At 49.1% G+C, this 70,918-nt stretch overlaps 3 protein-coding genes across 4 annotated transcripts; 2 read left to right on the top strand and 1 right to left on the bottom strand.

Moving 5' to 3' along the window:
• Positions 1–16,895: 16,895 nt before the first annotated feature.
• Positions 16,896–17,831, bottom strand: LOC100082848 (olfactory receptor 52M1). Its single transcript, XM_007659371.2, has one exon. It carries the CDS (start codon positions 17,829–17,831, stop codon positions 16,896–16,898), a length of 936 nt encoding a protein of 311 aa, XP_007657561.2.
• Positions 17,832–41,832: 24,001 nt separating this feature from the next.
• Positions 41,833–45,677, top strand: LOC100082826 (putative olfactory receptor 52P1). 2 transcript variants are annotated; one of them, XM_029058344.2, is made up of 4 exons: positions 41,833–42,129; positions 42,218–42,384; positions 42,612–42,756; positions 44,547–45,677. In XM_029058344.2, the coding sequence occupies exon 4, from the start codon at positions 44,579–44,581 to the stop codon at positions 45,581–45,583; it is 1,005 nt and encodes a 334-aa protein (XP_028914177.1). In that variant the 5' UTR covers positions 41,833–42,129; positions 42,218–42,384; positions 42,612–42,756; positions 44,547–44,578; the 3' UTR covers positions 45,584–45,677. The 2 variants fall into 2 exon arrangements, with proteins under 2 accessions (XP_028914177.1, XP_028914178.1); XM_029058345.2 differs by having other exon boundaries at positions 41,833–42,384.
• An 11,206-nt stretch (positions 45,678–56,883) lies between these two features.
• Positions 56,884–58,513, top strand: LOC100079813 (olfactory receptor 51E1-like). Its single transcript, XM_029057934.2, has one exon. It carries the CDS (start codon positions 57,219–57,221, stop codon positions 58,170–58,172), a length of 954 nt encoding a protein of 317 aa, XP_028913767.1. The 5' UTR covers positions 56,884–57,218; the 3' UTR covers positions 58,173–58,513.
• The last annotated feature ends 12,405 nt before the right edge of the window (positions 58,514–70,918 follow it).

The following is a 70,918-nucleotide window of genomic DNA, read 5'->3' as shown; positions in this document are numbered from 1 at the left end:
AGAAGAAGCATGGCCTAGTGGGTGGAGCATGGACCTGGAAGTCAGAAGGACCTAAACATACTAATCCTGGCTCCACCACTTGTCTGCTGTGTGACTTTGGACAAGTCACTTCACTTCTCTGGGCCTCAGTCACCTCATCTGTAAAATGGGGATTAACTGTGAGCCTCACGTGGGACAACCTGATTACCCTGTATCTACCCCAGCGATTAGAACAGTGCTCTGCACATAGTAAGCGCTTAACATATACCAACATTATTATTATTAAGAGGAAAGGATGGCTTAGTCAGGGAAGGCCTCTTGGAGGAGATGTACCTTCAATAAAGCTTTGAAGTGGGGGAGAGTAGTTGTTTGCCGGATTTGAGGAGGGAGGGCATTCCAGGTTAGAAGCAGGATGTGGGTGAGAGACTGGCGGTGAGATAGATGAGATCGAGGTACATTGAGAAGGTTGGCATTAGAGGAGTGAAGTACACTGGCTGGGTTATAGTAGGAGAGTAGCTAGGTGAGTGAGGTAAGAGGGAGCAAGGTGATTGAGTGCTTTAAAGTCAATGGTGAGGAGTTTTTGTTTGATGCAGAGGTGGATGGGCAACCCTTGGAGTTTCTTGAGTAGAGAGGAAACATGTCCTGAACGTTTTTGTAGAAAAATGATCCGGGCAGCAGAGTGAAGTATGAACTGGAGTGGGGAGATAGAGAAGGCTGGGAGGTCAGCAAGGAGGCTGATACAGTAATCAAGGTAGGATAGGGTAAGTGATTGTATTTACGTGATAATTAGCACTTAGCATACTGCTTGATGCATAGTAAGCACTTAACAAATACCATTAAAAAAAAGGATCGGAGGTCTCTGTTGGGGAACAACACAGATTTGAGGGAGGGTGGTGTGGGAGAGAAGCCAGGTGAGATGGTTGTGGTTGGTTAGAGGGACTTCAGAGTTGGCGAGGATTCAGATCTTATGGTGTTTAGATATGATGAGACTGAGTGTGTGTCCAAGTTGATGAGTGGGTGAGGTGGGGTGGAGCAGGAAGTCAATGGAGTTGAGGAGTGACAGAAGGAGGGAGCTGAAGGATCATCAGGAACATCCTCAAGGATATTTAAATCCTCAAGAATCAATGTAGGGATGGAGAAAGTGGGAGGGAATATGAGAAGGGGATCAAAATAGTTCCAAAGGTTGCAGGTGAGGCCTGGGGGGCAGTAGATGACTGTGACTAGTAATGAGTGGGTGACAGAGGGGGATGATATGGGCTTCAAAGGAAGGGAAAGAGAGGGATGGGGGAGGTGGAATGGTGCAAAGTGTCATTAGGGAGAGAAAAGGAAGACAACTCTCCCTTTCTCAGTGAGTCTGGGGGGTAGTGAGTGAAGATGAGGCCCTCTCTAGAGAGAACAGCAAGGGAGAAGGTGTCATCTAGAGACAGCCAATTTTCAGTGATGGTCAGGAGAGTAGATATTGGGTCAGGAAGAGGTCAAGGATGAAGAGAAACCTTTTTTGTGGTATTTGTTGAGCGCTTATGATGCTCTGTACTGCACTGGGGTAGATACAAGCTAATCAGTTTGGACGCAGTCCATATCCCACATGGATGCTCACAGTCTTAATAATAATGTTGGTATTTGTTAAGCGCTTACTATGTGCCGAGCACTGTTCTAAGCGCTGGGTTAGAGACAGGGGAATCAGGTTGTCCCACGTGGGGCTCACAGTCTTAATCCCCATTTTACAGATGAGGTAACTGAGGCACAGAAAAGACTTCCAGGCTTTTCCATGATGGTGTGGGGGTTCCACAGGACACACTTAGCTATGGTTGTGAGATGGGGAGTGGGAGGGAGACCGCAGGGGGAAAAAGGTGTTGAAGAGAAGTGAGCTGACGGGCTGGGTCAGAGGGAGGGGGATGAGGGGCTTCTGGGACTGGATAACAGGGATGGGGTGGAGAGAGGGGTGGGAAGGGGTTGGATGGAAGGAGATAAAGGGGGCTGCTGGGAAGGGAAGACAGGCTGGGTTGATTGGAGGGAGGGGATTGAAGGGACCTGGTCGAGGCAGAGAAGTTGCAGGGTTAAAGGTGAGGTTGTCTACAGCAGTTTGGCTGATTAATTGTTGAATCGAATTTGGGTCCTTGAGAATGAAGAGGTGAAGGTTTAGGAATAAACAGAGAGGTGGCAACTGGTGATATGTAAAAATCCAAGTCACTATCACCTGAGTGTCACAGCCACACCTCTTCTGTGTTCACTGTGGATTCAGGAGGGACTGCAGGAAGAGGGACGATTAAAAAAAAGGTCCTTCTCGGCTCAGGATTCAGGAGCGAGGTGTCAGTCAATAAATGGTATTTGTTGAGCACTTACTGGGTGCAGAGCATTGTACTAAGCGCTTGGGAGAATATAAATTAGTAGAGTTGGTAGACATGGTCCCTGCCCACCACGAGCTCTTCTTGGTTCATTCATTCATTCATTCAATAGTATTTATTGAGCGCTTACTATGTGCAGAGCACTGTACTAAGCGCTTGGGATGAACAAGTCGGCAACAGATAGAGACAGTCCCTGCCGTTTGACGGGCTTACAGTCTAATCGGGGAAGCGGACAGACAAGAACAATGGCACTAAACAGCGTCAAGGGGAAGAACATCTCGTAAAAACAATGGCAACTAAATAGAATCGAGGCGATGTACAATTCATTAACAAAATAAATAGGGTAACGAAAATATATACAGTTGAGCGGACGAGTACAGTGCTGTGGGGATGGGAAGGGAGAGGTGGAGGAGCAGAGGGAAAAGGGGAAAATGAGGCTTTAGCTGCGGAGAGGTAAAGGGGGGATGGCAGAGGGAGTAGAGGGGGAAGAGGAGCTCAGTCTGGGAACGCCTCTTGGAGGAGGTGATTTTTAAGTAAGGTTTTGAAGAGGGAAAGAGAATCAGTTTGGCGGAGGTGAGGAGGGAGGGCGTTCCAGGACCGCGGGAGGACGTGACCTGGGGGTCGACGGCGGGATAGGCGAGACCGAGGGACGGTGAGGAGGTGGGCGGCGGAGGAGCGGAGCGTGCGGGGTGGGCGGTAGAAAGAGAGAAGGGAGGAGAGGTAGGAAGGGGCAAGGTGATGGAGAGCCTCGAAGCCTAGAGTGAGGAGTTTTTGTTTGGAGCGGAGGTCGATAGGCAACCACTGGAGTTGTTTAAGAAGGGGAGTGACATGCCCAGATCGTTTCTGCAGGAAGATGAGCCGGGCAGCAGAGTGAAGAATAGACCGGAGCGGGGCGAGAGAGGAGGAAGAGGGGTCAGAGAGAAGGCTGACACAGTAGTCTAGCCGGGATATAACGAGAGCCCGTAATAGTAAGGTAGCCGTTTGGGTGGAGAGGAAAGGGCGGATCTTGGCGATATTGTAGAGGTGAAACCGGCAGGTCTTGGTAACGGATAGGATGTGTGGGGTGAACGAGAGGGACGAGTCAAGGATGACACCGAGATTGCGGGCCTGCGGGACGGGAAGGATGGTCGTCCTTTCCTGCCTTAACTCTGCCCTCTCCTCCGCCAGGCAAAGCTTCTTCTCCTCCCTCATCGACACCCATGCCCGTCACCCCCGCCGATTGTTCCGGACCTTTAACTCTCTCCTTAGGCCCCCTGTTCCTCCCCCTCCCCGATCTCTCACCCCCAATGATCTGGCCACCTATTTCCTCATGAAAATCAACACGATCAGGTCTGAGCTCCCCAAAGTCACCCCTCCGCCTCTCCCCTCCCCCCCAACGACCCCCTCCCCTACTTTCCCATCCTTCCCTGCAGTATCCTCAGAGGAGATCTCCTCCCTCCTCGCAAGTGCCACCCCCTCCACCTGCGCCTCGGACCCCATTCCCTCTCACCTTCTTAAAACCATCGCCCCTGCCCTCCTCCCTTCCTTAACTTCTATTTTTAACCACTCAATCTCCAAGGGCTCCTTCCCCTCTGCCTTCAAACATGCCCACGTCTCCCCCATCCTAAAAAAACCCGCTCTTGACCCCACTTCCCCCTCCAGTTATCGTCCTATCTCCCTACTACCCTTCCTTTCCAAAATCCTAGAACGAGTCGTCTACAATCGATGCCTAGAATTCCTTAACTCCCATTCTCTCCTAGACCCCCTCCAATCTGGCTTCCGTCCCCTCCACTCTACCGAGACTGCTCTCTCTAAGGTCACCCATGACCTCCTTCTTGCCAAATCCAATGGCTCCTACTCCATTCTGATCCTCCTTGACTTCTCTGCTGCCTTTGACACTGTCGACCATCCCCTCCTCCTCCATACCTTATCTCACCTTGGCTTCACGGACTCTGTCCTCTCCTGGTTCTCCTCTTACCTCTCTGGCCGATCATTCTCGGTCTCCTACGCTGGAGCCTCCTCCCCCTCCCATCCTTTAACTGTTGGAGTTCCTCAAGGGTCAGTTCTTGGCCCTCTTCTGTTCTCCATTTACACTCACTCCCTCGGTGAACTCATCCGCTCTCACGGCTTTGACTACCATCTCTACGCAGATGACACGCAGATCTACATCTCCGCCCCTGTCCTCTCCCCCTCCCTTCAGGCTCGCATCTCCTCCTGCCTCCGGGACGTCTCCACCTGGATGTGGTTCTGTGTCCTGTGTTCTGTCGGATGGTAGGCAGTGGGCCCAGATGACCTGGGCCGGCTGAGGCAGCTTGAGAGAGAGCGAGCTCTGGGTTGGAGGGCAGATCTCTGCCTGACAGGGTTTGGTGATTGTTGGTGATGGACTGAATATATGGGTGAAGGGAGAAAGGTGTAATGCCAAGGTTGTGGAATTTTTTTTTAAATGGTATTCGCTAAGCGCTTACTATCTTCCAGGTACTGTTCCTATCTTCCAGGTACTAAGTGCTGGGGTAGATAGAAGAAGCAACATGGTGTAGTGGATAGAGCACGGGCCTGGGAGTTAGAAGTTAGTGAATTCTAAACCCTGTCCCGCCACTTGTCTGCTGTGTGACCTTGGGCAAGTCACTTCTCTGTGCCTCAGTTTCCTCATCTGTAAAATGGGGATTGAGACTGGGCCCATGTGGGACAGAGTGTGTCCAACTCGATTTGCTTGTATCTACCCCAGGGCTTAGTACAGTGAATGGCACACAGCAAACAATAATAATAATAATGGTGGTATTTGTTAAGCACTTATTATGTGCCAAGCACTATTCTAAGTGCTGGGGTAGATACAAGGTATTCAGATTGTGCCACGTGAGGCTCACAGTCTTCATCACCATTTTACAGATGAGGTAACTGAGCAAAGAGAAGTTAAGTGAAGTAAAGTGACTTGCCCAAAGTCACATAGCTGACAAGTGGCAGAGGTGGTATTAGAATCCACAACCTTTGACTCCCAAGCCCATGCTTTTCCACTAAGCCACTCAAATACCACAATTATTATTATTATCGTTCTTATGACAAGCTAATTAGGTTGTGCACAGTCCATATCCCTCATAGGACTCACAATGTTAATCCCCATTTTACTGATGAGGTAACTGAGGTACAGAGAAGTTAAACGATTTGCCCAAGGTCAAACAGCAGACAAGTGGCAGAGCTGGGATTAGAACCCAGGTCCTGCCGATTCCCAGGGCCATGCTGTCTGCATTGAGGCCACTCCGCTTTTCTTTGTTTGACGGAGAGGATGGTGGGGTTGTCAACATCATTGGGAAAGTTAGAAGGAAGGAGAGGATTTGGGTGAGAAGATGAGTAGTTTAGCTTTGGACCTGTTGAGTTTGCGGTGTTGTGGACACATCTTGAAGGCAAGAAGAATTATAGACTTCAGGGAAGGAGAGCGTTCTGGGTTGGAGATGTAGATTTGGGAATCATCGACATAGGGATGGTAGTTGAAGCTGTGGGAGAAAATGAATTCTCCAAGGAAATGGGTGGAGATGGAGAATAATAATAATAATGTTGGTATTTGTTAAGCACTTACTATGTGCGGAGCACTGTTCTAAACGCTGGGGGAGATACAGGGTAATCAGGTTGTCCCACGTGAGGCTCACAGTTAATTCCCATTTTACAGATGAGGTAACTGAGGCACAGAGAAGTTAAGTGACTTGCCCACAGTCACACAGCTGACAAGTGGCAGAGCCGGGAGTCGAACCCATGACTTCTGACTCCGAAGCCCAGGCTCTTTCCACTGAGTCACGCTGCTTCCCAGAACCCAGACCTGAGCCATGAGGGACTCCCACATTTAGTGGGGTGGGGGTGGGGGGTCGCAGAAAAGGAGGAGGAGAGAGAGGGAAGGAGAAGAAAAAAACCAAAAGACCAGGAGGGGATTATCAATGAAACCAAGGTTTACTGGTGTTTCCAGGAGAAGGGGGTGGTCCACAGCATCAGAGGCAGCTGAGAGGTTAAGTAAGATTACAGTGGAGTAGAGACTATTTGTGGTGTTCTTGTCTTCTTGTCTGCCTGTCTCCCCCGATTAGACTGTAAGCCCATCAAAGGGCAGGGACTGTCTGTCTGTTGCCGATTTGTACATTCCAAGTGCTTAGTACAGTGCTCTGCACATAGTAAGCACTCAATAAATACTATTGAATGAACAAGCTGCCTTTTCAATAACTGTTTGAGATCCCACGAACAGCAACAAGGGAGAGACTTTTCCAAGGCACTAATGGGCTCTATCTGAGACAGGTGACTGTGGCCCTGTGGGGGTGGAGAATGGAGGGAGGCGGCACTTTCTCTCCCTGTTCTACCCAGCAATAATAATAATGTTGGTATTTGTTAAGCGCTTACTATGTGCCGAGCACTGTTCTAAGCGCTGGGGTAGACACAGGGGAATCAGGATGTCCCACGTGGGGCTCACAGTCTTCATCCCCATTTTACAGATGAGGTAACTGAGGCACAGAGAAGTTAAGTGACTCGCCCACGGTCACACAGCTGACAAGTGGCAGAGCTGGGATTTGAACTCATGACCTCGGACTCCAAAGCCCGTGCTCTTTCCACTGAGCCACGCTGCAATAGTCCTTTACCAATCAAAGACTGCCATATAGAGTCACAGCTGCAACACCTAAGGCAAATAAAAGGTGGCCCCTTTGAATCCCAACAGGGCATGCAGGTAGAGGAGCACACCTGGAGGTAGCTGAGATGGAGAGAGAAGCGAGCAGCACTTGGAAAGAAAAAGAAGAAGCATTGGCAGAATGGGCTTCTTTGACCCCAGACTGGTATCGGACCCTTGGTGGAATGTGTGTTTGTGTCACTCCCATGCACGTTGGTAAAACTAAGTAGAAAACTTTCCACATTTACCTTGGTGATCAGAGGGGTGGATTGAACTCTATTACATGTCACTGAGGCACCCCTGGTCCAGGAAGGTCCTGGTTGGTATTTACTTGGGGGAGGGGGCTTAACTACACTATTAGATTCAGCAAGAAGGAGGTCATTGGTGACTTTGAGAGAGAGCAGTTTCAATAGAGTGGAAGGGGTGGAAGTCAGAGTGCAGGAGAAGAGAAGTGGAGGCAACTTGTTTGAAGAGCTTGGAAAAGAGTGGAAAGAGGGAGGTGAGGTGATCAAACACTTTATCTTCCCACCCAAACCTTGCCCTCCCCTTGACTTTCCCATCACTGTGAACACCACCACCATCCTCCCTTTCTCCCAAGATCATAATCTTAGCATTATCCTTGATTCATCTCGTTCATTCAATCCACATATTCAATCTGTCCCCAAATTCTATGGAGTTATACTTTCACAACATCTTCCTAGAGAAGCAGCATGGCCTAATGGCAAGAGCAGGGGCTTGGCAGTCAGAGGACCAGGGTTCTAATCCTGGCTCTGCCACTTGTCTGCTGGCTGACCTTGGGCAAGTCATTTAACTTCTCTGGGCCTCAGTTACCCCATCTGTAAATGGGAATTGAGACTGTGAGCCCCATGTGGGATAACATGATTACTTTGCTATCTACCCCAGCGCTTAGAACAGTGCTTGACATGTAGTAAGCATTTAACAAATACCATAATTATTATCATCTTTAGAGTCCACCCTTTCCTCTCCATCCAAACTGCTACCACGCTGATCCAAGCATTTACCACATCCTGCCTTGACTACTGCATAGGCCTTTTCACTGACCACCTTGCCTCCTGTCTTAACTTAACTTCTCTGTGCCTCAGTTACTTCATCTGTAAAATGAGGATTAAGACTGTGAGCCTTATATGGGACAACCTGATTACCTTGCATCTACCCCAGTGCTTAGTACAGTGCTTGGCACATAGTAAGTGCTTAACAAATACCATCATTATTATTATCCCAGCTCTGCCACTCACCTACTGGGTAAACTTGGGTAAATCACTTAACTTCTCGGGACCTCAATTTCCTCATCTGTAAAACTAGAGATTAGATTTAGACTATGAGTCCCAGGTGGGACAGAGATTGGGTTGGATCTGATTAACCTGTATACCACAGAGTTTAAAATAGCACTTAACACTTAAGTGCTTAGCAAAAATAAAAATAATAGTGAACTTTTTATAGGAAAAGGATCCAGGCCGCAGAGTGAGAAGGAAGACAGGAGGCAAGGTGGTCAGTGAGAAGGCCTATGCAGTAGTCAAGGCAGGCTGTGGTAAATGCTTGGATCAGCGTTGTAGCAGTTTGGATGGAGAGGAAAGGGTGGACTCTAAAGATGATAATAATAATAATTATGGTATTTGTTAAATGCTTACTACATGTCAAGCACTGTTCTAAGCGCTGGGGTAGATAGCAAGGTAATCATGTTGTCCCACATGGGGTTCACAGTCTCAATTCCCATTTACAGATGGGGTAACTGGGGCCCGGAGAAGTTAAATGACTTGCCCAAAGTCACACAGCTGTCAAGTGGCAGAGCTGGGATTTGAACCCATGTCCTCTGACTTCCAAGCCCGGGCTCTTTCCACTAAGCCATGCTGCTTTTCTGGAATTCTCTTCTCTTGGGATTAGAACCCAAGTCCTCAGACTCCCAAGCCCAGGCTTTTTCCACTAGACCACATTGCTCTTTGCATTTCCTATGTCTCCCCACTCCTCAAAAGTCTCCAATGTTTGCCTATCCATCTCCACATCTAGGAGAAACTCCTCACCATCAGTTTTATGGGATTTAATCAGTTCTCCACATCCTATTTTACTTTGCTGATCTACTACAACCCAGTCCACACAATTCACTCTTCTACCAGCCTACTCACTGTACCTTTGTACAGGTCCATTAGCTCTCTTCCTCTTACGTATTCATTCATTCAATAGTATTTATTGCAGGCTTACTATGTGCAGAGCACTGTACTAAGTGCTTGGAAAGTGCAACTCAGCAATAGAGACAGTTCTTGCCCACAACGGGCTTACAGTCTAGAAGCGGGGAGACAGACATCAAAACAAGTAAACAGGCATCAATAACATCGTATCAGTGCTCCCTTCCCACTAGACTTCAGCTTGCACTCCTCTTCTTTCCCAACTTTCCTTCTCATTGTGCCTCGTTGATTCTCCTGTCTCTGACCCCTTGCTCACACCTTTTTTTCCCCCTTGGAACCCTCTTCCCCTTCAAAACTGCCAAACCACAGCTCTTCCCGCCTTCAAAGCCCCCGAGAAAGCCCACCTCCTTCAGGAGGCTTTTCCTGATTAATTTGTCTCCTCATGAGGTTATATAGCAGTGATAATAATAATGATAATAATGCTGGCATTTATCCCGACTATCACCGCAGTCCTTGTCAATTCATAGCCACCTATTACATTTACCATAGTGTTACAGGTGTTTGTTGAATGCTTACTCTGTAGTAAGCGCTGGGGTAGATGAAAGATAATCAGGTCGGACACAGTCCATGTCCCACTTTGGGCACACAGTCTAAGTAGGAGGGAGAACAAGTATTGGATCCCCATTTTACAGCTGAGGAAACTGAGATACAGAAAAATGAAATGATTTGCCTGAAGTCACAAAGCAAGCAAATGACAGAGCTGGAATTAGATCCCAGGTCCTCAGACTTCCAGGCCTATGCTCTTTTACCTAGGCCATACTGCTTCATTTTTGAATGTATTGATCTATCCATGAATCCATCTCCAGACTCTTCTTCCTCCTATCCACAAATTGTTTTGCATCCTTGTGTCTGTCTGTGAAGATTTGTAACTTCTTTGAGAGCAGAGATCATGTTTTCTACCTGTACTGTGCTCTCCCAAGTGCTTAGTATAGTGCTCTGTACACAGAATGTGTTCCATAGATACAATTGATTGTTCGATGGATTGATTGAAAGGGTGACTTTTGTCCTGCCCTTCCTGTTAGTGGCCTGGGTTTCTGGAAGGCAAACGAGGCAGAAATTGTTCCCCAGGCCTCTCTGGGGTCATGACGCCAGTGTTTGAACAGAGTAATTGTTTCGGCAGCAACAGGGCAAGCCTGGCACGGTGCCTGGATGCCTGTCTGGCATGGTGCCTGGATGCCTGGCGTGCTGCCTAGTTCAAAGGGCAGACCTCTGGGCCCCTGCCCAATGGAGCAGCCCCCCTCCCACCCTTCCATCTAGGGTGTGCTTGCCAGCCCAGGCCCCAGGTTGGCAACATTCTGAATGTAGAGCCTGCCCAGGGGATGCTCGCAGTTATCCTGATTCATCCAGCCCCTGTTGGCAATGGGGGCAGTGGTGTCTCGGCCAGTCTGGCTCTCCTGGGTCTGGGACCAAAGCCGCTGGTTGTCCCCTCTCGGTGCTGATGGTGCCTGCTTCTCTCCCGGGCGCTGCCCAAGCCTGTGCCCCATGGCAAGGGAAGGGCACACCGAGACTTGTCAGCGGCTGTGGCCTGTCACCCAAAGCACCAATAATAACTGTGGTATAATAACAATTATTAGTAATAATACCAATAATTGTGGTATTTTTAAGTGCTTACTATGTGCCAGGCACTGTTCTAAGTGCGGGGGTAGATACAAGATATTAGGGTTGAACACAATCCTTGTTACATATAGGGCTCAAAGTCTTAAAATCCCCATTTTACAGATGAGAGAAGTGAGGTGACTTGTCCGAGGTCACACAGAGCCGGGATTAGAACCCAGGTCTTTCTGAGTCTGAAAGACCCGCAATTTGGTGACTCGGGGAACACAGAGGTCTGTGCTAGCTGAGCCCAGAGATGCTGCTGTGGGTATAGTGAGCACGATGGGGAGCAGGGCAGGGTGGGGCAGGCACAGACCCTGTCAGCCTTAAGTGGAGGCGGCCAGAGACTTGGGTTTTGGAGAGCTCGGCTGTGGCAGCTCCGGATTGAGGCTGGGTGAGCAAGTGGCCCGCGTCGACCTTGCTGGGAGAGGAAGGCTCTGTTGGTGTTTGAGCTTGCTTTCCTCGGCTCCCTTTCTGGGGCAAGGGGGCAGGGAGAAGAGGCAGGGCTGTGCAGAATGGCTGGAGGACGGGGGGCAGCGGGGTGAAATGCGGTAGTGGCATGTGCAATGTGGCTGAAGAGCAGGGGCTGGGAGTGGCTGCAGGCCAGTAGGAAGTGGCTCCTGGGGGCTCTGGGACATAGCCAGAAGTGGATCCCATGGTCTTGTGCAAGCTAGCTCTCCCTCGAGGATCCTCCCTCCCCCGTACATCACTAATTAGCTGTCCGCTGACGGGGACCTGGCGGTGGGCGGGGCGCCATGTGTGCCGGCCCGGCCTGGCGCCAGCTCGTCCCCGGAAGCTTGAGTGTCCCCCAGTGTCCACTGGGCATCTGGTGGGGGGCAGCTGGATGCTAGTCCTGCCGCAGGCGAGGACGGTGGCCATGGCGGGCCCTGGTCCTGTTGACCCCTGGGAATACAGTCCTCCCATCCAGCCAAGCCAACTTGCCCACCTCTGCTCCCTACTGACCGTGGGGCCTGGGCCAGGCCTTTCTGGCGTTCAGCAAGCTTGAGAGGCCCACCACCCCCAGCCAGTCCACGCCGGGGCAGGGACCAGCACTCGCCCCCTTCCTCCACAACGGAGCAAGATTCTTGTCCTCCGTGGGAGTCCCCGGCTCATTTTGTCTGTCCACCTCTCTGCCTCTGCCCAGTAGCACAGTTCTGGCATATCTGTAGCTTTGGGTTATCCACAATGCTGCCCGCCTCCAACGGTCTACATGGGTGAGAGCTGACCATTGACAAGAGTGAAGTTTGGGCATTTCCTGCAGCGTGAGCAAGGTTTTCCAGGCCAGTTGAAGGTCCGGTCATCCCCTTGCCAGATTCCCCTGCCATTTTACTCTGGCTCTAAGATGTCAGGCCCCCCAAGCCTCAAGGATCATCAGGGGGCTTTAGGGGGCCAGATCTAAACAAGAAAGAGAAGCAGCATGGTCTAGTAGATGGAGCACTGGCCTGGGAGTCAGAAGGACCTGAGTTCTAATTCCACCTCTGCCACTTGTCTGCTGTGTGACCTTAGGCAAGTCACTTCACTTCTCTGGGTCTGGTACCTCATCTTTAAAATGGGTATTAAGGCTATGAGCCCCGTGTGGGACATGGACTGTGTCCAACCTGATTGGCTTGTATCTTCCTCAGTGCTTAATATATAATTAAGCACTGATTAAGCACTGGCACATAATTAAGCACTGGCACATAATTAGCGCTCTTAACAAATACCATTCAAAAAAACAAAACACAGGAGTTCCTGATGGCAGCTTGACTCCCTTGTGTCTTCAAGGAAAGATGGTGAGGGAGGAAGGGTGAGGATGCATCCACTGAGGTTGAGTCAGTGTTGGGGGAAGGAGGTTGAGGTTAGGAGCTGTAAGCAGCGAGGAGGAGAAGAGCACGCTTCTCCCTGGAGAAGCAGCAAGGCCTAGTGGAAAAAGTTTGGGCCTGGGGGTCATTGGAAGTAGTGTGGCTCAGTGGAAAAAGCCCAGGCTTGGGAGTCAGAGGTCATGGGTTTGAATCCTGGCTCTGCCACTTGTCAACTGTGTGACTGTGGGCAAGTCACTTCACTTCTCTGTGCCTCAGTTGCCTCATCTGTAAAATGGGGATTAACTGTGAGCCTCATGTGGGACAACTTGATTACCCTGTATCTACCCCAGCGCTTAGAACAGTGCTCTGCACATAGTAAGCACTTAACAAATACCAAAATTATTATTACTATTTTGGACTTGGGTTCTAATCCCCACTCTGCCATTTGCCTGCTCTGTGACCCTGGGTAAGTCACTTCACTTCGGTGTCTCACTTCCCTCACCTGCAAAATAAAGATTCAATCCCTGTCCTCCCTCCCCATTAGACTACGATCCCCATGTGGGACAGGGATTGTGTCTGATCCGATTATCCTGCATTTAGTTGAGGGCTTCTTACCTAAGAAGTGCTTAATCAATCAATCAATCAATTGTATTTATTGAGTGCTGATGGTGTGCAGAGTACTGTAGTAAGCACTTGTAACAGTACAATGATGTAACAGACACATTCCCTGCCCATAGTGAGCTTACAGTCTTAACAAATGCAGCCATCATTATTATTACTATTGTGGGAGGGCTGGGTCTCAGTTCCTTGTCCAAGTTTCCTTATGTTCAATTAGTGAGGGCTTCTTGGAGGAGAAGGGTGGGAAGGGCCAGTTCCCAGGGAACATGGAGAGAGAGAAGGATTGGGGGCAGAAGGAGGATGTAGGAGCAGCACATTCTGATGGTTGGGGAGTTCTCCCAGGACCCCAAGTTCTCAGTCCCAGGATGTAAAGCCGATCCTCACCTGAACCCCCCCAAAAGGCACAGAGCAGGGTTGCTGGGGGAAGGGGGAGCAGCTATGGCTGCTTCCCTACCCTGAAACTGTGGTGGGAGTGAAGCTAAAACCTTCTTCTTGGTGCCAAGCAGTGAGGCTGGCAGCCCATCCTGCTCCCCATGGAGTTGGGAGTCAAAAAACGCTCCAGACAGTGTTTGCCCAATGCTCAGCATGCTGGGGGAAGAAGCCAACCCAGAAACGTCCTCTCGTTGGATCCTGAACCACAACTTCCCTTGGCACTCAATGTTATCAGATAAAGCAGTACAGAGCTTTGCCCACAGTAAGCACTCAAAAGACACCATTGATTGATTTATTAATAACATTGCTGGGGTCAGTACAGCTTCAGACAAGTCTCTGTTAGTAATAAGATGGAGCTGTGTCTTCACATCCCAGCAACCCAATGTGTCCTCTGGCTATCTGGGGGTCTGGAGCGGGTTGTAGTAGTTAGGAACTGTTTGGGCAAAGCCACAGGGCTGGGAAGGGGCCCCCCCCAACCCATATCTGTCAAAGGGGACCTGCAAGAAGGAGAGGCCCGGCTCGGGAAGGGGCTGGGCAGGACGATGAGGAAGGAGTGTGCCTTGGACCATGAGGTAGAACTACTTTCCCACCTCAGGGTTGTCACACATCCTACTGCAAACCTTGCTGGCTGGTTCAGGTTTCAGGGTCATGGTGGGTCCTGTGCTCGTCAGAATTCTTAATGTTTCCTGACTGTGGGCCCTGTGACTCCTCCCGTTGTGTCCCCCTTCCTCACTGTAGGGTGGGTGTTGGGGGGAGGCCGGGAGGGGTGTCTTCCCCATCAGCCTGTCACTCCTTGAGGCAGGGACCGGAGAACATGCCTTCTCCACCTTTCTCCCTGCCCCAGAGGCCAGCGTAGAGCTTTGTTCGAGCTGGGGCTAAGGTTGCCTTGCTCTGTTGAGGGTGTGGACACAGCGGCTCTCCGGTCCTGGGTTATTGCTCTGCCCGCTCTCCGAAACTGTATCATTTATCTCCCCAGAGCTGGCCAAGGGGCTGTGAGGGGCCTCCTCCTCTTTCCCCGGAGGGGTGAAGAGGGAGCTCTCCAATTTCAGGGTAATAACTCACGCTCACACAGGACAGGCTGGCCTGCTGAGGTCCTTCTGGGATGTTTATTCCTTCTGCTGACCAGTGAGTGCCCTCACTGAACAACCAGCACAGGCTCGGCCTTGCCAAGCCTCTCTTACTGTGCCTTGAAAATTAAATGTCCTTGTCAAATTGGCAACCCCTGGGGGGGACCCACCCCAACCCCTCAACCTCCTGTTGTGGAGGAGCAGCCCCTGAGGCCGAAGTGACCAACTAGTAACTAGCCTGGGCCTGGAAAGCAGGGAAGCAGCATGACCTGATAGAAAAAAACACAGATCTGGGGGTCAGAGGACGTGAGTTCTCATTCTGGCTTTGCCACTTGTCTGCTATGTCATTCATTCATTCATTCAATCCTATTTTTTGAGCTCTTACTGTGATCTTGGGCAAGTCACTTATCTTCTTTGTGCTACAGTTCCCTCATCTGCAAAATGGAGATTCAGTACTTGTCGTCCCTCCTACTTAGGCTGAGATGGGACTTTATTATTTTGCATCTACTTCAGTGTTTAGTACAGAGCTTGGCACATAGTAAGCACTTAACAAATATCATTACTTTTATGATTATTAATTCTACTACTACTAATAATAACATTATTATGGGTAGCCTTCAGGAAGACAGCGGGCACAGGCTCAACTTAGGAAGACCAGTCCAACTGTTATGTTCACTGATGGAGCTGCGGGAGCTGGTGGAAGGAGAATAGGGCTGGGACTCAGGAAACCTGGGTTCTAATACCATCATGCTAACTGTATGACCTTGGGAGAGTCACAGCTTCTCTGGGCCTCGGCTTTCTCAACTGTAAAATGAAGATAGAATACTTGTTTTCCTACTCCTCCCTTGACTCTGAGCCCCAGTTGGGCCGGGCTGCGTTTGGTCTGTTTGCATTGTATCTTCCCCTTGCTGGTACAGTACTTGGCACATAGGAAGCCTTAACAAATACCACAGTTATTTTTATTATTACCATCATTATTATCCCCACCTTGCTGAGCACTGGGAAAGGCATCAGCCTTGGCACTCAAGGGGCAGGAATACCTCTGCCCCCACAGTTCGGAGGGTTGCAGAGAGGCCATCCCTGCAGAATCCAAAGAGGCAATGCCTGCCCTGCAGCCACCTCCCAAGTTGTATTTTCTCCTGGCCGTGGTCACTCCGAGGTGAGGAGGATGCAGGCTGCCTTGCTACCTGCCTGCTCTCCTCATCCAGGCTTTCTGCCCTGTCATGGGGCATCAGAGAGGAGCCAGAGCCCCGGCAAGTGCAGGGAGGTGGCCCCTCCAAGGGCTGGCCCAGGCCACTGGTGAACTCGAAACCTGGAGGCTGGTGAGGCTGAGCAGACTGAGGCCCGGCCTGGCCAGGCGATGGTGCTTTCAGCCGCTGCCTGTGCATGGCCCGTCCTGCCTGGGCAGTTCTGCCTTCTCTGTGCTGGGACTGGGCAGTGCTGGACTCCACACCCGGGGCCACGGCTCTGCCTGAGGCCGGCCCTCCAACTCCCGCTTCCTCTTCTGGCTGGTTGGAATGCAGGCCAGTTTTGGCTCCTGACAGCCTGGAATTGAGTCACATCATCTGAGCAGGGATTTCCCGTCCCCAGAAAACTTATCTTCCACTGGCCAGTACCAGGGTTTTCTATGTGCAGGGCACTGTACCAGATTCCTCTGTGTTCAGGGCACTGAACCGGATGCCTACAGCATGGGCCTGGAAGTCAGAAGGACATGGGTTCTAATTCTGCCTCCACCATTTGTGTGTGACCTAGGGCAAGTCACGTCACTTCTCTGAGCCTCAGTTACCTCATCTGTAAAATAGGGATTGAGATTCTGTGCCCCATGTGGGACAGGGGCTGTGTCCAACCGATTTGCTTGTATCTACCCCCAGCGCTTAGCGTAGGGCCTGGCACAGAGTAATCGATTAACAAATACTACAATTATTCTGTGTGCAGGTCACTGAACCAGGTGTCTTCTGTGTGCAGAGCACTGTACTGAGCACTAATTGTGTGCTGAATACTTCTCTAAACCCCGTTGAGCACTATTTGGAGGACATGTTGGGCACAGAGCACTCTACTGAGCACCTACCCTGTGCAGAGCACTGTACTGAGTATCGCCTGCAAGTAGAACGGTACTCTGAGGATCCGTTGGGGAGTGGAGAGCTCTGAACAGAAGTACACCGTGTGCAGCTCACTGCCCGGGGCACCCCCTCTCCCAGGGAGCACCTGGGAAGTCTTCCTATCACCCACTCTCACTCCCCAGCTAGGCTGTGAGCTCCGAGCGCTCAGCACAGCCTGCGGAGCAGTGTCTCCCGGAGGTGCCTGGTGCGCACGGCGTAGACAATGGGGTTGAGGACGGGCGGGATGAGCAGGTAGACGTTGGCCAGCAGGATGTGGACATGGGGCGGGATGTGGGGGCCAAAGCGGTGGGTGAGGGAGGAGAGGACGATGGGCACGTAGAAGGCCAAGACAGCGCAGAGGTGGGCGGCGCAGGTCCCCGCAGTCTTGCGCCGGGCTTCGGGGGCAGCCAGCCCCCGCACGGCGCCGAAGATCCGAGCATAGGAGGCAGTGATGGCCAACGAGTCAAGGATGAGGACCAGGAAGCCGATGGCCATGCCGTAGAGGTTGCTGGGCCGCTGGTCGCCGCAGGCCAGGGCCACCACTGCCATGTGCTCGCAGTAGGAGTGGGCGATGACCCGGTGCCGGTAGCTGGGGAGCCGCCAGCGCAGAAGAAACGGGAGGGGGCCGATGTACAGTGTCCCCCGCAGGAGGGCCGCCAGCCCTATCCGGGCCACCACGGCAAAGGGCAGCACCGCGCAGTGCCGCAGTGGGGTGCAGATGGCCACGTAGCGGTCGTAGGCCATGGCCACGAAGATGCCAGATTCGACCGTGGCGAAGCAGTGGATGAGGAACATCTGGGCCAGGCAGGCCTCCAGCCCGATCTCCTGGGCACCGAGCCAGAAGACGGCCAGCATCCTGGGTACGGTGGAGGTGGACAGCACCAGATCGGTGACCGCCAGCATGGCCAGGAAGAGGAACATGGGCTGGTGCAGGCTCCTCTCTGATCGCACCACCCACAGGATGGCCGTGTTGCCCATCATGGACACCACAAACAGGGAGAAGATGGGGATGCCCAACCAGATGTGCTGGGTCTCCAAGCCCGGGATGCCCGTCAGGAGGAAGGAGGATGGGGTGAAGCAAATGTTCTGGGAGGTGGGCATAGTGGAGTCTGGGCCAGCTTGCTCTCCCCTGCCCCTGGAAAACATGGCCATTCCAAAGGAAGTGCCCATGGGCTACCCACCATGCTATTCACTTATCAATCAGTCATATCTATTGCACGCTTACTGCATACTATACTAAGTGGTTGGGAGAGTATATTATAACAGAGGTGGTAGGCACAATTTCTGCGCTCGATAAGAAGCAGCATCGTCTAGTGGAAAGAGCACGTGCTTGGGCGTCAGAGGGCCTGGGTTCTAATCCTGGTTCCACCACTTACCTGCTGTGTGACCTTGGGCAAGTCACTTAATTTCTTTGTGCTTCAGTTACTTCATCTGTAAAGTGGGGCTTAAGACTCTGAGCTCCATGTGGAACACGGACTGTGTGTCCAACCTGATTACAGCTCTGCCACTTGTCTGCTGGGTGACCTTGGGCAAATGACTTCATTTCTCTGTGCCTCAGTTACCTCTTCTGTAAAATGAAGATGAAGACTGTGAGCCCTATGTGATATAATGACTGTTTCCAACCTGATTAGTTTGCATAGTAGTGTTTAACAAATACCACGAAGAAGAGGATGATCTTGAATTTATTCCAACATTTAGTACAGTGCCTGGCATGTTGTAAGCCCTTAACAAATATTGGAAAAAAAATCTTACAACTTAGAGGAGGAGTTTTCAGTCTAGAGGAATGCTCTCCCTTCCCATGCCCAGAACACTTCCTATCTCAAGAGCTCCCTGGAGAACACACCACCTCTCGAGAGAGGGTCTAAGAGAGCCCCAGCTGGGCCCAAGTCACTCCAACTTTTCTAGCCCCGAGCCTGTTCTGTCTCCTGTCCTTCCATCCATGGCCCCACATCTGGCTCCAGCTAGCCTCACTGAGTGCAGTGTGAGCCTGGGTGGGGGTGGAGCTCCTCATTGTAGTCTTGGGAGCCCTTGAATTGATAACCTTGAGGGGCCACAGAAGGCAGCTAAAATGCAAAAGGTGTGGAAAAGGAAAAGGGGTTAGGATTGTTTAACTGGATGAAGAATCAATCAGTGAATCAACACTTACTGAGTATTTACTATATGTAGAGCAGAAAAGACTGATGTTGGGAAGGACCAGAGAGGAAGGAAGTGGCGACCTTTGGCACTTAAATTTTTAAAGGATTTTATGTGGGAAGAGTCAATCGATGGTATTTATTAAGCGCTTACAGTGTGCTGAGCACTGTTCTAAGTGCCTGGGAGAATGCACTTAATTCTAAGTGCAATAGAATTAGTAGACATCCCTGCCTCCAAGGAGCCTACAAGATTAGTGGGAAGAATATAGAGAAACTATTTACCATGCCACAGAACCCTGGACTGGAGATAGTGGTCTGAGCCTGAAGTGGGAGAGGAGCCTGTTAGTTATCAGGCAGAAGTGAATCAAAGATAGAGAGCCCTAGAAGAGATGGCAGGGAGATAGTAAACTGTAAACTCACTGTGGGCAGGGAATGTGTCTGTTGTATTGTTGTATTCTCCAAGTGCTTAGTACAGAGCTCTGCACACAGGAAATGATCAATAAATATGATTGACAGTCCTGAACGTCTTAATCAGCTGCTTGAAGGCAGGGAGCTAGAATGATTTCAGGATGCTTCAAACCTCTCATCATTGCTGGGCCTTGTCTCTTTCCTCCCTCCCTGGGCTTTACTCCCTATTTTAGCCAGGGAAGACAGGCCTCCCCGGACACAGAGGCCTCCCAGGTTAAGCATCTGTCCCCCTGAGCTGGAATCTGCACAATCTGCAACCTGGGTGGTGCCTGAGATCAGTTGTGCCTGAGATTGCCCTGTTTGTATCCCCGCCGGTGTCCATAATGCTGTAGCTGGGAAGGTGGAAACTGAGGCAGAAAGAAGGGCTAGAGGTGATAGGGACTGGACCATCGGATCACTGAATTCCAGACGGAACTGAGGGGAGGCTGTCTGCTTGGAACCAGCTCTGTATGTTCAGAGTGTGTGTGTTTGTGTGTGTGTGAGAGGAAGGTACCGGAAGGAGGTACAGGAATGGGGGAGGGCCCTTGGTGAGGGAGCAAGTAATAATAATAATGGTGGTATTTGTTAAGCACTTACTATGTGCCAAGCATTGTTCTAAGTGCTAGGATTCCCTCCCAAACCCGGTCCTCTCCCAGACTTCCCTATCACCGTGGATGGCACGACCATCCTTCCCGTCTCTCAGGCCCGCAATCTCGGTGTCATCCTTGACTCGTCTCTCTCGTTCACCCCACACATCCTATCTGTTACAGAGACCTGCCGGTTTCGGTACAATATCGCCAAGATCCGCCCTTTCCTCTTCACCCAAACGGCTACCTTACTGCTACGGGCTCTCGTTATATCCCGGCTAGACTACTGTGTCAGCCTTCTCTCTGACCTCCCTTCCTCCTCTCTCGCCCCGCTCCGGTCTATTCTTCACTCCGCTGCCCGGCTCATCTTCCTGCAGAAACGATCTGGGTGTGTCACTCCCCTTCTTAAACACCTCCAGTGGTTGCCTATCAACCTCCTCTCCAAACAAAAACTCCTCTCTAGGCTTCAAGGCTCTCCATCACCTTGCCCCCTCCTACCTCTCCTCCCTTCTCTCTTTCTACCGCCCACCCCGCACGCTCCGCTCCTCTGCCGCCCACCTCCTCCCCGTCCCTTGGTCTCGCCTATCCCGCCGTCGACCCCCGGGCCACGCCTTCCCTCCTCACCTCCGCCAAACTGATTCTCTTCCCCTCTTCAAAATCCTACTTAAAACTCACCTCTTCCAAGAGGCCTTCTCAGACGGAGCTCCCCTTCTCCCTCTACTCCCTCTACCGCTCCCCCCCACCTCTCCACAGCTTAACCCTCTTTTCCCCCCCATTTTCCTCTGCTCCTCCCCCTCTCCCTTCCCATCCCCTCAACACTGTACTCCTCTGCTCAACTGTATATATTTTCATTACCCTATTTATTTTAATGAATTGTACATCACCTTGATTCTATTTAGTTGCCATTGTTTTTACGAGATGTTCTTCCCCTCGACTCTATTTATTGCCATTGTTCTCGTCTGCCTCCCCCCGATTAGACTGTAAGCCCGTCAAATGGCAGGGACCGTCTCTATCTGTTGCTGACTTGTTCATTCCAAGCGCTTAGTACAGTGCTCTGCACATAGTAAGCGCTCAATAAATACTATTGAATGAATGAATGAATAGGATAGACCCAGTGTAATCAGGTAGTCCCATGTGGGGCTCACAGTCTTAGTCCCCATTGTATGAATGAGGTAACTGAGACATGGAGAAGTTAAGTCACTTGCCAAAAGTCACACAGCAGACAGATGGCAGAGCTGGGATTAGAACCCATGTCCTCTGACTCCCAAGCCCGTACTCTTTCCACTGATCCATACTGCTTCTCTTATGTATACATGCATATATATCCATATATGTGTATATGGATATATATTTAAACATTTATTTTTGTAACTATTATTTATAATTAACTTATTTTTTCTTTGCTATTGTGACAATAACTAACCTTTAACTTTTCCTCACATTACACATCATCATAATTTGATAATAATTGTGATATTTGTTAAGTACTTATGATGTGGCAAATCTAGAGATTGGACCCAATTTCTGTCCAGTGAGGCTCATAGTACAGGTATAGCTTATCCCCATTTTTACAGATGAGGAAATTGAGGCAAATTAAATGGCACAGCTGGAATTAGAATTCAGATTTATACTTTTACCTAACTAAAATAACCATAATAATACAAATAACTAAAATTGTCAGGACCAATTAAGTTAATAGAAAATGTACTAACTTATTCAAGAAATCATGTTTAATGATTCCTTGTACCCCATATAGTTTAATGTAGATTTCCACCAAAATAAATAAAAAATCTATGATGTTTTAGGCCAAGTTGGAAATTGTGTGGACAGCCAATTATGGTCAAGTTTGCAAACCACAGCATAGCTGATTGAAACATCCTGCTGATTGAAACATGCCCATGCACTTGACAATAAAAGACTGCCATAAGATTAAAATAAAAGGGATCACCTGTGACAGTTATATAACAATATATGGATTTCTTTAGCAAGTGCGTGGAAATTTCCTTACATAGTTCCCAAGCAAACAAGACTCAATTCCTCATCCCGTCTTTTAGGCATGGACTCCATATGCCCCAATTAATATCACACATAGTCTAAAAATAAGGCCAAGTGAGAAATTGACCCCTCGGATTGAGTAATAAGATTCTATTTCTAATTCCAGTGTTCCAAGTCATTTCTTCAGAATTCAGAAGTAGGGAGAGTAGCCGGCCAGCTGCAAGGCCTGCGACACTACAGGACTCTGGCAGGCAGGTGGAAGGATGTTAAGGGCAAGTGGTTGAGGGTGAGGGGGTTAGGGACTTGGGACAGGGAGATGGAGGCAGGAGGCTGGGGGGTAATGGCTAGATACTCCAGTTACACTGCCAGTGCTCTCCAGACTTACTTTCTTAACTGCCCCGACCTCTCCATGGCCTCTCAATCCTCTCCCTCTAATCATCCCATCCCTATCTTTCTCTCTCAGCACCCCCTTCATAATAATAATAATAATTAAGGTATTTGTTAAGTGCTTACTATATGTGCCAGGCACTGTACTAAGCGCTGGGTGGATACAAACTGGGTTGGACACTAGGGCCCACAGTCTTCATCCCCATTTTACAAATGAGGTAACTGGGGCACAGAGAAGTGAAGTGACATGCTCAAGGCCACACACAAGTGGAGGAGCCAGGATTAGAACCCATGACCTTCTGACTCTCAGGCCCGTGTTCGATCCACTGTGCCATGCTTCATCCTCACCACCTTGCTCCAGGTCTCCTCTAAACTCCCCTCTAAACCCTACCCCACAGCCTCAGCCACGTGTAGTCTGTGAAGCTGCTTTTCTCTCACGGAGAAGCTTCCCTTTATTCTTTACCTGTTCCTTACCCAATCACTGCTCTTCCTCTTCATCACTGAAACTGGGGATCTGTCTAGGAAGGGGAAAAGAGTTGGCTTCCTTCTTGCCCTCCAAAGCTGTTTCCACACCATCTCTTTCCCACATCCCTCTCCTCTCCCTTTGAAGCCCATATCATCCACCCATGCCAGTTACTAGTCAATGCAATCTACTGCACCCCAGGCCCCACCTCCAAATTTCTGAACCATTTTAATCCCTTTCTCACATTCCTTCTGTCTTTCTCCATCCCTACACTGCTCCTCAGGGACTTCAATATTCAGACGAATGTTCCCAATGACCATTTTAATCCCTTTCTCACATTCCTTCTGTCTTTCTCCATCCCTACACTGCTCCTCAGGGACTTCAATATTCAGACGAATGTTCCCAGTGACCTTCCTGCTGCTTGCTTCCTTTTGTTCCTTAACTCTACCAGCTTCCTGCTCCATCTCACCAACTAACCAACTTGGTTATACACTTGATCGCATCATGTCATCACTGTAAAATCTCTACCCTTACCAACTCTAAAATTCCTCTATCTCCTCCTCCTCACTGAATGTGGCTCAGTGGAAACAGCCCGGGCTTGGGAGTCAGAGGTCATGGGTTCAAATTCTGACTCTGCCACTTGTTAGCTGTCTGACTGTGGGCAAGTCATTTAACTTCTCTGTGCCTCAGTTACCTCATCTGTAAAAGGGGGATTAACTGTGAGCCTCACGTGGGATAACCTGATTACCCTGTATCTACCCCAGCATTTAGAACAGTGCTCTTCACATAGTAAATGCTTAACAAATACCAACATTATTATTATTATTCTCCATTTCCACCCATTTCCTTGGAGAACTCATTTTCTCCCACAGCTTCAACTACCATCCCTATATCGATGATTCCCAAATCCCAGCGTGGCTCAGTGGAAAGAGCACGGGCTTTGGAGTCAGGGCTTATGAGTTCGAATCCCAGCTCTGCCACTTGTCGGCTGTGTGACTGTGGGCAAGTCACTTAACTTCTCTGTGCCTCAGTTCCCTCATCTGTAAAATGGGGATTAAGACTGTGAGCCCCACGTGGGACAACCTGATTCCCCTATGTCTACCCCAGCGCTTAGAACAGTGCTCGGCACATAGTAAGCGCTTAACAAATACCAGCATTATTATGTATTTCATTCAACCCACACATTCACTTTGTCACAAAATTCTATCGGTTCTATCTGGGCAGGGAACAGGTCTATTGATAATAATAATACTAACTGTGGTATTTGTTAGATGCTTACTATGTGCCACCTGGGGTGAATACAAGCAAACTGGGTTGAGCACAGCCTCTTTCTCACATGGGGGTCACAGTCTCAATCCCCATTTTACAGATGAGGTAACTGAGACCCAAAGAAGTTAAGTGACTTACCTTCACATTCTCACTCTGCAGACAATGGCAGAGCAGGACCCAGGCCCTTCTGATTCCCAGGCCCATGTTCCATCCTGTTTTTCTACCAAGTCTGTTATACTCTCCCAAGTGCTTGTACAATGCTGTCTGCCTGGGAAGCCCTGAATAAGTACGATTGATGGATTGATTGATTCTAATCTTCATGACATCGTGGCCTAGTGGATAAATCACAGGTCTGGGAGCCAGAGGACCTGGATTATAATTCCAGCTCCACCACTTGACTGCTGTATAATCTTGAACTCTTCTGTGCATCAGTTTTCTCAGCTGCAAAATGGGAATTAGGTACCTGTTGTTCTTCCTAGACTGCAAGCCCCATGTGGGTCAGGGACTGTTTCCCACCTGGTTAACCTGTATCTACCCCAGTGCTTAAAAGAGTGCTTGTTGTCTAGTAAGTGCTCACCAAATTTCATTAAAAAAATCCACCCATTTCTCTCCATTCAAACTGCTACTATGTTGATTCAAGCACTTACATCCTGCCATGACTATTGAATCATCCTCCCTGGCTCCTGTCTCTCCCCTTTCCAGTCCATACTTCACCCTGTTGCCCAGATCATTTTTCTAAAATAGTGTTTAGCCCATGTCTCCCTACTCATCAAGAGCCTCCAGTGGCTATCCATCTGTCCTTGCAGCCAACAGAACTTGTTACCATCAGCTTTAAGGCACTCAATCAGTTTTCCCCCTCCTATCCAATCTCGTTGATTTACTACTACAATCCAGACTGCACCCTTCTCTCCTCTAATGCCAACCTACTCCCTGATCGCCAAAATCATCCCAGCTCATTGCTAACCCCTTCATATCCAAAAGTCTGCCCCATCTCCACCTTCAAAACACTCCTTAAATCACATCCCCAAGAGACCTTCTCTGACTAAGACCTTATTACCCTACCTACCATCTCTCTTAAGGACTTTATAGTCACCTGACGCCCAGCCATGCAACACTTCTGTACAGGCAGGGAATGTGTCTGTTGGGTACTCTCCCAAGTGCTTAGTACAGTGCTTTGCACACAATAAGCACTCAACAAATACGACTCAGTGAAGGACAATTCTTACACTCTAATTTATTTAATGTCTGTCTCTCCTGTAGACTGTAAGCCCCTAATGTGCCAAGATTGTCTACCAACTCTATATTATTGTACTCTCCCAAGATCTGTACTCTGCACACAGTAAGCACTCAATAATCGCAATTGATTGATGGGGCTAAAGGCCATCAGATTGGTAGACTGAGGGCTGGAGACCTGACAGATAATAATAATAATTATGGTATTAACCAGTTACTACATGCAAGGCACTGTACTAAGCGCTGGAGTGGATACAAGCAAATCGGGTTGGACGCAGTCCTTGTCCCAAGTGGCGCTCACAGTCTTAATCCCCATTTTACAGATGAGGGAACTGAGGGCCAAAGTGAAGTCACTTGCCCAAGGTCACACAGCAGACAGGTGGTGGAACCATGATTGAACCTTTTGACTCTCAGGCCCGTGCCATGCTGCACTAGGCCATGCTGTTTCTGGGCTGTGACATAGGGGCCAGGTAGGATCAGGGGATTAGCAGATAGGGTCTGGGGGCTGGAGGCTTACAGACCTGTGAGCTGGAGGCTAAGGCCTGTGATTTGGGAGGTAGGAATTGTGGGCTGAAGGCTTGAGGCTAGGGACTTGAAGTTGGGGGATAGAAACTAAGAAATTGGGTGTTGGGGCTGGGTTGAGGTTTTGGGACTAGGGATTTGGGGTTGGGGCCTGACAGATTGATGGGCTGGGGGCTGGGTTTACCCCTCTCTCAGGGTCTGTGCAGCGACTTGGTCTGATGGGAGATTCTTGCCAACAGCAGCTCCAGGCTCCCACTCTCTAGGGCTTCTGTGACATAGGGTTCCCAGCCTATAAGGCTCTTGCCCTAAAGGTTCCTGCCTCAGAGGGATCCCAGCCCATAGGGCTTCTGCCTGTAGGGCTCTGGCCTGGTAAGACTCCCAGCCTGTCAAGCTCCCAGCCTGTAGCTCCCACACTGTAGAGCTCCCAGCCTGTAATAATAATTATTATTATGGTATTTGTTAAGCACTTATTATGTAATAATAATAATAATAATAATGTTGGTATTTGTTAAGCGCTTACTATGTGCCGAGCACTGTTCTAAGCGCTGGGGTAGACATAGGGGAATCAAGTTGTCCCACGTGGGGCTCACAGTCTTAATCCCCATTTTACAGATGAGGGAACTGAGGCACAGAGAAGTTAAGTGACTTGCCCACAGTCACACAGCCGACAAGTGGCAGAGCTGGGATTCGAACTTATGAGCCCTGACTCCAAAGCCCATGCTCTTTCCACTGAGCCACGCTGCTTCTCTATGTCAGTCAGGCACTGTATTAAGCACTGGGGTGGATAAAGCTAATTAGGTTGGAGATAGTACTTGTCCCACATGGGGATCACAGTTTCAAATCTCATTCTACAGTTGAGGTAACTGAGGCACAGAGAAGTGAAGTCACTTGCCCAAGGTCACACAGCAGACAAGTAGTGGAACCACGATTGGAATAATAATAATGTTGGTATTTGTTAAGTGCTTACTATGTGCAGAACACTGTTCTAAGCACTGGGGTAGATAAAGTGTAATCAGGTTGTCCCATGCGAGGCTCACAGTTAATACCCACTTGACAGATGAGGTAACTGAGGCACAGAGAAGTTAAGTGATTTACCCACAGTCACACAGCTGACAAGTGGCAGAGCAGAGATTCGAACCCATGACCTCTGACTCCCAATCCCGGCCTCTTTCCACCGAGTCACGCTGACTCCCAGGTCCCTGCTTTATCCATTACACCATAGAGCTCCCACATGTAGCGCTCCCGGCCTGTAGTGCCCCACCCCATAGGGCTCCCACCTCACAGGGCTTTTAGCCTGTAGGTAGCACAGTGCCCACCCAGCAAGGTGCTGGAGCGAGGGATTATCTGAACCTAAGTCCTGTCAGCCTACAACAGGGGGCTTTTGGGGAGGTCCCGACCCTCATCCCTCCCTTGACTTCCGCCAGGACAGACTCACGGAGGGAGGGTGCCCCGGACCGGCCCGTCGCAGGCTGAGCTGAAGTTGCTGTGGGCATCTACCTGGTTGGTGTGGGGACTTTATAACTGCTCAGCTTGGGGTTGAGCGGCACTGCCCAGGGAAGTCCAGTCCCTGGGCCCGACCTCTGGGGATAGACAACAAGCCCCCATTGCAGGATAAAGGCACCACCAGCCCCCCGGGGACCTGAGGCAACTCCGGAGTGTGGAGGGCTCAATTGGGTAGCATCTGGGGATCACCAGGCTTGGATTCAGGCCCAGGCTCATGCTCTGGTGCCAGGATCTGGGTGCCCATGTCTAGTTGCTGCCTGGTACCCTTGCCATCGGCTAGCCTACTTGACTGTTTCTCTCCTCTTCCTCCCACCTGTCTCCTGTTGATGTCCCTCACATTTATTCATTCATTCAATTCATTCAATCATATTTATTGAATGCTTACTGTGTGCCAAGCACTGTACTGAGCGTTTGGAAACCACAATTCAGCAACAGAGACAATCCCTGCCCAACAACAAGCTCACAGTCTAGAATGGGGGAGACAGACATCAAAACAGGCATCAACAGCATCAATGTGAATAGAATTATAGATATGTGAACATCATTAATAAAATAAATAGAATAATAAACATGTACAAATATATACGAGTGCTTTGGGGTGGAAGGGGGGCAGTAGAGCAGCGGGAGTGAGTCGCGGCGATGGGGAGGGCAGGAGGAGCACATCCCGCTTTGTGTCAGGTTCTCCAGCCCGGTCCTCCCATGGGGTTTGTATTCAGTTCTGGATTTCTGCCTCGGGTTTCAGTCAGAAACAAGGCTTGGTTTGGCACAAGTGTCAGCTTCTCTTGGCAATGGCTTTATGAAACAGGCACAGAGGAACCCTGCCAGAGAATCCTTCTGCCCAGCGGCTACCGTGGGCACAGGCTGGACTTGGGTTTTTGGCTGGCATCCCCTGGTCGGTGCTGCCTCAGCATGGATGCAGTCATCGTGTCTGGTGTTTTGACCATTGATTCCCACCTTCCTTTGCCTGTGCCCCTGCTGCTGGAAGTGGCACCCAAGACCCTGGGAACTCTGGGGTCGGGGCTTGGGAGAGCTTTGGGCATGGGAGGAGGTCTCTGGATTTGGCGGATTTCCACATAGAAACTTTTAGGGATTCCTCACGATGTCATCGTGTTCTGTGACCTCCAAAATGGTCACAGTGTAACATATATCTGTTGCTTCCAGGGCAAGTCTCAGGTGCTCTGAGGGCTGCCCTAAGATTGCAGCGGCAACCCTTGCCAACCACCTTGTGTTGTCACGTGTCGGGGTTACTCGGGCCCCAGATGGGTTGCCCAACAGCAGGACATGAATAACATGGAAACAGCTGTCCTGGGGATGGGAAGGTGCCCTCCCCTGAACTCAAATCCTGCCAAATTGTCTTCTTCATATGGGCCTCCTGCAGGTGGAGGGTATGGTAGGGTTAGCACCCGTCTGCAGCCCATTGGCTGCCTGGGAAGCCTGCGTCGCCTGGAATGCCCTCCGCCCTCACATATGACAGACCACCACTCTCCAACTTGAAAGTCCTTCTAAAATCACACCTCCTCCAGGAGTTCATCCCTGACTGAACCGTCATTTCTTCTATTCACCCTCCCTTTTGCATCACCTATGCACTTGCATCTGTTCCCCTTAAGCACTTTCATATTTACCCCATCCCCGATACCCAGCAGTTACATATATAAATATATATATACATAAAGAAGCACACACATGCACATATAATGTAATGTATGTAATTTATTTTAGTGTCTGCCTCCCTTTTCTAGTGTGTAAACTTGGATGGCAGGGAGTGTGCTTACCTACCCTATTGTATTGTAATAATAATAATGATGGTATTTGTGCCAAGCCTTGTGTTTATTATACACTGTACTAAGTGCTGGGGCAGATCCAAAGTAATCATGTTGGACACAGTCCCTGTCCCATGTGGGGCTCACAGTTTCAATCCTCGTTTTACAAATGAGGTAACTGAGGCCCAGGGAAGTGAAGTGACTTGCCCAAGGTCACACAGCAGACAAATGGTGGAGCCAGGGTTAGAACCTGTGACCTTCTGACTCCCAGGTCTGTGCTCTATAACCACTATGCCAAGCTTCTCCTCTCTGCTTGTACTCTCCCAAGTGGTTAGTACAGTGCTCTGCACTCAATAAATACCATTGACTGATTGATTAGTTACACACGGCTCACCCAACAGGGCAGCATATCTGTTTATTGTTATATTGTACTTTCCCAAGTGCTTAGTACAGTGCTCTGCATACAGTCAGCACTCAAAATATGATTGATTGATTGGAGAGGAGTCATCTTGCTTGGATGTGGCCACAGTGAGGACTGATGGTTTATTTTATCTCTTACCCTCACATCCTCACTCTGAAGCGATCCTGCAGTTGTTCTCCTTTTCCTGCCACTTTCTCCCCTGCACAGGCCAGTCTGCCCCGTGAGAAATCCACCTTTTGTCCCACAGTGCGCCAGAAAATACGGTCCCTTTTTGAAAGCATCATGTGGCCCTCTCTTCAATCTGCCCCACTAGGAGACCGCAGCTGTTGGAACTGGGTTTGACTTCTCAGTCCCTGACTCGGTCCAGGAGGCCTCTGCCTGACACCCCATCACCTCAGCCCAGTTCCTCCCCCTTGTCTCTCCAGTCCACATCAAGTCTGGGCCAAATCTTGCTTCTCTCCTTGGGAATTTCTCACCAATTGGCCCCCGCCTCGCCATCCCCACAGTCACATACTACAGTATGACTAGAGAAGCAGCCTGACCTACTGAAAAGTGCACGGGCTTGGGAGTCAGGAGGTCTGCGTTTTAATTCCAGCGCCACTACTTGCCTGCTGTGTGACCTTGGGCAAATAACGTAACTTCTCTGGTCCTCAGTTCCTCATCTGAGGAGTCAATCCCTATTTTCCCTCCCCTTTAGACTGTGAGCCTGGTGTGGCTTAGAGACTGTGTCCAGTCTGATTATCTTAAGTCCACCCCGGGGCTTAGCACAGTGTAAACATTTAACTATTATTATTATTACAGCCTCCTGGCTGCTCTCTTCCAGTCTTCAGCCTTACCCGTTTAATCCCCTCCTTTCACAGTAGCAAGAATAACTCCTCGGGAATAACTGCTCATATCATTTGACTTTTTCAAGTAGTGGGGTCTATTGGGATCTGAACTTTAGGAAGCAGAGGTTCTTCTAGTCCTAGTTCTGCCATTTTTCCGGTTTTGTCTGGTCGTGCAGAGAATATACATACTGTAATCACATACTATGTGATAGAATAACACAATAGAATATACTAGAATAATAGTATAGTATTCATTCAATAGTATTTATTGAGCACTTACTACGTGCAGAGCACTGTACTAAGCGCTTGGACAGAGTAACTATAATACTAATGCATTCTCTATGGTTGCTCTTGGGTTTTTCATGAGGAACAGTCTGGTCTAGTGGAAAGAGCATAAGTCAGGTAGTCAGAGGTCCTGGTTTCTATTCCCGGCTCCACCACTTACCAGCCTCAGTAGGAAGGAGAACAGGTAATAAATACCCATTTTGAAGTTGAGGGAATTGAGGCATAGAGAAGTTAAATGACTTGCCCAAGGTCACAAAACAGAAAACCCAGGTCCTCTGACTTCCACTAGGCCACAGTATTTCTCTATTCCATTGAATGTTTACTGTGTGTGGAGCACTGGACTAACCTTAGGACCACTGGACCAACATCATTTCAGGAGTTGGATCTGGGACTGGGAGCAGAGAAGGGATTAAATAGAAGGGAGATGGGAATCTCAGGATCTTGATTGAGGTTGGTTGTGGTTGCTAGAATCCCCCAGGCTGCTAGGGATTGGAAAAATCACAAGGACTCGGCAGCACGTGACAAAGAAGAGAATGGATCTCGCCAGGCCTTGATGAGCTGAGATTCCTTTTCAGATCCCTAAACTCTGGAATTTAGGACAGTTCTCAACAGGCAAAGTATGTAGTTTAGGACTAGATTTTATCAAGTTGTCCTTTGATCCTGGTACAGCTGATGGCTGGTTCTGTTGGCAAGCTATAACTTCATGCTTTTGAGGTTGCCCTGAACCATCCTGGTGCTTGGGAGGACTGAGGTGGCTGATTGGGGAAAATGCCCTGGTAGGTGGGGGAAAAATCGGAGAAGGCTTCCTGGGATTGGAGGCGTCTTTAGCAACTTTGAAGATGGGGAGGGAGATGGTTTCATAGTGGAAAGGGCATGGGCCTGAGAGCCAGAGAACGTGGGTTCTAATCCTAGCTCTGCCACTTACCTGTTGTGTGACCTTTAAATTCTCTGTGCCTCAATTTCCTCATCTATAAAAGAGGAATTCAAATACCTGTTCTTCCACCCAAAGAGACATGAGCACATTTGGGGCAGGGAATGTGTTCGACCTGATTGTACCTATCCCAGTGCTTAGTAGAGTGCTTAACAAATATTATTATAATCTGAAGTGGGAGGGAGTACCATGCAGAGACAGGGATGATCAGTGGGTTGGAGTTAGGAAAATGAATTAAGAGAAAGGCTATCTTGGAAGGTCAGTTTGGGAAGAGCGAAGAATGCAAGCTGGTGTAGAGTGCGTGACAAGAGCCAGGTGGAGAGCCAATGTTAGGAATTGTTTATTGTGGAGAGAAATGGAGGCTCAGGAGGAGGGGAGTGATGTGTTAATAATAATGATGGCACTTACTATATACCAGGCACTGTTCTAAAAGCTGGGCTACATATAAGATAATTGGGTTAGTTACAGTCCCTGTCCCACATAGGTTAATCCCCATTTTACAGATGAGGGAGCTGAGTCACAGAGAAGTTAAGTAGCTTGCTCAAGGTCACACAGCAGACAAGTGGCAGAACTGGGATTAGAACCCACAACCTTCTGACTCCCTGGCCTGTGCTCTATCTACTAGGCAATGCTGTGTTCTGAATAGCATTTTGCAAAGATGATCTATGTAGTTGTACATAGGAGAGATTGCAGAGGGCAAAGCCTGAGGGTTGGGGGGAGTCCAATCTGTTGCAGAAATCCAATCCAGAGATAATGATATCTTGGAAGAGGGTGGAGAGAAAATGGGGGTCAATTGTGGAATGTTACCCACCCCCCAAGTCAACTCTTTCCCCCTCCTTTTTCTCACTTTTCTCCCACTTCATTCTAGTTCACCCACTTCTCTCTGAAACCAAAGTAGTCACTGTGCCTCATTCTTGCCTCTCCCATTGCCACCCCTTGTTCACACCCTCCTTTCTTCCTGGAGCCTCCTCCTTTTTCACATTTAGCAAACCACTAGCCCCATCTTCAAGTCTTTTCTGAAATCACATCCCCTCCAGGAGAACTTTCCTGATAATCTTCCCACCCTGCATCCCTGGAGAAGTAGTGTGGCCTAATGGAAAGAGCATGAGCCTGGGAGTCAGAGGACCTGGGTTCTAATCCGGGCTCTGCCAGTTGCCTGCTGTGTAACCTTAGGCAAGTCACTTAACTTCTCTGTGCCTTAGTTCCCTCACCTGAAAAATAAGGATTCAATATCTGCTCTCCCTTCTATTTATTATTATTATTATTATTATTATCATTACTATTATTATGTGAAGGGGGATGGAGTATCATGCAGAGAAAGGGTAATCAGTGGGTTGGAGATAGGAAAATTAAGAGAAAGTCTCATTTGGAAGACTAAGTAAGTACTTAACACATATCAAATTTATTATCCTGGCTCTGCCACTTGTCTGCTGCATGACCTTGGGCAAGTTACTTCACGTCTCTGTTCTTCAGTTACCTCATCTATAAAATGGGAATTGCGAGTGTGAGCCCCACGTGGGACGGAGATTATGTCCAACCCTATTTGCTTGTATAATAATAATGTTGGTATTTGGTAAGCGCTTACTATGTGCAGGGCACTGTTTGAAGCGCTGGGGTAGATACAGGGTAATCAGGTTGTCTCACGTGAGGCTCACAATCTTCATCCCCATTTTACAGATGAGGTAACTGAGGCCCAGAGAAGTGAAGTGATTTGCCCACAGTCACCCAGCTGACAAGTGGCAGAGCAGGGATTTGAACCCATGACCTCTGACTCCCAAGCCCGGGCTCTTTCCACTGAGCCACGCTGCTTCTACCCCAGGGCTTAGTAATGTTGGTATTTGTTAAGCGCTTACTATGTACAATGGCTGGCACATAATATTAGTACAATTTACAATGTACAATGTACAAAATACAATGTACAATATTAGTACAATGGCTGGCACATAATATTGGTATTTGTTAAGCGCTTACTATGTGCAGAGCACTGTTCTAAGCACTGGGGGAGATACAGGGTAATCAGGTCATTCCATGTGAGGCTCACAGTCTTCATCCCCATTTTACAGATGAGGTCACTGAGGCACAGAGAACTTAAGTGACTTGCCCACAGTCACACAGCTGACAAGTGGCAGAGCCGGGAGTCGAACCCATGACCTCTGACTCCGAAGCCCAGGCTCTTTCTACTGAGGCACGCTGCTTCCCTGCGTGGGAAGTAGCAGCCCTACTATGTGCTGCTTCCAAGCACATAGTAAGCGCTTAACAAATATGACAGTTATTATTATTATTATCCCCACCTCAAGCTGCACTTCAGCACTTCTGCATCACTTTAAACATTTGAGTTACTCGTATTCATCATAGCATTTAGGAATAATAGGTGCGACTCTGAGAGGGGAAATGCTGAGGTAGATACAAGATAAACAGCTTCCACATGGGACTCATAGTCTAAGTAGGAGGGAGAGGCATCCTCTGGCCCTGCCGCCTTGCCGTTGCAGTTTTTGGGCTCTGCTCCCAGCATGCCCCGCACACTAAGGGCTGCCTGTGTAGGCTTAAACCTTGGATGACCCGGGGCATGTTGTTTTAATGTTTTGTTTCATCTCTTCCGACGTTTCTGTCACCAACCTGCTCTCCCTCTTTTCCTTTGAAGATTATGAACGCTTTTAGGGACAGAGATCATATCTAATTCCCACTTGTGCATTTTCCTAGCGCTTAGAACAGTGCTCTGCACACAGTAAGTGCTTAACAAATACTATTACTACTGTTCGAGACACAGGGCTCACAAGGAGCTCACAATCTAAGAGGGAAGGGAGAATAATGCATTTCCATTTTACAGATGAGGAAACTAAGGTACAGTGAAGTTAAGTGACTTGCCCAAGGTCACATAGCAGAGCTGGGATTAGAATAATAATAATGTTGGTAGTTGTTAAGTGCTTACTATGTGCAGAGCACTGTTCTAAGCGCTGGAGTACATACAGGGTAATCAGGTTGTCCCACATGAGGCTCACAGTCTTAATCCCCATTTTACAGATGAGGGAACTGAGGCACAGAGAAGTTAAGTGACTTGCCCAAAGTCACACAGCTGCCAAGTGGCAGAGCTGGAATTTGAACCCATGACCTCTGGCTCCCAAGCCTGGGCTCTTTCCACTGAGCCACGTTGCTTCTCCGACAAAGTCTCATGACTCTCACTTTTGTGCTCTTTCCACTAGGCAACACTGCTTCTTATCATGCTATGACTTTGGGGACTAAGACAATGGTTATTTGTTAAATGTGATGGAAAAGTTAAGAGGAAAATGAGAGATCAATTAATCGGTGGAGGCTCTTGAAGAGTGGGGATATGTGGACTAAATGTTTTTTTTTTTGAAAAATGGGCTGGGCAACAGAGTAAAGTAAGGAATAGAGTGGGGAGAAACAGGAGGCAGGAAGGTCAATAAGTCAATGAGGAGGCTGATGCAGGAATCAAGGCAGGATACGATAAGTGCCTGGATCAGCGTGGCAGCAGTTTGGATGGAGAGAAAAGGGCAGATTCTAGGGATGTTGTGAAGGTAGAACCGCAGATGAAGAGTACGTAATTAGACATCATGATTTTCAGGTCCCGGCTGTCATCCAAGGGGCAGGAGGAGATATAAGATTGTGGAGCAGGGGAGGCGCCAGAAGTGGAGATGGAGATTCAGGTGGGGTCAGGAGAAGGTTTCCCCTTCCTAGGTCTTAGAGGGAGAGTTCTTAGCCAAAGCAAAATGAGGAGAATCAGGAATGATTTTTAGCAGACCTGCCTCCAAATTTACAATAGGTTCACTGCCTGGTTTCTTTTAGGCTCCAGTCCACTGGATGGGGCATATTTCTCAGACTCCCAGGGGCTTGTTTCTCAGTGTTTCTCTGTGTCTCTGCGGAAAGGGCCGATGGCTTTAAGAGAGATAGGCCTGACTGGAAAATTATGTTTGGCCTCAACAGAACCACCCTCTTCTGCCCATCCTTCTTTCTTTCTTTATTTTGGGTATTCGTTTAGCACTTACTATGTTCCAGGCATGCACTAACTGCTGGAGAAGAAGCAAGTTGATCAGGTTGGACACAGTCCACATTCCACATGGGGCTCACAATCTTAATCCCCATTTTACAGATGAGGTAACTGAGGCACAGAGAAGTGAAGTGACTTGCCCAACGTCCCATAGCAGACAAGTGTGGGAAGCGGGATTAGAATCTGGGTCCTTCTGTCTCCAAGGCTCGTGCTGCTTAAGCGCCCCCGATCAGACTGTAAGCCCATCATTGGGCAGGGATTGTCTCTATCTGTTGCCAAATTGTACATTCCAAGCGCTTAGTACAGTGCTCTGCACATAGTAAGTGCTCAATAAATACTATTGAATGAATGAATGAATATTACTTCCTGCCAGGCACCCCTGCACATCTGTAATAGTGTCTCCATCTGCTCCGCCTGCTCCCTGACATCCTCCTAGTAATAGAAGCAGCATGGCCTAGTGGGAGGAACACAGGTTTGGGAGTCAGAGGACTTGCAGAGAAAGTGGGAGGCCAAGACTGGAGAGGGAGATTTGGGAATCATCTGCGTAGAGGTGGAAGTTGAAGCCATGGGAGTGAATGAGTTCTCCAAGGGAGTGGATGTAGATGGAGAATAGAAGGGGAACCAGAACAGAGCCTTGAGGATCTTCCACAATTAGGGGGCGAGAGACATTCATTCATTCAATCGTATTTATTGAGCCGCCCACCTCCTCACCGTCTCTCGGTCTCGCCTATCCCGCCGTCGACCCCTGGGCCACGTCCTCCCGCGATCCTGGAATGCCCTCCCTCCTCACCTCCGCCAAACTAACTCTCTTCCCCTCTTCAAAACCCTACTTAAAACTCACCTCCTCCAAGAGGCCTTCCCAGACTGAGCTCCCCTTCTCCCTCTACTCCTTCTACCGCCCCCCTTCACCTCTCTGCAGCTTAACCCTCTTTTCCCCCCATTTCCCTCTGCTCCTCCCCCTCTCCCTTCCCATCCCCTAAGCACTGTACTCGTCTGCTCAACTGTATATATTTTCATTACCCTATTTATTTTGTTAATGAAATGTACATCGCCTTGATTCTATTTAGTTGCCATTGTTTTTATGAGATGTTCTTCCCCTTGACTCTAATTTTTGCCATTGTTCTTGTCTGTCTCCCCCGATTAGACTGTAAACCCGTCAAACGGCAGGAACTGTCTCTATCTGTTGCTGACTTGTTCATTCCAAGCGCTTAGTACAGTGCTCTGCACATAGTAAGCGCTCAATAAATACTATTGAATGAATGAATGAATACTGTGTGTGGAGCACCCTACTAAGGCCTTAGGAGAGCACGATATAAACATTCCTTGCCTACAACAAGCTTACAGTCTAGAGAAGGCAGAAGAGGAGCCTGTGAAAGGGACTTAGATGGAACAACCAGAGAGATAAGAGGAGAGCCAGGAGAGGACATTATCACTGAAGCCAAGGTTGGTTAATATTTCCAAGTAGAAAGGGGAGGTCCACAGTGTTGAAGCCAGCTGAGAAGTTGAGGAAGGTTAGGATGGACTAGAGGTCTTTGGATTTGGCACGACGGTCACTGGTGACCTTAGAGGGGGCACTTTCCATGGAATGAAGGGGCCAGATTGCAGTGGATCAAGTAGAGCACTGAAGGAGAACTCTCTCAAGGAGTTTGGAAAGCAATGGTATGAGTGAAATGGGGCCATAAGTGGAGGGAGCCATGAGGGCAGCGGAGGTTTTTTTTTTAGGACAGGGGATAAGTGAGCATGTTTGAAAGTAGTGGAGAAGAAGCCACTGAACTTAAAGATGGCAGTCAGGAGGGAAGAAGGAAGAGGGCAAGTGTTTTAAGAAAGTATGAAGGGATGGGGTCAGAGTTGGGGGTGGATTTTTAGAGGAGGCAAGAAATCCCTTCTTGAGATACTGTTAAGATTTTAGGAAGAACAGAAGAGGGCAGAGGAGGAGGGGTGGACTGGAGAGGAGCAGGGGAGATTTTAGAGAGATCACAGCTGATGGTTTTAATTTTACTGATGAATTACATGGCTAGGTCACTGGGGGCAAGAGATGGGGAGGAGGATGACAAGTGGTTTGGAGAGGAAGTTAAAAGTCTGAGGCAGCTGGCACGAGCAATGGGCAAGGGACTCAATAAGGATGGAGATGTACTGTTGCTGTGTGGAGGGGGGTAGAGTTAAAACAGATGAAGATGAGTTTGAGATGAACACAAAATAAGCACACAGTAGTGCTCTGCACACTACTCATTAGATGCCAGAACAGTGCTCAGCACAAAATAGGTGCTCAAGCAATACTGATGATGATAATGGTGATAATGATGTGTCACCTATGCACTTGGACCCCTAAGCATTTTGATAACTCATCCCATCCCTAGTCCCACAGGACATATGTATATATCCTAATAATCTGTTGTCTACCTGAAATTTACTTTAATGTCTCACTCCCCCAGTAGATTGTCAACTTTTCGAGGACAGGGATGGTGTCTACTAAGTGTATTGGACTCTCCCAAAAGTTTAATCGTGTGCTTTTCACACAGTAAACACTCAGTGAATACCACTGACTGCTTAGAACCTGGGGAGATGGCTGGTCCTACTTTGGTCTGTTCTGAGCTCCTACTGAGAAGCAGCAGAGTTTAGTGGATAGAACACGGGCCTGGGAGTTAGAAGGACCTGGGTTCTAATCCCGGCTCTACCACACGCCTACTGTGTGACCTTGGGCAAGTTAGTCCACTTCTCAGGGCTTCAGTTACCTAATCTGTAAAATGGGGATTAAGACTTTGAGCCTCATGTGGGACAGGGACTGTGTCCAACCTGATTAGCTTGTATCTATCCCAGTGCTTAGAACAGTGCTTGGCACATACTAAGTGTTTAATAAGTACAATAATAATAATAGTAATAATTATTATTATCATTAGCAGACCTCAGATAATACAATCTGAGATGAGCCCCAGGCTCCAGGAAGATATCCTCGGTGGGGACGGAACTCTTAACACCCTAAAGTTTCCTTCTACATTTCTAACTTTCCCTCTTATGGTCTGTTTGTCCATGGATCAAGCCAAACCCCTCTGGAATCTGCAGATATTTTCGACTGCACAGCTTCTTGTGGGAACACATTCCTTCCTCTGACTGCTCCCTCCCCTCACTGTGTGAAGAAATTTTCCTTTTGATAAGGATCCCGGAAGCCTACAATCCCCACCCTGGAGGCTCTGACAGTCTGATGGGAAAGACAGGATAGAACGTCATTAAACTCATCAAAATGTGGTCAAAAAGGGCTCTGGCACAAATTCAAATGACCTGTTTTGTCAAATGACCTATTTTGAGTTCAAACCACTGAAAACCTATAAAATCTAAAGTTCAGACATCCACATAAGGACTTCAAGCTCCCGGTGAGATTTCAGTGTCCAGGGTCTTGGAGGCTAATCCTGGCAGGCTTCATGGTAGCAGAGGCTTTGAAGACAGAAGTGAACCCATTCAGGGCAAGGAAGTGAAAGGGCAATCAGTCATCAATCAATGGTATTTATTGAGCGGTTACTTTGTGCAGAAGACTGTACTAAGCACTTGGGAGAGTACAATACAACAGAGTTGGTAGACAGGTCCCCTGCCCACAAGGGGCTTACAGTCTTGTCTTATATTGTTGAGTCGCCTCCTATCCATAGTGACTCCTTGGCCACACCTCTCCCAGAGCACCCCACCTCCATCTGCAATCATTCTGGTAGTGTTTTCTTGGTAAAAATACGGAAGTGGTTTATCACTGTCACCTCCAGTGCAGCAAACTTGAGTCTCCGCCCACAACACTCTCCCATGCTGCTGCCGCCCAGCCCAGGTGAGTTTTGACTTGTAGCAGATTGCCTGCCACTTGCTAGCCACTGGCCAAGCTAGGAATGGAAGGGATATGCCTCTGCTTGACTCTCCCTCCTGTAGTCGAGGCTGGTAAAGGACTGAAAACTCTTCAGGAGTGATACTGAGAGGGGCTTACTGTCTAGAGGAAGCCAAAAGTAGCTTCATGTCAGAAGGAGGCTCCTGGTCCATAATCAGTCAATTTCTTTCCTCCTAGTTAGCCATTCTCTTCTCCTGCTACACCCCAGCGTGCACTCTATTCTTTTTGAGCTATCCTACTCATTATGCCTTGTTCTCTACTCTCCTGCTGCTGCCCTTTTGCTCACACCCTCCCTCTTGCTTGGAGCTCCTCCCTTTCACTTCATGTTTGACAGGCCACAGCTCTCCCTGTTTATGGAAGTCACATTTCCACCAGGGACCCTTTTCCAGGTAATTTCTAGTCTCTCCACCCTATAGCCACTAGGCAGCTTTGCCTAGTGGAAAGAGCACAGGCCTGGGAGTAAAAAAACCTGGTTCTTTCACTTGCCTGCTGTGTGATAAATCACTTAACTTCTCTGTTCTTCAGTTCACTCATCTGCAAAATGGTGATTCTATACCTGTTCCCTGTCCTATTTAGACTATGATCCCCATGAGGGACCTGATTGTCTTGTATCTGCCCCAGTGCTTAGTACAGTGCTTGACACATAATGCTTAGCAAATACTGCAATTATTATTATTATTATTGGTGTAGTGCTCTCACAGGCCTGGGAGTTAGACGGCCATGAGTTCTAATCTCGGCTCTGCCACTTGTCTCCTATTTGACCTTGGGCAAGTCATTTTACTTCTCTGTGCCTCACTTACCTCATCTATCAAACAGAGATTGAGATTATGAGCTCCATGTGAGACAGAGACTGTGTCCAACCCGATTTGCTTGTATCAACCCCAGGGCTTCATTCATTCCCTCAAGAGTATTTATTGAGTGCCTACTGTGTGCAGAGCACTGTACTAAGCACTTGGGAGAGTACAATACAGCAATAAACAGACCAATTTCCTGCTCACAACAAGCTTAAACTCTAGAGAAGGGGAGAAAGACATCAATATAAATAACGATGCCTGGCACAGAGTAGGTGCTTAACACATACCATAATAATAATGATGATGATAATATGTCCTCCTTCCTACCTGTTCAGCCCTTCTGCACCACCTAAGCATGTAAGTCCTCACTACCTCCTAATAGTACTTTTTGTACCAATCTTACGTATCTGAGTACTTTCACAATAGCTCATGCATTTAACCATTGTCCCTTCTGCCTGTTACAGTTTTAGTGTCAGTCTTTCCCACTAGAGTGTAAACTTTTTGAGGGTTGGGATTGGGTCTACTAAGTCTACTGTATTCTCATTAATGCTTAGTAGAGTACTGTGAACACACCAGGGGCTCGATAATTACAACTGATTGATTGATTGTAGGACGGGCTTTGGGTTAACATTCAATCATATTTCATTCAATTCTATTTGAGTGCTTACTGTGTGCAGAGCACTGTACTAAGTGCTTGGAAAATGCAACAATAAAGAGGGACAATCCCTGCCCACAGTGGGTTTAAGGATCAGAGTCTTGGTAGGGGGCTGGCGGTGCTGCACTGTGAGGCGGGGGGTTCCGGGAGAGACCTTAGCAGCTGACCCTTCAGATCACTACAAGGGTGCTGAGGGCTTCTGCATTCATTCGTTCATTTAATTGTATTTATTGAGAGCTTACTGTATGCAAAGCACTGTAATAAGCGTTTGCGTGAGTACAATATAATTACAAACAGATACGTTCCCTGCCCAGTATCAGCTCACAGTTGGGCGAATGTGATAACCACTACACTGCAGAAACACAAATAGACCCAGCCCCTGGTAGGACCTGCTTTGCTCCCCCTCTGCCCACAAAAGGCCAGTGCCAGACTGAGGGACTCTCCATTTGCTCCACATGGCTGGCTTCCCAAGGCACAGCAGTATATTTAGCTGGCTAATGACGAAGATTTGCCAATCCCAGCAGAGCCCGGGCCCCAGGGGCTGCCTCCGGGCTGGGCTATAATGGTTCCCGGCCCAGGAAGTCCCAAAGAGCGGCTTGGCAGGCGAAGGCGAAGTGGCCACAGCGGAGTCCGCCTACAGATGCCTGGTCAGCCCAGGCCCAGGGTGACGTGCGAAATAAGAGAAAGGCTCATGGAGGACCAAAGGGGGCCTGCTGATGTCTGACTAGTGGGTTCAGAACTCCTGGGTCCTCTGGCCTCCCCAGCCTGCCCTGGGCCTCCTCTTTCCTATCTGGAGGGCCGGGGGAAGACAAGAAGAAAGACTGCTAGGCCCTTCAGGCCGTGGCTCCGGTAAGCTGCATCTCAGCTTTCCTGAGCAAGCAGAAGAGGGGCTTTCAAGTCAGAGATTAAGGACCAGAAGGGCTGTCTGGCCATCAGAGCTACCTCGGTGCACCCTGGATCCTCCTGCTCTGGCCTGGGGTGGAGCCAGGCTCCCTTAGCTTCCAGATTGCCAGGGTGCATGTGAGGTTTCCAACCCATCTCTTGCTCAATGCTTCTGACTGTTGTTCCTTATGGATCAGCTATTGATTGGCAGCTATTGATTGGCTAATTGATTACCCAGCATCTCTTTCTTCACCAGGGAGCAGGCCACGTGCTCCGGTATTAGCTGGAGAGGTCTCAGAACCGCTGCGGCTGCCATGCGGAAGATGCTGCCCAGACAAGTTTATTGTCCTGTTGACGATTTCCACAAATCCATCAGTGGTATCTGTCGAGCTCTTACTGTGTGTAGAGCACTGTACTAAATGCTTGGGAGAATACAATATGGTAAGTAGACACTATCTCCACTCTCAAGGAGCTTGTTTTTCTCCCCCAAACCTTTCAACCCAACTGTTTCCTTGTGCCATCCCTGAAGGTGAGAAAGGATTGGGAGCTGTAATCTCTTGAAGCCCAGAGAGGTTGAGTGACTTCTAAGATTATACAGCACTTTAAGACTGAGGAATATGAGAATTTAGCAGCCCCCTTCCATGGCTTCGTCATCTGCCTTCTGCCCCTGATGCAGGAGAACCCAGGTGGGATGGGGTGAGTTGTTTTGTTGTCTGTCTCCCCCTTCTAGACTGTGAGACCACTGTTGGGTAGGGATTGTCTCTTTCTGTTGCCGAATTGTACTTTCCAAGCACTTAGTACAGTAATCTGCACACAGTAAGCACTCAATAAATATGATTGAATGAATGAATGAATGGTGCTCTGGGGATCTTGGCTCTGAGGGTGTGAGGGATAATTTGCCTTGTTACATTTCTGTCTCTCAGACTCTTCTGGGGCTCCTGCCAACATGGCATCAATGAGCTGGCTGCAGTCATGGGACCCAGCACAGCCAGCGCAAGGACAGGAGGAGAAATTGACATCAACGATGAGAGGGTAAAGGGCCACGGTCATTTCTCCATCTGAGAAAAGGTAACAGCCTCCGTCTCCACATTATTCCTCTTTCCCAGCTCCCCAGCTTCCTCAGAACCTTCTGATTCCTGGGTGGGAAGTCTCCACAGTGAGGCCCACCTCATGGGCTGGGAGGAGTTGGGAAAGACGCCACTGCAGAGAGGAAGGCTCTCACTCTAGCAGGGGTAGGGTAGAAATGGCAGCCAGCCAGTGTGGAAGGAGCAGAGGGTGAGGGGATGGGATGAGGGAGAAACAAGCAGGCTGTGAGGGGGTGAAACCTGGGCCAGGGGAGCCTGATGGAAACCAAAAGAGGGAAGTAAAGAGGCATCTGGGTGCTGGTTCTGCCAGCAGATTCCTGGGCTTTTGGAGGAGTTGAGTTTCTCAATAATTAATACTAATAATATTCCTATTTAAGTGCTTACTATGTACCAAGGGCCGTCCTAAGTTCTGGTGTAGATACAAGATAATCAGGTCCTCCTTGGGTTTCACAGTCTAAGAAGGAGGGAGCATAGATATCAAATCCCCATTTTGCAGAGGAGGGAACTGAGGCACAGAGAAATTAAATGATTTGCCCAAGGTCACACAGCAGGTAGGTGGCAGAACTAAGCAGCAGGATTAGAACACGGGATCTCTGACTCCCAGACCCATGCTCTTTCCACTAGGCAACACTGCTTCTTGGGGCACTTTAGGGGGCTGGGCTGATGCTGTTGGGGGCTGGGCTGATGTTACTGGTGCCAGCTGTCTGGAATGGTCCTAGATCTTTCCTGATTTGAAGATTCTGGGGATCAGGGAGAGGAAACAGGATGTACTGGGGAAGAGAAAGGCACCACCAAAGGAGCAAAAGAAAAGATTTGCACTCCACAGCCTGGAAAGACACAAGCAGAATGGAGGAGTGGTAGGACTTGACAAAAATCCTGGAAAGTGGGGGCAGAGCAAACAGGGGGTTTCTGTTCCTCAGATCCTAATAATAATAACTGTGGCATTTCTTAAGCACTTACTGTTTGCCAAGCACTGTGGAAAATCCAAGGTAATCAATTTAGTCCCAGTCCCTGTCACATTTGAGAAGCAGCGTGGCTCATTGGAAAGAGCCCGGTCTTGGGAGTCAGAGGTCATGGGACCTGGCTCCACCGGTTGTCAGCTGTGTGACTTTGGGCGAGTCACTTAACTTCTCTGTGCCTCGGTTATCTCATCTGTAAAATGGGGATTAAAACTGTGAGTCCCACGTGGGACAACCTGATCACCTTGTATCCCCCCAGTGCTTAGAACAGTGTTTTGCACATAGTAAACGCTTAACAAATGCCATCCTTATTTATTTATTATTATTATTATTATTACATGGGGCTCACAATCTAATGGGTGGTGGCATTAGAATTTATCAAGTGTTTATTATGGGCAGAGCACTGTACTAAGCCCTGGGAAAGAATACAAAGGCCCGAATGAGACACCATCCTTGGCCTTCAAAAGGCTCACAATCTAAGCATCTAAGGGGGAAGGAGAGCAGGTATTGAATTCCCCTTTTACAGCTGAAGAAACTTAGTCAAAAAGAAATTAGGTGACTCGTCCATAGTCACACAGCAGACAAATGGCTGAGCCACAATTAGAACCTAAGTCCCCTGTCTCACAGGAGAGTGGGGAAATATGGACCAAATAATTTTGTAGAAAAATGATCCAAGCAGCAGAGTAAAGTGTGGACTGAAGTGGGGAGAAACAGTAGGCAGGAAGGTCAGCGAGGAGGCTGATGCAGTAGTCAAGGCTGGATAGGAAAAGTACTTGAATTAATGTGGTTGCAATTAATCTCCCTGTTCCTCCAGGAGAAGATGGTCCCAAGGGTCCTCCGCCCACGATGTCTCTCTCCAACCACACTCACGTCAACCCCACCTCCTTCTTCCTGATGGGCATCCCTGGGCTGGAGTCAGCCCACTTCTGGCTGGCCTTCCCTTTCTGCTCCATGTACCTCCTGGCTGTGCTGGGCAATGTCACCGTCCTCCTGGTGGTGGCCACAGAGGCCAGCCTGCAGCAGCCCATGTTCCTCTTCCTGAGCATGCTGGCCACCCTGGACTTGCTGCTCTGCTCTGCTACCGTGCCCAAGATCCTCGCCATCTTCTGGTTTGACGCCAGCTGGATCTCCCTGGGGGCCTGCGCAGCCCAGATGTTCTTCATCCACGGCTTCTCGGCCGTGGAGTCGGGCGTGCTGCTGGCCATGGCCTTGGACCGTCACGGGGCCATCTGCCAGCCCCTGCACTACGCCACCATCCTGACCCGCGCCAATGTGGCCAAGATGGGGGCCGCAGCCTTCCTCCGGGGCCTGGGCCTCATGACCCCGCTGACCTGCTTGGTGCAGAGCCTGCCCTATTGCTCCCAGGTCATTCGGCACTCGTATTGTGAGCACATGGCAGTGGTCAAGCTGGCCTGTGGGGACACCACGCCCAACAACATCTACGGCCTCACGGCTGCCACCTTGGTGGTGGGCATGGACGCGCTGGGCATCGCCGTCTCCTACGTGCTGATCCTGCGCGTGGTCCTGGGCCTGCCATCCCGGGAAGCCCGGACCAAGGCCTTCAGCACTTGTGGCTCGCACCTATGCGTCATCCTCATATTCTACATGCCGGCCCTGTTCTCCTTCTACACCCAACGTTTCGGCCGCCGCGTCCCATCCCATGTCCACATCCTCCTGGCCGACCTCTACCTGCTGGTGCCACCCATGCTCAACCCCATCATCTATGGCATGAAGACCAAGCAGCTTCGGGACCGGGTGGCCTGGAGCATCCACAGAAGCCTGGTTCTGGCTCCTTGGGGTCTTCCCCAACATCCCCCACCCCCTGCCATACATGGTCCTTTTCCTTCATGACCACGCTCAAATAAACACGCTTGCACGGGCATCTGCGTTCGCCCAGACGCCCAATCCCACTCACCGCAACAACCCATAAGACTGCTCGGCCCCACCCAAGAATCATTCATTCATTCAATTGTATTTATTGAGTGCTTACTGTATGCAGAGAACTGTATTAAGCACTTGGGAGAGTACAATAGAAGAATAAAGAGACACATTCCCTGTCCACAACGAGCTTACAGTCTAGAGGGAATTGGCTCGCTCCCCTTCCACTCCACTTGATGGTCTGCAGGATACTGCATTACCAGTCCACCCAGCTAATAGTCCTCCCCTGGTTGGGCTGTCCCTGGCCTGGGGTCTTCACACAGAGCACTGGTCTGGGGGGCTCCAGAAGCTTGTGCTCCTTCCTAGTTCCTCTGCTCCATCCTAGTTCCCCCTCTGGATCACTGGCTGACTTGAGACATGTCCTTTGCCAGCTGTATGATTTAGTTTCCTCACGTGGTCATTCATTCATTCAATCATATTTACTGAGCACTTAGTGTGTGCAGAGCACTGTACTAAGTGTTTGAGGTCACCAGCCCCAAAGGCCTCGGTATGGGAGCTGGGGGAGGTCAGTCTTGATCAATGTTTGACAATTTCAATTCCAGCTCCCCACACTGCCACCCCAAGGAGACCAATTTAGATCGAGACCAATTTAGATCCTGGGGAGGTAGGCACAGGGAGAGGTGACTTGCTTTGGAGTCAGATTCTGGTCTGGCCTCCTCCTTCCCTATACCCTCTGGCCAACTCCCTTCCTCCTGTCTCTCCCCTCTCCAATCTATTCTTCATTCCGCTGCCCGGCTCATCTTCCTGCAGAAACTCTCTGGGCATGTCACTACCCTTCTTAAAAACCTCCAGTGGTTGCCTATCAACCTCCACACAAAACAAAAATTTCTCACTTTTGGCTTCAAGGCTCTCCATCACCTTGCCCCCTCCTACCTCTCCTCCCTTCTCTCCTTCTACTGCCCACCCCGCACGCTCCGCTTCTCTGCCGCCCACCTCCTCACCGTCCCCTGTTCTCGCCTATCCCGTCGTCGACCCCTGGGCCACGTCCTCCCGCTGTCCTGGAATGCCCTCCCTCACCTCCGCCAAACTAACTGTCTTCCCCTCTTCAAAGCCCTACTTAGAGCTCACCTCCTCCAACAGACTGAGCTTCAGACTGAGCTTCCCCTTTTCCCTCTGCTTCCTCTGCTGCCCCTCTACCCCCCCTTCACCTCCACTCAGCTAACCCCTTCCCCCCTTTTCCCTCTGCTCCTCCCCCTCTCCCTTCCCCTCCCCTAAGCACTGTGCTCATTGGCTCATTTGTATATATTTTTTATTACCCTAGTTATTTTGTTAATGAGATGTACATCACCTTGAGTCTATTTATTGCTACTGTTTTTGTCTGTCTGTCTCCCCCGATTAGACTTTAAGCCCGTCAGTGGGCAGGGACTGTCTCTATCTGTTGCCGATTTGTACATTCCAAGCGTTTAGTACAGTGCTCTGCACATAGCACTCAATAAATACTATTGAATGAATGAATGAACTGATTCCCATTATGAGATTTCACCTCTTTATCCTGTTCATATTTGAAGATGGACCTCCAAAGCTCACTTAACTGCTCTCTCTGCCTCCCCTCAGGGCCACCCCTGAAGGAAGGGAGGGACAGGGACTGTGTCCAACCTGATTTGCTTGTATCCACCCCAGCACCTAGTACAGTGCCTAGCACAGAGTAAGCGTTTAACAAATGCCACAATTATTATTATTATTGCTACATTGTACTCTCCCAAATGCTTAGCACAGTGCTCTGCACACAGTAAGCGCTCAGTAAATATGACTGACTGACCCCTGGCTCAATGCAGCACTGAGTGCTCTTGGGGGGGGGCCGGGAGTCTCCACACATTCTCCTGTCTCCACCAATATCCCATCTTCCGAAATCCACCCTCTCATCACCGAAACTCTGTCCATACTTGTCTTCATCCTGCTTCTCTGACTCTCATCTCAGCAAGGCCTCCTTCTCTAGGAAGCTTTCTCTGATTAAGCCATCCACTCTCCAAACTTTTTTTCTTAATGTGACGTTTGTTAAGTTCTTACTATGTGTCAAGCACTGTTCTAAGTGCTGGAGTAGATAGAGGGTAATCAGATGAGAGTCACAGTCCTGCAGAGGGCTCACAGTCTAAATCGGAGGGAGAACAGGTATTTAATCCCCATTTTATAGTTGATGAAACTGGCACAGAGAAGTTAAGTGACTTGCCCAAGGTCACACAGCAAGCAATTGGCGGAGCTGGGATTAGAACCCAGTTCCTTTGGCTCTAAGGTCTGTGCTCTTTCTACTAGGCCACACTGCTTCCAGCCCTCTCTCTGACCATCTCTTTTCCCACAACTTAATCCTGTCATGCTATTTATCTTAGGGATGATCGGAGCACATCTGTTTTGTCTCTCTGGTTAAGAAGGGGGGTCGTGGGCAGGGATCATGAGCCATTTCATTCCATCTCCCTTATAAGACTGGAGAGGTTTTCCTCACAGCAAGACCGTTTATTCCCAAACAAAACCCTCCCTCCTAACCACCCCTCCCTGCCACCCAGCACTTATGGACATTCAGTAAAGTTATCATACATTTGTGTACAGATGTATATAGTATATCATGTAAATATTTATCTCCAACATTCAATTTCTGCTCAGCTCTTTCAAACTGATGGATTCGTACTTATTCCTGCTGCATCCTTTCTATTCCTCCTGCTCTTTCTATTTATAAATGATTGTGGTCTATATTTCTTCCATTAAATTGTAAACTCCTTGAGCTCCAGGGAACCTTTTGCCTTGCTGGGGTTGAAATCTCCCAAACACTTAGTACAACAGATAATGTGTAGTTTCATCAGGTCCTAAGAAAATAGGAGGTAGTTTGATGATGCCACTTGAGCTTCTTTGGGGATGAGTTGTTCTTGCTATTTCAAATTTCTTACTCCTGTGTCTTTATTTGTGAGTAGGCATGGCGTCTCCCACATTGATTACACTCTCTCGATCACTTAGTACATGCTCTTTCTACACCCACTAGGCACTTTGCTAATACTACTAAATTAGCTAATATTACTATTTAGCTAATAATATTTCTTCCTTGCTTGATTTGACTGGTTGATGTACGATTCATGGTGTTGGGAGAAAGGCGGAGAAAGGAAGAGAACACTTTACAACATCACACTGTGAGTGCCTTCTCGTAGGAGAGGAATTAATTTCCCAATTTCTAGCTGGTTTGGGGCAGGTCCAGTTATATTCACACATGAATCTTCAGCATAGTCCTTGTCAAAGGTACAGAAGTCTTGTTGGGAGCTGGGGACATTTTTTCCTTGGCAGTGGGTCCATATATCATCTTGGCTTCTTGCCCCATCCTCAGAGAAGCAGCAAGATCTAGTGGAAAGAACACAGAACTAGGAGTCAGGAGACTTGAATTCTAATTTCAGCTCTCCTCGCCAACTTGCCTGCTCTATGACCTTGAATAAGTCACTTTTCTGGGATCCAGTTTCCTAATCGGTAAAATGGGGATTCAATCAGTCAGTCAATAATGGTATTGATTGAGTTGTTACCGTGTGCAGAGCACTTTACTAAGCACTTGGGACGGTACAACATAGAGTTGGTAGACACATTCACTGCTCATAATGAGCTTATGTCTAGAGGGGAGACAAACATTAATATAAATAAATTATAGATATGTACGTAAGTGCTATGGGGCCGAGGGAGGTGAATAAAAGGTGTAAGGCCAAGTCCAAGGTCAGTGCAGATTGGGGTGGTAGAAGAGGAAATGAAGACTTAATTGAGGAAGGCATCTTGGAGGAGATGTGCAATTAGTAAGGTTTTGAAGGTGGGGAGAGTTATAGTCTGTCAAATATGAAGAGGGAGGGTATAAGCGAGAGGTCGGCGGAGAGATAGACCAGATTGAGGTACATTCATTAATTCATTCATTCAATCGTATTTATTGAGTGCTTACTGTGTGCAGAGCACTGCACTAAGCACTTAGGAAGTGCAATTCAGCAACAGATAGGGACAATCCCTGCCCATGATCCCTACCCTGCCCTCAGTCTAGAAACAGTGAGTAGGTTGGTTGCATTGTAGTAGGAATATAGGAAAGTAAGGTAGAAGAGGGCAAGGTGATTGTGTGCTTTAAAGCTGATAGTAAGGAGTTTTATGGAGGTGGATGGCCAACCTCTGTAGGTTCTTGAGGAGTGGGGAAATATGGACTGAATATTTTTGTAGAAAATGATTAATTCCTGTTCAGTATCCATTTTCCTCTCCCTTTGACTGTGAGCCCCATGTGGGACAGGGGACTATTATTGACCTGATTATCTTGTATCTTACCCCAGTGCTTAGCCCAGTGCTTTGCACATAGTAGGTGCTTAGCAAATTTAATAATAATGATGATAATGATGATGATAATAATATTAACCCCCAAATCTGGGATGAGCTGCAGTCTCTCCTCCTCAAGTCTGCCCTTCAATGTCCACTCCAGATCCAGCGAAGGAAGCTGACCAAAGGTCAGGGGGCCCTGAGCCCCGCTCCCCACCACTAACCCCTAACCTCCCTGTCCAGGGCAGGAAAGGCATGAAGGGTGGATAGGAGCCAGGGAGGGTCAGAGCTGGGTGCTTCCCTCCTCTCCACCCCTTCCCAGAAAGCGGAAAGATTTGGGGACATAGGGGCCCACTCTTCACTTGGAAGTGGGGGTACCATAAGATGAGGTTTGGGAGGTCAGACCAGGAGGGCCTTGAAAAGTTACTTGGGGTTAAAAACGCTCCACTTTGAGGTCTTCCCAGCACTGATAGGAAGCTTGTACAATGGACATCAGTGAGGCTGGGAGTACAACTGTGGAGAAGAATCAACAATCTCCCTTTCCCCCTTCCTTTTCTTCCCCACTGCCCTCCCTGCTCATAGCTGTAAACCCCAGAAGAGTTGTTGGGGCAGGGGTCCCCCATGGCTACCTCAGAGTGCGGATGGGACAAGTGGGAGTCAGAAGGACCTGCGTTCTAATTCCAGCTCTGTCACTTCTCTGCTGTGTGACTTTGGGCAAACTTCTCTGTTCCTCACTTACCTCATCTATAAAATGGGGATTAAGAGTGTGAACGCCGTGTGGGACAAAGACTGTGTCCAACCTAACTAGCTGGTATCTAACCCAGAGCCTAGGACCTGGCACATAGTAAGTGCATAACAAATGCCATTAAAAAAAGAAAGGGGCTGGGGACAGGACCAGGAGTGAAAAATGAAAGCCCCTGACTTTAGTGAGGTGTTGGTATGGGTAACAGTGGGGCAAAGAAGAGACCATTTTGTGGCTTGGCCAGGGCTGCACTGTACTAAACTCTTGGAGAAGTCCAACACAATAGAGTTGGAAGACAGGATCCCTACCCTAAAAGAGCTTTCAGCCTATTGGAGGGAGAGATAGAAGAAAAAAATTACAGATAGAGGAAATAAGGATAATGTACAAAAATGCTGTGGGGCTAGGGGTGGGGTGAGTATCAAAGTGCTTAGGGGGTGGGGTGGGGTGAGTATCAAAGTGTTTAGCGGGTCCAGACCCAAGTGCATAGGTGAGTCAAAAGGTGGGGAAATAAATATGGTGGGGGGATGAGAGGTTAGTCAGGGCAGGCTTCCTGGAAGAGACGTGAATTTAGTAAGGCTTTGAAAAAGGGGAGAGTGGTGGTCTGTGGGATAGGAAGTGGGGAGGGAGTTCTACATGGCAGGTAAGGCATGAGCAGGGATTCGTTGGAGAGATGAGATTGTGGCATAGTGAGTAGATTGGTAATAATAATAATAATGAATAATTATGGTATTTGTTAAGTGCTATGTGCCAAGTACTGTTCTAAATGCTGGGGTAGATATAAGTTAACAAGTTGGACACGGTCCCTGTCCCCCACGGGGCTCACATTCTTAATCCCCATTTTACAGATGAGGTAACTGAGGCCCTAAGAAGTGAAGTGACTAGCCCAAGATCACATAGCCCAAGATCACACAGCAGGTAGAGGAGGGATTAGAACCCAGGTCCTTCTTACTCCCAGCTTGTGCTCTAGCCACTAAGCCACACTGTGTCTGAGCAGCGTGGCAAACAGGCAGGGTTGTAGAGGGAGAAGAATGAGGATAGATAGGGAGGAGAGAGCCGACTGACATGGAGATAGCTGGGCAACCACTGAAAACATTTGAGGAGTGGGGAGAAGTGCACAGAACAATTCTTTAAGAAAAATGATCAGGGCAGCAGACAGAAGTACAACCCAGCCAGCATACTTCGTTCCTTTAATGCTAACCTTCTCAGCGTACCTCAATCTCGTCTATCTCGCCACCGACTTCTCGCCCAAATCCTACCTCTGGCCCACTATGCCCTCCCCCCTCAAATCCGACAGATAATTGCTCTCTCCCACTTCAAAGCCTTATTGAAGGCACATCTCCTCCAAGAAGCCTTCCCTGACTATGCCCTCCTCTCCTCTTCTCCCACTCCCTTCTGCATCACTCTTACTTACTCCTTCATTCATCCTCCCTCCCACCCCCACAGCCCATATGTATATGTCTGTATATATCTGTGATTTACTTATATTAATGTCTGTCTCCCCCTCTAGACTGTGAACTTATTGTGGGCAGGAATGTGTCTGTTTGTTGTTATATTGTACTCATCCAAGCACTTAGTACAGTGCTTTGCACAACAGTTAAGCTCTCAATAAATACGATTGAATGAAAGATTGAATGAAAGAAATATGGATGGGAGAGGGGTGAGGTTTAAGGCAGGGAGGTCAGTGAGGAAGCTCATACAGTAGCTGAGTCAATTGACCAATCAACCAATCAGTCAATTATATTTATTGAGTGCTTAGTGTATACTGTACACACTGTACTAAGCTGTCGGGAGAGAACAGTATAACAGAGTTGGTAGACACTTTCCCTGGCCACAGGGAGTTTACAGTCTAGAGGGAGATACAGACATTAATATAAATAAATAAATGACGGCTCTGTTCATAAGGGCTTTGGGCAGGATATGGTGAGTGCTTGGAGCAGGCTGGTGGCTGTTTAGGTGGAGAAGAAAGGGCAGTTGTAGAGATGTTGGGATGGTAGAACTGACACGATTTGGTGACTGAATCTGCCTCCCTCTGGAGATGAAGCAGCCAGATAAGGAGACCTGTGACCTTGGGAAGGAGGTGAGAAATACAGGGAGACCATGGAAGGAGGTGAGAAAGACAGGGAGACCATTTCTGTCTCAGAAAGGCAAAAATGGAGCTGTCTTGGCTTGGTACAACTGCTCAGAAGCAGGAATTCAGACTGTAAACTCATTACAGCTAGGAATATGTCTGCTTATTCTCTTGTATTTTCCTCTCCCAAGCACTTAGAACAGAACTCTGCTCATAGTACACACTCAATAATTACGATCTATTGTTTGATTGATTGATTCAGAATCTCTCTTCCCTCCTCCAGCTCCCTGCCACCCCATCCACCATCGCTAGGGATCAGTTTCCTTATCTGGACTAAATCCCACATAGGGTGAGGGGACATCCATGGGATCCGGATGGTGGAAGTTCCAAACCAATCAATCAATCAATCCATGGTATTTATTGAGAGCTTAACTGTGTGCAGAGCACTGGGCTAAGAGCTTGAGAAAGTCAAATTACAAACCCCTCGAGGGCAGGGTCTGTGTTTAATTCCCACCTATGTACTCTTTCCCAGTGTTTAATACAGTGCTCTGCACATAGGAGACACATAGCCTAGTGGAAAGAGGACAGGCCTGGAAGTCAGAGGGCCTGGGTTCTAATCGCTTGCTGTGTGACCTTGGGCAAGTCATTTAACTTCTCTGTGTCTCAGTTCCCTCAACTGCAAAATGGGGATTAAATACCTATCCTCCCTCCTACTTAGACCGCAAGCCCCATGTGGGACAGGGACAGTGTCTGCCTTAACTCATAACTATTCCAGTGTGTAGAACAGTGTTTGACACATAGTAAGCACTTAATAAATACCGTAAAAATAAATATTATTACTATTACAATACAATAGAGTTAGTAGACACAATCCCTGCCCACAAGGAGCTTACTGTCTGATAAAAAGTAATACCTTCTCACTCAGGGGCCAGTCGCTACATGGATTTTGTTCTTGCTGGAAACTAGCTTTGTAGCTGAAAACATCAGCAGGTCTCAGAGGAGTCGGGATCAATTCCTCAATGTACCTCGATCTTGTCTATCTCTTCGTTGCCTCCATGTCTTTATCTTGCCTCTCGGGGAACTCTCTCCCGCTTCAAAGCCCTCTAAGCTCCTACAAAACTCCTTGTGAGCAGGGAACTTGTAAACCGACTCTGTTATATTGGGGCGGGCAGGTCCTGGGCCGGGGGAGGGCAGGTCCTGGCCCGGGCAGATCCTGGGCCAGGGACAGGTTCGGGGTCGGGGCAGATCCCGGGGCGGGGTAGGTCCGGTCCGTGGGCGGGTGAGGTCCGGGGCAGGTCCAGTCCTGGGCTGGGGCAGGTCCTGTCCGAGGTCGGGTCAGGTCCGTGGGTTGGTGAGGTCTGGGGCAGGTCCTGTCCTGGGCCGGGGCAGATCCGGCCCTGGGCTGGGGCAGTTCCTGTCCTGGGTCGGGGCAGTTCCTGTCCTGGGCCGGAGCAGGTCCTGTCCGGGTCTGGGGCAGGCCCGGTCCTGGGCCGGGGCAGGTCCTGTCCGGGTCTGGGGCAGGTCCGGTCCTGGGCCGGGGCAGGTCCGGTCCTGGGCCGGGGCAGGTCCTGTCCGGGTCTGGGGCAGGTCCGGTCCTGGGCCGGGGCAGGTCCTGTCCGGGCCCGGGTCCGGTCCTTGGGCGGGCGAGGTCTGGGGCAGGGCAGGGCAGGGCAGGACCGGAGGCGGAGCTAGGCAGGACGGGCCGGGGGGCGGGGGCGGACAGCCAAGGACCTCCACACCGCTGGTCCTCCCGCCCCGCCGGGAAGGGGTCAGGGCCGCTCCGCTCCCGCAGGATTAGGGTGAGAGCCGGGCCGGACCGGAGAGCCGGGGGTCCGGGGGGAGCGGGAGGGGGGTCGCGGTGGGACGTCTCGACGAGGGGCCCCACGGATCCGGGGACTCGGGGGAGGGGGCGTCTTGGCAGGTGGGAGTGGGGCTGGAGTCACCCCAAGGCGGGAGACATTCGAATGGGGAAACTGAGGCACGGCGAAGGACGAGGCGCAAGACCCGTTGTCAGAAGGAAGAAGGATGGGCGTTATGTGGGGGACGGGGAGGTTGAGATTTGAACCTGGCTCCCAGTCTGGTGAGCTGGTCTGCATCTCCCATACCAACTTCTTCCCTTTCTTTCTTCCGTGCCTGCTGCCCAGCTTATGTCCCGAAAGGCTCATTAGATGCCCTCGCCCACCCGGGACCCCTTTTTCTCCCCAAGCCTCTCCCTCCCTCCGCCCCCCCTTGGACTTCTTCCACCCGTTCCCTCTGGACAAGAATTTATCTGCTAGACTGAAAAGCACTCTGCCATCCTTCCCCAGCTCCCATCTCCCTACTCCCTCTCCCCCAGTGGGAGATTCTCCGGAGGGTCTCCAGCCTCTGCCTAGTTGTAGCTTTTTGACCGTCTTTCTATTTGTCTGTCTCTGGATCTCTCCCCGCGTCCTCCCCGCCGCCCCCCCGCCCTGGGCCGGCCTAGGACATAGCTCTGGGCTGAATTCACCCTTGGCATCGAAAAGAGAAAACTGGCGCAGCCGAGATGTAGCTCTAGTGTAGCCCCAGGGGCTCCTGCTAGGAGGGTTGGAGGCTTCCTCCCAGCCCTTCAGGACAAATCCTACATTAGCGTTCTCATAGGAGAGATAGGATGAGGGTTCCGGTCAGTACCAGCGTTCAGTAGTTAATTAATTCATTCGTTTAATCGCATTTATTGAGGCCTTACTGTGTGCAGAGCACTGTACTAAAGCCCTTGAAAAGGACCATACAGCAATAGAGACGATCCCTGCCCACAACGGGCTATTCATTCAATGATTCATTCATCATTCATTCAATCGTATTTAATATTCTATTTTATTAACAATGTGTTTATATCTAGAATTCTATTTCTCTATATTGTTGCTATTGATGGCTGTCTACTTGTTTTGTTGTCTGTCATCCCCTTCTAGACTGTGAGCTCATTGTTGGTTAGGGATTGTCTCTATCTGTTGCTGAATTGTACTTTTCAAGCGCTTAGTATAGTGCTCTGCACACAGTAAGGGCTCAATAAATATGATTGAATGAATGAATGAATTAATTTATCGAGCCCTTATTGTGTACAGAGGACTGTACTAAGTGCAGACACATTCCCTGCCCACAACGAGCTTATAGTCTCACAGGACATTTAAGATAAATTACAGACATAGCAGAGTATATGGATATGTGCATCAGGGCTATGGGGCTGGGATTGCATCACTATAAAAATATTTAAGCGAGAGGTGGGGTGGGGAAAGAATCAAAGCGCTTAAGGGGTACAGACCCAAGTGCATAGAGACTTAGGGGGTGAATAGGTGGGGAAATGAGGGGTTAGTCAGGGAGGGCCTCTTGGAGGATGTTCTGAAGGTGGGGAAAGTGGCGGTCCGTTGGATAAGAATGGGGAGGGAGTTCCAAGCCAGAGGGAGAATGGCTGAGATGGAGATACAGAGAGTAGATTGATGTTAGAGGAGCAGAATATGTGGGTTGGGTTGCAGTAGGAAATCAGCAAGGCAAGGTAGGAGAGGGTGAACTGAATGAATGCTTTAAAGCCGACAATAGTGAGGAGTTTCTGTTTGATGCAAAGCCCTTCTCTATTAAGCCCTCTTTTTCCCTGCTTGCTCTCCCTTCTGAATCATCTATGCACTTGGATCTCTGACCTTTGGGTATTTGTTATTCACCCCACCCTCAACTCCACATCACTTAGGTACACATCTTTAAATTATAGATTAAAATTACTTATTTATTTATGCTAATGTCTGTCTCCTCCTCTAGAGTGTTAAGCTCATTATGCGCAGGCAATATGTCTACTTTATCCTGGTGCATTATACACTCCCAAGCGCTTCGTATAATGCTCTGCACATAGTAAGCACTCATGAAATACCACTGATTGCTTGATTTGAGCAGAGGAGCATGGGCAACCGCTGAAGGTTCTTGAGGGATGGAGAGACATATACTGAGAGTTCTTGAGGAGTGGGGAAATGTGGACTGAGGGTTGTTTGAGAAGAATGATCCGGACAACAGACTAAAGATGGCTTGTTTGGGCCAGGTTGTCAATGCCAGGGATTCAAGTTAGTGTGTGGATGAGGAACAGAATCAGGGATAGGGAAAGGGTCAAAGTAAATAGGCCTCTGAGTTGGCAAAGAACTTTTCTTTTACCCAAGTCCGCCTCACATCGGTGGTCTTGTTTTATCCTGCCAACTGCCCTGAGGTAGAGAGAGGCCAGTCCCATCTTTATTTTGTGGCTGAGGAAACTGAGGCTCAGAGAGGTTAAGGGACGTGTCCCAGGATGTGCAACAGAGGAAGAGTGGAGCTGGGACTCCAGTCCCGGTCTCCTGACTACCAGCACCTTGTCCTGTCCCCTATTGGAGTTAGGGCTGGTCCTCGCCCATTGGCTAGGCTGATGACAAGGCTGGTAGGGGCCAGGGGCCAGCTGCTGCTCCTCTAATTCTGAACCTTGTGTGTTCCAGGTCCCCTCTGGCCCCGGCCCACCCCGCCCCATGGCGACCCCCAATGGGAGTGACTCAAGCGCCACCTTCTTCATCCTCATCGGCATCCCGGGGCTGGAGGCGGCTCAGTTCTGGCTGGCCTTTCCGCTGTGTTCGCTCTTCCTGGTTGCCTTCCTGGGCAACGGCATCCTCGTGTACGTGGTGGGCACGGAACCGGGGCTCCGGGAGCCCATGTACCTGTTCCTCGGGATGCTGTCTGCTGTGGATGCCCTCCTGGCCACGGCCGCCATGCCCAGGATGCTGGGCCTCTTCTGGTTCAACTCCACGGCCATCGCCTTCGACGCCTGCCTGGTCCAGATGTTTGCCATCCATGCCCTGTCAGCTGTTGAGTCCTCCATCCTGCTGGCCATGGCCCTGGACCGCTACGTGGCCATCTGCCACCCACTGCGCCATGCCACCCTGCTGACCCCGTCCCGAGTGGCCAAGATGGGGGTGGCCGCAGTGGTCCGAGGCGCGGCCCTCATGGCCCCTCTCCCCGTCTTCCTCCGCCACCTGCCCTTCTGTGGCTCCAACGTCCTCTCCCACTCCTTCTGCCTGCACCAGGATGTCATGAATCTGGCCTGTGCCGACATCACTACCAGCGTGGTCTACGGCCTGGTGGTCATCGTCTCCGCCATCGGCCTTGATGCCCTGCTCGTGTCCCTCTCTTACGCCTTGATCCTGCGGGCGGCCCTGCGACTCAGCCGGGAGGCCCGGCTCAAAGCCCTTGCCACCTGCGTGTCCCACGCCGGCGCTGTCTTCCTCTTCTACGCGCCTTTCATTGGCCTGTCTGTAGTCCACCGCTGTGGTCACGGAGCCAGCTCTAGTCTGCACGTCGTCCTGGCCAACGTCTACCTGCTGGTCCCTCCCGTGCTCAACCCCGTCGTCTATGGGATCGGCACCACGCGGATACGCCAGAGGATCCTGAGAGTCTTTCACTCGGTCTCCCGGGATTCCTCCACCTAGCGGGGGCCTCGGCAGCTTGGCCTGTCTCTCCTCCTCTTCCCCCAACTCGGGGAGTCCTGTAGTCCCACAGCAGAGGGGGTGTCATGGAGGCCCTCCTCTTTGGGACTTGGGGCTCTGCGAGATTTTAGAGCCAATGTGGGCTTGGGCCAGTCCGGCTCGCTGAAGTGGATCCAGACACTGTGGGGAGTGAGCCACAATGGGGTCTGGGGACTTCAATCAGTCACCAGTTGGTTCTAAACACCCCCTAGCCCTAACCTTACCCCACCCTGACTCTGCCCAGCTAGAGTTAAAGTAGCTCCAGCTTCATCATCGTTGCATGTGAGAATAAATCCTGTGTTTCACCTGGGTCTGACGTGCACAAGTTGAACCTCGCTGTGGTTGAATACCACTGCAGTTCATTGCCCTGGACTAACCCCTCCATCCCCCCCAGCCCTCTGCCAGCCCCCCAAGCCTTTCTCCCATTCCTCTCCATGCCAGTCATGTGCAAGCATCTCCCCCACAGGGCTAGCCTCACCCTTTTTTTAAAAAAAAAAAATTAATGGTATGGTTAGGCTCTTACTATGTGTCTGTACTAAATGTTGGGGTAGGTACAAGAGAAGCAGCATGGCTCAGTGGAAAGAGCACGGGCTTGGGAGTCAGAGGTTGTGGGTTCTAATCCTGGCTCCACCCCTTGTCAGCTGTGTGACTTTGGGCAAGTCATTTGACTTCTTGGTCCCTCAGTGACCTCATCTGTAAAATGGGGATGAAGACTGTGAGCCCCACTTGGGACAGGGACTATGTCCAATCCAATCTGCTTGTATCCACCCCAGTGCTTAGTACAGTGCTTGGCACATAGTTAAGGGCTTAACAAATACCATAATAATTATTATTATTATGATAAAGCTGGTTCGGAGCCCACATTACCACCACTGTCCTCTGAAGCCTTTGGATCCCAACCTCTTTGTGTGAGTTCCTGGGGCTGGAGAAGTGGGTAGATGCAGGCCTGGGTGGGGGGGCCTTGGAGTTCCCTGACATTTTCTGCTCTCCAGGAGTTTCCCGGGGTATATTATCGAAGACCCCTTAACACCTTCAGGGGTCAATGGTCCCCATGAGAAAGTCCTGGAAACACCAGCTCTACCATTCAGTCAGTCAGTGGTGCTTACTGTACAAAGTGCCAACTTGGTCCAGCAAGGGATGGGGCAGTGGGACGGAAATGCTCTCCCATGTGGCTGGAAATCTAGACAGCAAAGCTCAGGAGCATCTAACCTGGGCCCCAAAGCCCAGATGGCTTGTCCCTTTGCCAAATAGGCAGGGCATAAGGGACTCCCTGCCAGATCCAGTCCTTTCCAGCCCCGAGTCTGTGTGTGACACATTGCGATAGGAGGTAAAAGATAAGCACTGGGTCAGGGATACAAGGCAATCAGATGGTACATAATCCCTACCTAACATGGGACTCATAGTCTAAGGGGGATGGGTAGTTTGTCCCTATTTTGGAGATGAGGAAACCGAGGCACAGAGAAGTTAAGTGTCTTGCCCAAGGTCACCCAGAAGGCAAGTGGCAGAGCCAGGATTAGAAACCAAATCCTCTGACTCCCGGGCATGTGCCCTCTCCACTAGAGGGATGGAGGTAACTGCTGGAGGGCTTGTGGGGCTCCTGCGGTTTGGAGGTGAATGATGGAGCCAAGAGTTAGCATTGATTCGGTGTTCAGGGAGACTAGGGGAACCCTGTCAGTGAAGCTAAAATGGGTTGTATGTTTTTGGAGTCGACAAAGAACTGGCAAGCTGAGTAAACACCATACTGACATGGCTCTCTGATAGTGCTGGTAGCGAATTGAGATTTGAGTGGGTTCTTCTCTGCCTGGCAGCTGGTCAGAACGACTTTACTCAGGTTGGGCTTGGTCCTACCTGCTTCCTGCTCCACCTCCATTTCCCCAGCATTCTCTTTTTTTAATGGAAATATCCTTTAGGCTGTAAGCTCATTATGGGCAGAGAGATTATCTGCTAATTCTATTGTATTGTACCCCCCCCGAGCACTTAGTACAGTGCTCCGCACATAGGAAGTGCTCAATAAATACCATTGACTGATTTAACCGCGTGTCCTCTTGGGCTGGGTAGTAGCATGATGTCCCAGAAGAAGCGCGGCCCTGACTGGGAGGAAATGCATTTCTGGTTTTGACCTGCAGAGTTGCCCCCATCTTCAGTGGGGAAACTGCAGAAGAACCGTATTATCTGCAACAAACTAGGCTGAGATCACAGTGCTGTCTGCAGGAAGCTGTCTGTTTTGGATCAACAGTGGGGAAGTTGGGGATGAAGAGGGGCTCATTGGAAGGTCCATCTGTAGCCGCGAAGAGGGATGCCCAGGAAGGCAATGACACCCCTGGCAGAGGGAAGTGTCATTATATCTTCTGAGTCTGGATAGGCCACAGGCCAGACCCAAGGCATATTGGTCATGAGTCCATAGAGCTGACACCCAAGTCCCACGAGGAGGAGGAAGGAATAGGGGAGTTCCCTTGACCAACCTCCTCTGGGCCTCTCCATCCCCTCCTCTCTCTTTCCCTGCCTCCTTTTGCTTAAGCTAGAGAAGACCATCACAAATTCTCAACTTTTTTCTATAGTTCTCATTAAGCATGTACTATGTGTCAAATACTGTTCTAAGTGCTGGAATAGATATGTCAATTTGGTTATACACTGTCCCTGTCCCTTATGGGGCACATATTCTAAGTAGGAGGGAGAACGGGAGAACTGAGGCATAGAGAAGTGACTTGCCCAAAGTCACACAGCAAGCAATTGGCAGAGTGGGGACTAGAATCCTGGCCCTCTGATTCCCAGGCATGTACTCTTTCCACTAGAACCATGATCCTTTTCAACTCTTTATCTAAGGAAATGAAATAATTATGCAAAACCTGTAACCAGAAATGGCTGCTCTCTCTCTCTCCCTCTCTTTCTCTCTCTGACATGGCACAGCTCCTCAATTCATCACCTAATGTGGCTTTTTTTTTACAGTGGTGTTTGTTAAGCACTTACTGTGTGTCAGTCACTGTATTAAGTGCTGGGATAGATACAAGCTAATCACGTTGGATACAGTCCATGTCCCACATGGGGCTCATGGTCTTAATCCCCATTTTATAGATGAGAGAACTGAGTCACAGAGAAGTGATTTGCCAAGGGTCACCCAGCAGACAAGTGGCAAAGCTGGGATTAGAACCCAGGTTCTTCTGACTTCCAGGCCCATGTTCTATCCATTAGGCCATACTGCTTCTCAAGTACCAGTGGTTTACAAATATCGATTTCAACAAATCTTGAAACATAAGAAATTCATTCATTCAATAGTATTTATTGAGCGCTTACTATGTGCAGAGCACTGTACTAAGCACTTGGAATGAACAAGTCGGCAACAGATAGAGACAGTCCCTGCCGTTTGACGGGCTTACAGTCTAATCGGGGGAGACGGACAGACAAGAACAATGGCAATAAAGAAGTTCAAGTTTCAACCTGGGGAAAAGTGAGCATTTTAACCTCCAGGGCATGGACTGCTCAGAGGAAATCTCCATTTTTCCACTCCTGTCTTTTGGCCCCGTTCCACGGCCTGACTCTTCTGTTCTGCCCAGGCCGCCGAGGACGTGTCTGACTTTGGCTCCCAGGAGGGGAGCCAGGAGCTAGACTGGGATCAGGGTGGGTGGGGTGAAGGGGGGATGGATGGAAGGAGGAAGGAATATTTATAGATGTAGCTCTGCCTTGGGGGCCCAGCTGGAGATAATCAGTCATTTAAGGTACAGGGTCTGATCCCGAAAACTGAGCAGAAACAACCCCTGGAGATCATTCTTCCAGCCGTGTTCAGGGCCAGCCGGGGAGAAGTGGTGGCTAGTTACCACAGGCAAGCAGACTAAACGTGGGGTTTCTCTGCTCCCCAGAGTATTAAGGGCTACAGGAAAAGGCAGGGTTGAAAGAGTGAGTGACCAGAACAGAACAGAAAGGTTCAAGCTGCAGGGGAACCTCATTTGGTGCTTAGTACAGTGCTCTGCACGTGGTAAGCACTCAACAAATAGCACTGATTGCTTGATTGCCTGGAAGAACTCAAGCCAGACCTGAGGAAGAGCAGGGTCCTTGGGAATCCTTGGGATAGGGGAGGGAACATCCTGAAACTTTAAAAAAGTCTTCCAGGGATGGGCTAAGTGGAGGCTGGGAGTGTTACTCGGGATAGTCGGGGTGAACGGAGAGCCCAGAAGTGCTCCCCATGTAGACTGTAAATTCCTTGTGGACAGGGAAGGTATTTATCAACTCTGTCATACTGTACTTTCCCAAGTGCATAATACAGAGCTTTGCACAGTTAGTACTTAATAAATACCATTGAATATGATAAATACCTTTCCTGCCGGGGAAAGGAAGACGGCCAGTGTAGCCATTGTAGTTTGCCTAGAAGATTAGTTGGAAAAATGCTTTCCTTGAGTTTTGGTAAATGTAGATATGGCTAAAAGTGGGGGTGGGGAGAATCTTGACATGGTCTGGCTGATGGCTCGTTGAGATGAATTAAGTTGAAACTTTTAAGGGCTTGGCCATCAGTCAGTCAATCGTATTTATTGAGCACTTGCTGTGTGCAGAGCACTGTAGTAAATGTTTGGGAGAGTACAATGCAATGGACAAGGTAGATACATTACCTTGCTCACAATGAGCTTACAGTCTAGAGGGGGAGACAGACATTATATGAATAAATAAATTATGTATATATACATAAGTGCCGTGTGGCTGAGGCCGGGGCCGCATGCCCTAGTAGAAAGAGCACGGGCCTGGGAGTCAGAGGATCTGGGTTTTAATCCCAGCTTCTCCACTTGTCTTCTGTGTGATCTTGGGCAAATCACTTCACTTCTCTGTGCCTCACTTACCTCATCTGTAAAGTGGAGTTAAAGACTGTGAGCCCCATGTGGGACAGGGACTGTATTCGGTTTAGTGCCACAAGGACCAGAGCTTAATTTTGGGATGGGCATCAAAGGTCACAAGATGCTTGCCTGGCCCTATGGCTAATTCCCAGCCACCCAGCCCTGGTCTTTCCCTCCCTTGCCAGTGCTCACTTTGAGACAATCCCAGTGGGCAGCACCTGGGAGCAGAGCTGTGGGAGCAGAGAGCAGCTTGTCCTGGTGAAAAGAGCTAGGGCTTTTGAGTCAGAGGACCTGGGTTCTAATCCCAGTTCTGCCAACTGCTTGTTGTGTGACCTTGGGGAAGTTAGTTGACTTTCATTCATTCATTCAATCATATTTATTGAGTGCTTACTATATGCAGAACACCATACTAAGCGCTTGGAATGTACAATTCAGCAACAGATAGAGACAATCCCTGCCCAATAACGGGTTCACAATCTAAACGGGGGAGACAGACAACAAAACAAAACAGAACAAAACAAAACAAGTAGTCTGGCGTCAATATCACCAAGATAAATAGAATCATAGATATATACAAATCATTAACAAAATAAATAGAGTAATAAATAATACTTATAAATATGCACAAGTGCTGTGGGGATGGGAAGGGGAAAGAGCAGAGGGCGGGAGAAGGGCAAATGGGGAGGGGAGGAGGAGCAGAGGGAAAGGGAGGGCTCAGTCTGGGAAGTCGTCCTGGAGAAGGTGAGCTCTCAACAGGGCTTTGAAGAGGAGAAGAAAGTTAGTTTGGTGGATGTGGGGAGGGAGGGCATTCCAGGACAGCGGGAAGACATGGGCCAGGGGTCGATGGTGGGATAGGTGCGAACGGGGGACCATGAGGAGGTGAGTGGCAGAGGAGTGGAGTGTTCGGGGCGGGCTGAAGAAAGAGAGAAGGGAGGTGAGGTAGGAGGGGTCAAGGTGATGGAGAGCTTTGAAGCCAAGAGTGAGGAGTTTTTGTTTCATGAGAAGGTTGGTAGGCAACCACTGGAGGTTTTTGAGGAGGGGAGTGACATGCCCAGAGCGTTTCTTTAGGAAGATGATCCGGGCAGCGGAATGAAGAACAGACTGAAGTGGGGAGAGACAGGAGGATGGGAGATCAGAGAGGAGGCTGACGCAATAAGCCAGTCGGGATATTATGAGAGCTCGTACCAGCAAGGTAGCAGTTCGGATGGAGAGGAAAGGGTGGATCTTGGTGATATTGTGAAGGTGGGATCGGCAGGTTTTGGTGATGGATTGGATGTGTGGGGTGACTTCTCTGTCCCTCAGTTTCCTCAACTGTAAAATGTGGATTCAATACCTGTTCTCCCTCCTACTTAGACTGTGGAATTGTGGGGCCGCTGGATCTGATCTGATTATACTGTTTCTTTCCCAGTGCTTGGCCCATAGTAAGTGCTTAACAAATACCACAATTATTATTATTTTGTTAAAAATAGGCAGGAGTCACAGCTCCCATCTGACATGAATTTCAGTCCTAGCCACAAATGAGAAAGCGCTGGCCTTTCCAACCACCAGGCAAAGAGTTTACAAACTTTCTACAGTCACGCTATCCAGTGCTGGAGGGTGTGCACTGATCTAGACCCATTCCCATCCACTCTCCCACCTCTCCGGACAATCCAGACAGGGATTGTGCCCAATCTAATTGACCTTTACCTACCCCAGCACTTAGAACAGTGTTTGACCCACAGTAAGCACTTAACAAATGCCATCAAAAAGGGGATGAGGAGGATGGAGGGCTGACTGTTGGACCCTCACTTTTCGGACACTCTCTCTGGTCTGCAGTTGGGATTTCTCTTGTCTCCCAGCCTCCCTGCTCCTGGCTGGATCCAAGAATGCTCCGTCCCAAGAGAAGGACCTGCAGTCTATTCCGGACAGGGCCCCTGACCCTGGGGGAGGCAGAGAGGGCAGCAGGCTTAAGGATCCAAATGTCAGTCAGGCCCAGCATGTCCCAGTGGGACCAGGGGAATTTTCCTGGCAGATTCCAGTTGGCCCACAGAGGAATTGTTGCCTGCCACCTGGATCACGAGCATCTGCCAGGGAGTCACACGGACTGCTGAACAGCTGGGAAAATGGTGGGAAAATTTCCTCTTGGAATGACTGCGTGCCGGTGGGGGTGGGGAGAGGGATCCAATCTTATTCCTGAGCTGATAGAGGTCCCGAGAACCAGCTCCTCTAAAGGCCGGCCCCGAGGAAGGATGTGTGAATATGGAGGGTGATTATGGGTGGGAGAGTTGAAGTGCATATGGATGGATGTATCCCTCTAGACTGTGTGTGTGACAGGGACTGTGTCTGATCTCATTATCTCATATCTACCCCAATGTTTAGCATAGTGCTTGACACATAATAAGCACTTAACAAATGCCACAATTATTATTAAGGGCTTGGGTTGTCGCTCAACCACAACAACCACAAAGAAATTTTCCTGTATTCACTCCCCAATACCCCTGGAAGAGTCCATGGACTTGGTTTTCTATACCAGGCTCTCCTCTGATAAGGATCCTGGGAAGGTAAGGATCACTATACCCTGTATTTAGTTTAGTCTGTAAGCTAGACTGTAAGACCTTTTTTTATTTTAATGGTATTTGTTAAGTGCTTACTATGTGCCAGGCACTGTATTAAGCCCTGGGTAGATACAAGATAAACAGGTTGGATAGAGTCCCTGTCCCACATAGAGTCATAGTCTTAAAGTCAGGGGTAACTGAGGCACAGAAAAGTGAAGTGACTGGGTATTTGAGGCATGGAGAAGTGAAGTGACTTGCCCAAGGTTAAACAACAGACATATGGCAGCACTGGGATTAGAATCCAGGTGCTTCTGACTCCCAGGGATGGACTCTTTCCTCTAGGCCATGCTGGTTCTCGTTGTAGGCAGGGAACATGTCTTCTAATTCTGTTATATTGTACTCTCCCAAGCATTTAGTACCGTGCTCTACACACAGTGAGTGCTCAGTAACTGATGATAATAATAATAATAATGGTATTTGTTAAGCACTTACTATGTGCCAAGCACTGTTCTAAGCGCTGATGCCATTGATTGATTCATAGGAGGGACAGCAGATAACTGTCTCATTCAGATGAATCCAACCTGACCTCAGTGACCTGTGAAGAAAGGTCCACAAACCTTTCTCAATCTCCACACTGAGCAAGGCTTTACTGTCACCTAACTTTAATCCTTCCTACTGCAACCTCAGCTCAAGTCCTTCTACTCTGGCCTTAGGAGAGGCAGGGACCATCTGACCCTGCTCTACCCAGCATACCCAGTCAAACACCTACTGGGCAGGGTCAGCTGAGGTGGGTCAGCAGTAGCATCTGCTGGTTGTGGGTGCTTGTACCTTCCCTGGGCCCAATATACCACCAGTTTTTTCCTCTCTCTGTTTCTCCACAGTTAAAACACATCTGGCCTAGAGCTGAATCCACAGAAATCTCATTGAATATATAATTCACTTCCTTCCTTAATCAATCAATTAATCAGTGGTAATTATTGAGCACTTACCATTTGCAGAGCACTGTACTAAACACTTGGGAGAGTGCAACAGAGTTGGTAGATACATTCTCTGCCTACAGTTCACTAGACTGTAAGCTCCCTGAGGGTAGGTATCATACCCACTTACTCTATTGTATTCTCTCACTTCTCAGCTGTGTGACTGTGGGCAAGTCATTTCACTTCTCTGTGCCTCAGTTTCCTCATCTGTAAAATGGGGATTAAGACTGTGACCCTCACGTGGGACAACCTGATTACCCTGTATCTACCCCAGTGCTTAGAACAGTGCTCTGCATATAGTAAGTGCTTAACAAATACCAACATTATCATTATTATTATTCTCTCAAGTGCTTAGTAATAATAATAGTGATATTTTTAAAGTGTTTATTATGAGGTAAGCACTGTACTAAGCACTGGGGTAGATGCAAGATAATCAGCAGGACACAGTCCCTGTCCCTCAAGGGATTCGGTCTAAGTTGGAGGGAGAACAGGTTTCAAATCACCATTTTACAAAAGAGTCAGAATTAGAATCCAGTTTCTCAGACTCTGGTGCTCTTTGTCTTAGGACACATTGCTTCTCCTAGTATAGTGCTCTGCATACAGTAAGTGCTCAACAAATACCACTGATTGACTAATCTGGGACAAGGAAGGAGAGACTTTCCTCCCTTCTTCAAACCTACTGGGGTAACTTTCCCCCTGGGTCCTGTCCCTAGAGTTTAGGTGCTAATGTTTTGGGTTTGCCAAGGGTTAGGGGTTGGACATGTTTTTTCCCATCGTCTGGGAAGTTTGACAGCTGTGGTTTTAGAGAATGTATCAAGATTTAGGCCCTGAGGGCAGGGGCCTTAGCGTGGGACTCCTGTCTCCCAGCTTGGGTCCAGCCCTGGACTAGTGACCCATCATGCCGCACCCCCAAAGACCCACAGCTCCCGTGACCCTGGCTGGTGACCGCTGAGGCAGGGAGTGAAGCTGGAGGGAAGCTGGAGCAGGGTGCAGCCGCTCCTATGAGTTGAGCTGGCGAAGACCTTAAAGAAATGGGGGATGGCCCAGTGGCAATCAGGCAGTGGGGCAAATGGATATCAGACAGTCGCTGTCCTGGAAATGCGCCTTACATTTCCCCTAGTCAGTTTAACAAGGGGTCCAAAGTGTCCCCTGCGTGCACGAGGGTCTCTCCCCACACCAAATTAATCTGTCAATCAATTAAAGGTATTTTTTGAACACCTTCTTTTTGTTGAGCAGCCCCTGTCCCTTGGAAGCTCCAGCCCCTCCGCCCACCCCAGACTCTGTCTGGGAAGACGCTGTCCTGCTGGTAATTTGATTGGATCCACTTTAATTCATTTACAACGGCTCCCCTGGATCCCCAGACCCTCAGGCCTGTGTTCCTACCTGGTGCACAGGGAGGGGGGTGATCACTCACTCATACGGGTGCAAGCGCTTGTAATGGGCAAAGGATGGTCCTCAGGCTCGGGGAGGAATTACAGGAAAATGAATTAAGGCCCAGGCTCTACCCACATGGGACCCACAGCCTACGTGGGGCTTGACAGATACATGGAACAATAAGAATATAATTCGATCAACGGTGAACACCGGGAAAAACTCAACAATTAGAAACATCAGCAGTCAAGCATGTCAATTAAACACAACTCGGAAGGGGCAGGGCTGGGCACATCAACCCTCAGGGGTAAACGGTGCTTGGTAGACACCTGCCACGACCATAGGTGACCGGCCATAGGTGACCGCACCTCCCCCTCACCCCCCCGCCATGGTCTGCAGTCCCAAGTCAGACTGAGTGGAAGGCATTGGGGAGTGGGTGAAAGGCATAATAATAACAATATAGTAATTATGGTATAGTTAAGCATACTTGTTAAGTGTACCAAGCACTATTCTAAGCGCTGAGGTAGATACAAGGTAATCAGGTTGTCCCATATGGGGCTCACAGTCTTAACCCCCATTTTTACAGATAAGGTAACTGAGGCCCAGAGAAGTTAAGTGGCTTGTATACAGCAGACAAATGGCAGATCTGGGATTAGAACCCATGCCGTCTGACTCCCAAGCCCATGCTCTTTCCACTAAGCCATGCTGCTTCTCAAGGCATGGGAAATTGCTGTCCGGTGGCTGGGTTGGAACTGGTTATTGGGATGGAGGCGTTGGAGTGGTGATCCGTGGAGAAGCTGGCCTCCACGCCAGAGATGAGAGAATTCAGTAATGCGGGCTAGGGTGGGAAGATGAGGACCACTATCCTGGGAGGTACTTGAGGAGCCAAGGGCTGCCGAGGTGGAGAGTCAGGGATGACCTGAATGAGCAGGACAGCCTTGGCACCGCTTGGGTCAGGGTGGAGCGCAGAGGACCATTTGTGTGATTAAAGTGAAGTAGAGGGCGACCTGATGCTCAGCTCAGTTCTTCATTAGTCAAATAGTTCCACTGGTCCACTAATAATAATAATTGTGGCATTTGTTAAGTGCTTACTATGTGCCAGGCACTGTACTGAGCGCTGGGGTGGATACAAACAAATCAGGTTGGACACAGTCCTTGTTCCATGTGGGACTCACCGTCTCAATCCTCATTTCACAAAAGGGGTAACTGAGGCACAGAGAAATGAAGTGACTTGCCCAAGGTCACATAGCAGATACGTGGTGGAGCCGGGATTAGAACCTATGACCTTTTGACTCCCAGGTCCATGTGCACTATCCACTACACCATGCTGCTTCTCTGAAAGGGTAATGGGGTGAGAGGGATTTTGATTTAGATTTAATGAAACAGCATAGCCTAAGGGATAGAGCACGGGCCTGGGAGTCAGAAGGACTTGGCTTAATCCCTGCTCCGCTACTCATCTGCTGGGTGACCTTGGGCAAGTCGCTTCACTTCTCTGGGCCTCAGTTACCTTATCTGTAAAATGGGGATTAGGACTGTGAATCCTCTGTGGGATAGGGACTGTTTCCAACTCAATTACCTTGTATCTACCTCAGCTCTTAGTACAGTGCCTGGCATGTAGTGAGCACTTAAGGAATATCATTAAAAAAACAAAACAAAACAAAACAAAGAATGTGTTGCAGCTGAAACAGTCTTTCCTATCATCCAGGGTCATGAATTTATTAGCTGACCTAACTCAGGCAGGTACGATTCTGACAAAATGGAGTAAATCTCATTGTGAAGACCTGGCAGAGTACAGGATGCTTTACAGTGATCTGTGGGAGAACTGACCGGAAGACTGGGAAATGAACTGCCTTTGTAGAAAGAACCACATGTATTACAGTTTTTGCACGCAAAACATTTGCCTGCTTCCGCTTAGTCACAGCTTAATTTTCAATCAAACAATCAATCAGTGGCATTTATTAGTCTGTGGGCAGAAAATGGGCCTACCAACCCTGCTGCATTGTATTTTCCCAAGCCCTTAGTTCTGGGCTCTGCAAACAGTAAGTACTCAGTGAATACTGATAGACTGCAGAACACTGACCGAAGTGCTTTTTTATGGTATTTGGTAAACACTTTCTATGTTCCAGGCACTGTACTAGGCATTGGGGTAGATACAAGATCATCAGGTTGGACGCAGTCCATTCCCCACATAGTGCTCACAGTTTTAATCCCCATTTTACAATTGAAGTAAGTGAAATCCAGAGAAATGAAGTGATTCATTCATTCATTCATTCATTCATTCATTAGTATTTATTGAGCGCTTATTGTGTGCAAAACGCTGTCCTAAGCACTTGGAAAGTACAATTTAGCAACAGATAGAGACAACCCCTATCCAACTATGGGCTCACAGTCTTGAAGGAGGGAGACAGACAACAAAACAAAACTAGTCAGGCATCAATAGCATCAAAATAGATAAATAGAATTATAGACATATACACATCAATAAAATAAGAAGAATAATAAATATGTACAAATATACACAAGTGCTGTGGGGCAAGGAGGGGGGTAGAGCAGAGGAAGGGAGTGGGGGCGATGGGGAGGGGAGGAAGAGCAGAGGAAAAGGGAGCTTATTCTGGGAAGACCTCCTGGAGGAGGTGAGCTTTCAGTAGGCCTTTGAAGTGGGGAAGAGATTTGCCCGAGGTCACGCAGCAGACAAGTGTTGGAGCCCAGGCTCTTTCCACTAGGCCACGCTTCTCTGTGCCTCAGTTACTTTTGTCAAATGGGGACTAAGAATGTGAGTCCTATGCGGGACATGCACTGTTTCCAACTTGATTATCTTGTATCTACCCTTGCAGTTGGTACAGTCCCTGGTACATACTAAACGGATAGCAAATACCATTAAAAAAAAACCAAAACAGCAGATAGTGAGGGCCACCAGTAGGTCTTCTGGGCCAAAGTCGACTACTGGGAATATGATACTATTATACTAGGTCCTTGGGATAAAGCAGTAGAGATATACGATGCCACCCCTC

Source organism: Ornithorhynchus anatinus, chromosome 2, assembly GCF_004115215.2.
Source record: "Ornithorhynchus anatinus isolate Pmale09 chromosome 2, mOrnAna1.pri.v4, whole genome shotgun sequence".
In the NCBI taxonomy this organism is placed as follows: Eukaryota; Metazoa; Chordata; class Mammalia; order Monotremata; family Ornithorhynchidae; genus Ornithorhynchus; species Ornithorhynchus anatinus.
The sequence above is the reverse complement of the archived record's forward strand: the minus strand, read 5'-3'. Positions and strand labels throughout refer to the sequence as shown.

Bases quoted from the DNA above. Each gene is read 5' to 3' on its own strand.
- LOC100082848 (XM_007659371.2), bottom strand. From the start codon at position 17,831: ATGCCCACCTCCCAGAACATTTGCTTCACCCCATCCTCCTTCCTCCTG.
- LOC100082826 (XM_029058344.2), top strand. From the start codon at position 44,579: ATGTCTCTCTCCAACCACACTCACGTCAACCCCACCTCCTTCTTCCTG.
- LOC100079813 (XM_029057934.2), top strand. From the start codon at position 57,219: ATGGCGACCCCCAATGGGAGTGACTCAAGCGCCACCTTCTTCATCCTC.